The 70,285-nt window shown below is 41.8% G+C and overlaps 6 protein-coding genes across 10 annotated transcripts in view; 3 read left to right on the plus strand and 3 right to left on the minus strand.

Annotated features, from left to right (window-relative positions):
• Positions 1 to 4,112, minus strand: part of LOC139375699 (chitin synthase chs-1-like) — a 17,161-nt gene extending 13,049 nt beyond the window's left edge. Inside the window, exon 1 of the mRNA XM_071117507.1 lies at positions 3,983 to 4,112. Within this exon, the coding sequence (XP_070973608.1) occupies positions 3,983 to 4,029 (47 nt within the window). The 5' untranslated portion in view covers positions 4,030 to 4,112. The remainder of the gene's footprint in view (positions 1 to 3,982) is intronic.
• A 4,473-nt stretch (positions 4,113 to 8,585) lies between these two features.
• LOC139376938 (membrane-spanning 4-domains subfamily A member 8-like) lies at positions 8,586 to 20,444 on the plus strand. Of its 3 annotated transcripts, none has more exons than XM_071119955.1 (7): positions 8,586 to 8,822; positions 12,282 to 12,476; positions 12,853 to 12,963; positions 13,159 to 13,215; positions 15,782 to 15,961; positions 16,179 to 16,292; positions 18,174 to 20,444. In XM_071119955.1, the coding sequence occupies exons 2-7, from the start codon at positions 12,354 to 12,356 to the stop codon at positions 18,210 to 18,212; spliced, it is 624 nt and encodes a 207-aa protein (XP_070976056.1). In that variant the 5' UTR covers positions 8,586 to 8,822; positions 12,282 to 12,353; the 3' UTR covers positions 18,213 to 20,444. The 3 variants fall into 3 exon arrangements, with proteins under 3 accessions (XP_070976056.1, XP_070976055.1, XP_070976057.1); XM_071119954.1 differs by lacking the exon at positions 8,586 to 8,822 and adding an exon at positions 9,345 to 9,483; XM_071119956.1 differs by lacking the exon at positions 8,586 to 8,822 and adding an exon at positions 11,426 to 11,694.
• Positions 20,445 to 35,068: 14,624 nt separating this feature from the next.
• On the minus strand, positions 35,069 to 38,891 carry LOC139375700 (hypermethylated in cancer 2 protein-like). Its single transcript, XM_071117508.1, has 3 exons — positions 38,740 to 38,891; positions 37,743 to 38,145; positions 35,069 to 37,630 (listed from the first exon to the last, which is right to left on the minus strand). The coding sequence occupies exons 1-3, from the start codon at positions 38,773 to 38,775 to the stop codon at positions 36,213 to 36,215; spliced, it is 1,857 nt and encodes a 618-aa protein (XP_070973609.1). The 5' UTR covers positions 38,776 to 38,891; the 3' UTR covers positions 35,069 to 36,212.
• A 3,620-nt stretch (positions 38,892 to 42,511) lies between these two features.
• Positions 42,512 to 49,936, plus strand: LOC139376939 (nucleolar RNA helicase 2-like). Of its 3 annotated transcripts, none has more exons than XM_071119957.1 (14): positions 42,512 to 42,687; positions 44,828 to 45,070; positions 45,320 to 45,481; positions 45,597 to 45,669; positions 45,800 to 45,978; positions 46,134 to 46,251; positions 46,424 to 46,609; positions 46,757 to 46,902; positions 47,674 to 47,823; positions 48,043 to 48,204; positions 48,323 to 48,676; positions 48,816 to 48,950; positions 49,138 to 49,182; positions 49,526 to 49,936. In XM_071119957.1, exons 1-14 carry the CDS (start codon positions 42,604 to 42,606, stop codon positions 49,736 to 49,738), a joined length of 2,250 nt encoding a protein of 749 aa, XP_070976058.1. In that variant the 5' UTR covers positions 42,512 to 42,603; the 3' UTR covers positions 49,739 to 49,936. The 3 variants fall into 3 exon arrangements, with proteins under 3 accessions (XP_070976058.1, XP_070976059.1, XP_070976060.1); XM_071119958.1 differs by having other exon boundaries at positions 45,323 to 45,481; XM_071119959.1 differs by having other exon boundaries at positions 42,522 to 42,687; positions 45,326 to 45,481.
• A 733-nt stretch (positions 49,937 to 50,669) lies between these two features.
• LOC139376940 (interferon regulatory factor 2-like) lies at positions 50,670 to 60,747 on the minus strand. Its single transcript, XM_071119960.1, has 8 exons — positions 60,607 to 60,747; positions 59,934 to 60,033; positions 56,813 to 56,992; positions 53,036 to 53,128; positions 52,769 to 52,912; positions 51,110 to 51,150; positions 50,911 to 50,983; positions 50,670 to 50,775 (listed from the first exon to the last, which is right to left on the minus strand). The coding sequence occupies exons 1-8, from the start codon at positions 60,691 to 60,693 to the stop codon at positions 50,696 to 50,698; spliced, it is 798 nt and encodes a 265-aa protein (XP_070976061.1). The 5' UTR covers positions 60,694 to 60,747; the 3' UTR covers positions 50,670 to 50,695.
• A 6,347-nt stretch (positions 60,748 to 67,094) lies between these two features.
• The window catches only part of LOC139376941 (KIF-binding protein-like), a 3,292-nt gene continuing 101 nt past the window's right edge, over positions 67,095 to 70,285 (plus strand). Inside the window, exons 1-7 of the mRNA XM_071119961.1 lie at positions 67,095 to 67,544; positions 67,788 to 67,886; positions 68,111 to 68,190; positions 68,265 to 68,448; positions 68,728 to 68,821; positions 68,942 to 69,054; positions 69,151 to 70,285. The exon at positions 69,151 to 70,285 is cut by the window's right edge and continues 101 nt beyond it. Of these exons, the coding sequence (XP_070976062.1) occupies positions 67,095 to 67,544; positions 67,788 to 67,886; positions 68,111 to 68,190; positions 68,265 to 68,448; positions 68,728 to 68,821; positions 68,942 to 69,054; positions 69,151 to 70,029 (1,899 nt within the window). The 3' untranslated portion in view covers positions 70,030 to 70,285. The remainder of the gene's footprint in view (positions 67,545 to 67,787; positions 67,887 to 68,110; positions 68,191 to 68,264; positions 68,449 to 68,727; positions 68,822 to 68,941; positions 69,055 to 69,150) is intronic.

Below are 70,285 nucleotides of genomic sequence, written 5' to 3' on the forward strand. Positions count from 1 at the left end.
GGTTCTGACAATGTCATATCCATGAATGATGCCCAGTCGGTCTGTATTCAGACAGCCAGTCTTACCTTATCTAATGAGCTTTGGCTTTGACATAACTATGGCGCCAGTATAAGCACCCAAACGCACCCAACCCAATTGTGACCAGCCCTACATGGTGAATCGCCCTAATTAAGATATGACCATTATCCATTATATCAACCTTATGTAAACAACCTCATGCCCACCAGGTTTACTGAATAAAACTGAATTGAACGAGGGGACAAAATGTTGATGGTGTTATCTGAATAGACTGTTGATGATGTTCTAGATCAGTGGTTCTCAACCTATCCACAGGGGGTAGTTGGAAGACCCATAACACTGTAACACTTTGAATTTCTCCAAACACAAACAAGCTAGAGTGATGAAACACAGTACATGCACATTTGGGTTGTCTCCTTGCTTGTTAAGTCACAGACAAATATTTCACTATTTGCATGTTTTATGGACACATATAAGTTTTTTTAGGGGTGAAATTATTTTTACTTACTGCCCTGAGAATTAATTCCCAATAATTCAAACTAGCATAATTTTTATCACTATATAGTGGGGCAAAAAAGTATTTAGTCAGCCACCAATTGTGCAAGTTCTCCCACTTAAAAAGATGAGAGAGGCCTGTAATTTTCATCATAGGTACAATTCAACTATGAAAGACAAAATGAGAAAAAAAATCCAGAAAATCACATTGTAGGATTTTTCATGAATTTATTTGCAAATTATGGTGGAAAATAAGTATTTGGTCAATAACAAAAGTTTATCTCAATACTTTGTTATATAACCTTTGTTGGCAATGACAGAGGTCAAACTGTAAGTCTTCACAAGGTTTTCACACACTGTTTGTTGCTGGTATTTTGGCTCATTCCTCCATGCAGATCTCCTCTAGAGCAGTGATGTTTTGGGGCTGTTGCTGGGCAACACGGACTTTCAACTCCCTCCAAAGATTTTCTATGGGGTTGAGATCTGAAGACTGGCTAGGGCACTCCAGGACCTTGAAATGCTTCTTACGAAGCCACTCCTTCGTTGCCTGGGCGGTGTCTTTGGGATCATTGTCATGCTGAAAGACCCAGCCACGTTTCATCTTCAATGCCCTTGTTGATGGAAGGAGGTTTTCACTCAAAATCTCACGATACATGGCCCCATTCATTCTTTCCTTTACACGGATCAGTCGTCCAGGTCCCTTTGCAGAAAAACAGCCCCAAAGCATGATGCTTCCACCCCCATGCTTCACAGTAGGTAGGGTGTTCTTTGGATGCAACTCAGCATTCTTTGTCCTCCAAACACGACGACTTGAGTTTTTACCAAAAAGTTATATTTTGGTTTCATCTGACCATATGACATTCTCCCAATCTTCTTCTGGATCATCCAAATGCTCTCTAGCAAACTTCAGATGGGCCTGGACGTGTACTGGCTTAAGCATGGGGACACGTCTGGCACTGCAGGATTTGAGTCCCTGGCGGTGTAGTGTGTTACTGATGGTAGGATTTGTTACTTTGGTCCCAGCTCTCTGCAGGTCATTCACTAGGTCCCCCCGTGTGGTTCTGGGATTTTTGCTCACCGTTCTTGCGATCATTTTGACCCCACGGGGTGAGATCTTGCGTGGAGCCCCAGATTGAGGGAGATTATCAGTGGTCTTGTATGTCTTCCATTTCCTAATAATTGCTCCCACAGTTGATTTCTTCAAACCAAGCTGCTTACCTATTGCAGATTCAGTCTTCCCAGCCTGGTGCAGGTCTACAATTTTGTTTCTGGTGTCCTTTGACAGCTCTTTGGTCTTGGCCATAGTGGAGTTTGGAGTGTGACTGTTTGAGGTTAGTTACAGGTCTGTGAGAGCCAGAAATCTTGCTTGTTTGGAGGTGACCAAATACTTATTTTCCACCATAATTTGCAAATAAATTCATAAAAAATCCTACAATGTTATTTTCTGGATTTTTTTCTCATTTTGTCTGTCATAGTTGAAGTGTACATATGATGAAAATTACAGGCCTCTCTCATCTTTTTAAGTGGGAGAACTTGCACAATTGGTGGCTGACTAAATACTTTTTTGCCCCATTGTACACTACCAGTCAAAGGTTTTAGAACACCTACTCATTCAAGGGTTTTTCTTTATTTTTACTATTTTCTACATTGTAGAATAATAGTTAAGACATCAAAACTATGTAGTATGTAGTAACCAAAAAAGTGTTAAACAAATCCAAATATATTTTATATTTGAGACTTCAAATAGCCACCCTTGCCTTGATGACAGCTTTGCACACTCTATTTGGATTTTTAAAACACCTTTTTTGGTTACTACATAAATCCATGTGTGTTATTTCATAGTTTTGATGTATTCACTGTTATTCTACAATGTAGTAAATAGTAAAAATAAAGAAAAACACTTGAATGAGTAGATGTTCTAAAACTTTTGATCTGTAGTGTAGAGTATGTTGGCTAAACTTTGACATGAATGACGTTGTCACTAATTTTGTCTGTTGCTAAGCACATGAGGTTTTGTCATGGTAGCTAGGTTGGGGGCAATTGTAAAGTAGTTTTAAAATTACCCTGGGCCAAGCAGCCAAATTATGAAAACAAGTGATTTTAAGATTGTATGAATAATACATGAAATGTACAAATACTAACTTTAAATAGCATTGAGGTCCTGTAGAGTGCCAAAGAATTTGTAAACAGATATCATTTGGGCACCATCAGACTATTCAGATGTTTTGAGAAGAACCAAATGGCCATGCACAAACATGGGTGTTTCTGTAATTATTGGTTAAGTACATAGAAATACTAATATTCCTAGCAAAATTGTTACATATGATGATTCATGAACATGAATGTGTTTCAAGTTAAGTACATTTGGTTTATTTCTGGGGTGTCACATTTGACCCCAACTACTGTTAGAATTGCCCGTGCCACGGGGAAAATTTAACGTCCAGTATTTTCAGATTCAAATCGATATTGTGATCCGACCATCTTACGTACATACCTATAAATGGTATGAATGATTAGGAGACATATGTACCTTTCTTATATCAAAACATGACTGGCCTAGTTCAAGTGGTCTCTGAGCAATAGAGTAAAATAGAAACATTTCCTCCAGTCTCCCCTACTTCAGGCAGAGCAAAATGTAGTTGTGGGTAGTCACCAGAAAGTATTGCGAACCCCTGTTTTTTTAGACGGATAGTATTAGACAAAAGAATCCACATATTATTGGTCACATACACATATTTAGTAGATGTTATTGCGCGTGTAACGACATGCTTGTGTTCCTAGCTCCAACAGTGCAGTCGTATCTAACAATTATATATTTAAAACTTTTTATCTATTGATCAGTTTTACATACCTATAATTGCATGCTATTATTGATCCTAAAGCATGAAATCATTACAATGCATCTATCATGCTCATTCTAATGTCTCAAAACACTTATTCTAAGCAAATAATATGTGTAGTCATTTAACAAATATTACATTGTAAGATGTTAGTGGTGTTTTCATTCCTATTAAACGGCTTTCTTTCAATATAACAATGTCAGTATTGATCTAATATCTATTGTTCTAACACTATATCCTCCGTAGAGTAATAGATGAATTATAACAGCTTCTAGTGACATCTCACACACTGCCGAGGAAAGTTCCAGCATTATCAGAGCAGCGGCCCTTCGATAAGGAGCATTTGACAAGGAGTTCAACTTTGCTTCCTTATATTGTATATCTTCAAAACTAAATTCTCATTAGTTTCCCAATAATGGTAAATGATATCTACCGTAGTACATAGTATCGTTGTATCATTATATAGTTGTATTACTTATATTTAGTGTCATTTCAGTATTGGTAGAATATTTTTCCATGTCTACAGTGCTAATTATTTTCAAGATCAGGCCCTGGGAATCCTAACAGTTTTGATTGAAATGATTCTCACGTGAAACTGAATTAAATTATTTTTGATTAATAAAACTAACCTGTGCCTTCCTTCCCTTTTCCTCCCTCTGAATTTGAGCTCCTCCATGTTTCACTGTCCTCAGTGGTACAGTTTAGTGGTCCTAAGTGCTAGTCCATTTGCTGAGGCACTAAGGTATTGGCATGCGTCAGTTCACTTTAATCAGCTACCACTATTTGATATGCCTCGGGCCCTCCCTCTTTTATTGTCCTTTCACCCATAAAGAGGTACAAGGATCATCCATAATACGTAACACTTTAACATCTTTATTGTCTCTCACGGAAATTAATGAACATTTTGAGGTATCTTTTTGCTTACCTTTATGACAATTTACATAATTTACATACTGTACAAACTTAACCACCTAAACATTTACATGTTTTCAGTGGGGCAATTTCGTCACCAAGATGAGTTACATAGCAACAATGCTTTCAAAATATACTTGATATTCTGGTTCTATCATTACAGAACATAAATTAACAGGTTTTCAATGCAAGGTATGATGAAGTATGATGAAGAACCTCATAGATAAATACCCACCACACTCAAACTTAACACCTTGAGATGTGATTTTGCTTTGAGGACCATTTTGAAAATGCTTATAGATTACAAATGATGAATTTGTTCAAAGACTCCCTCAGTATACAAAGATCCTCCATTTGTACCACAGTATATCTAAAAAAATAAGACACACAAATCTCCACTGGATGAGGAGCTTAGTAAATCCAATGACTTAAGACAGAATTCAGAGAGTTTATTTCCTTGTTCATGTGTCGATTGTTCCATTTTTATCCACCAAGAATGTAGGTAGGACTTTTGTTTCATAAGGAAGTGAATATCTTTTTTATTTCACAAAAACAATTGAAGTTATTTTAGAAATATATAGCCTTGTTTATACTTGGTGCTAACATGCATCTTTGTCCTGATCTTGTACACATTCAGAGAAATACAGTATGTCTACACATGGTATTAAAATGTGTCTCTTATCTGTCGACTTTGTTCCCATTGTGACCATATATACCACTTTTCCTGGTCTCTCACTATTATTTGACGGCTATTCTATCAAAATATTTTTTTTTCTTTATTTTAAGACACATATTGATGCCATGAGCCATAAAGGTTTACTTTAATCAGCTAACACAATTTAAGATGCCTCAGGCCCTCCCTCTTTTACTGTCTGTTCACCCATAAAGAGGTACAAGGATCATCCACAATATGTATGTCATGACTTCCGCCGAAGTCGGTTCCTCTCCTTGTTCGGGTGGCGTTCGGCGGTCGACGTCACCGGTCTTCTAGCCATTGCCAATCCACCTTTTTCCATTTGTTTTGTCTTGTTTTCCCACACACCTGGTTTACATTCCCTCATTACTTGTCGTGTATCTGTTCCCCCCATGTCTGTGTGTGGAATTGTTTGTTGTAAAGTGTTTATGCACTTCTGACTGGTTCGTGACTGGTTATTTTGTTCCCATATTTTGTTGTTCTGGGTGCCATTGGTTTTGCTTACTAAACTGCTCCGGTTATTACCCAGTTCTGCTCTCCTGCGCTTGACATCCGTGCATCCAGACACGCACCCATACTCCCGGCCTCCTACCTGGTGGCGCCGGTAGTGTGGGAGCTGGACGCGGACATTGAGCAGGCGTTGCGTGCAGAGCCCGCTCCCGTCCAGTGTCGCGCTGGGCATCTGTACGTTCCGTCTGCTGTCCGTGACCGGCTGATCTATTGGGCCCACACGTCACCCTCCTCTGGTCATCCAGGCATTGGTCGGACGGTGCGCTGTCTGAGCGGGAAGTACTGGTGGCCCACTTTGGCTAAGGACGTGAGGGTTTATGTTTCCTGCTGCTCGGTGTGCTCCCAGTGCAAGGCTCCTAGGCACCTGCCCAGAGGTAAGCTACACCGCTTACCCGTTCCACAACGGCCTTGGTCGCACCTGTCGGTCGATTTCCTTACCGATCTTCCTCCCTCACAGGGTAACACCACGATCCTGGTCATTGTGGACCATTTTTCCAAGTCCTGCCATCTCCTCCCTCTGCCCGGTCTCCCTACGGCCCTACAGACTGTGGAGGCCTTGTTTTCACAAGTCTTCCGGCACTACGGGGTGCCTGAGGATATAGTGTCGGATCGGGGTCCCCAGTTCACTTCGAGGGTCTGGAGGGCGTTCATGGAACATCTGGGGGTCTCGATCAGCCTTACCTCAGGTTTTCACTCCGAGAGTAACGGGCAGGTGGAGAGAGTTAACCAGGATGTGGGTAGGTTTCTGAGGTCTTATTGCCAGGACCGGCCCGGGGGAGTGGGCGGTGTTCGTGCCCTGGGCAGAGATGGCCCAGAACTCGCTCCGCCACTCCTCCACTAACCTCTCTCCCTTCCAGTGCATACTGGGGTATCAGCCGGTTTTTGCTCCTTGGCATCAGAGTCAGACTGAGGCTCCTGCGGTGGATGACTGGTTCCGGTGAGCGGAGGAGACATGGGACACCGCCTATGCTCACCTTCAGCGTGCCGTGCTGCACCAGAAAGCCAGCACAGACCATCACCGCAGTGAGGCCCCGTTGTTCGCATCGGGGGACCAGGTCTGGCTCTTGACCCGAAACCTGCCCCTCCGCCTGCCCTGCCGGAAGCTGGGTCCGCAGTTTGTGGGGCCGTTTAAAGTCCTGAGGAGACTGAACAAGGTGTGTTACAGATTACAGCTTTCCCCCGATTACCGTATTAACCCCTCGCTCCATGTGTCTCTCTTCAGGCCGGTGGTGGTTTGTCTGCTCCAGGAGTCAGAGGTGCGGGAGGTTCCTCCGCCACCTCTGGACATCGAGGGGGCCCTGGCTTATGCCGTTTGCTCCATACTGGATTCGAGGCGTCGGGTGAGGGGCCTTCAGAACCTTGTGGAGTGGGAGGGGTATGGTCCGGAGAAGAGATGCTGGGTTCCGGTGGAGGACGTGTTGGACCCTTCAAGGGGGGGTTACTGTCACGACTTCCACTTGTTCGGGCAGCGTTCGTCGGTCGACGTCACCGGTCTTCTAGCCATTGCCAATCCACCTTTTTCCATTTGTTTTGTCTTGTTTTCCCACACATCTGGTTTACATTCCCTCATTACTTGTCGTGTATATAACCCTTTGTTCCCCCCAGGTCTGTGTGTGGAATTGTTTGTTGTAAAGTGTTTGTGCACTTCTGACTGGTTCGCGACAGGTTATTTTGTACCCATATTTTGTTGTTCTGGGTGCTGTTGGTTTTGCTTATTAAACTGCTCCGGTTATTACCCAGTTCTGCTCTCCTGCGCCTGACTTCCCTGCAGCCAGTCACGCACCTCTTACAACGTATCACTTTAACATCTTTATTGTCTCTCACGGAACACGGAAATGAATGAAACTAGAAAGTTAACATTTTGAGGTATCTTTTTGCTTACTTTTATGACAGTTCACATCATTTACATACTGTATGTACAAACTTAACCACCTCAAAAATGTACGTCTTCAGTGGGGCAATTTCGTCACCAAGATGAGTTACATAGCAACAATGCTTTCAGATATACTTGATATTCTGATTCTATCATTACAGAACATAAATTAACAGGTTTTCAATGCAAGGTATGATGAAGTATGATGAAGAACCTCATAGATAAATACCCACCACACTCAAACTTAAGACCTTGGGATGTGATTTTGCTTTGAGGACCATTTTGAAAATGCTTTTAGATTACAAATGATGAATTCTTTCAAAGACTCAGTATTCAAAGACCCTTCTTTTGTACAGTATGTCTACAAAAAATAAGATCCATAAATCTCAAATGGATGAGGACCTTAGTAACTCCAACGGTTTAAGACAGTGTTCAGAGAGTTTATTTCCTTGTTCATGTGTCTAATCAATCTAATCATTAATCAATTGTTCAATTTTTTTCCTCCGAATGTACAGTAGGTAGGACTTTGGATTCATAAGGAAGTGAAAATGAAGCAGGGAGAAAAATATCCTCCCTTGACAAAATGTTTGCTCAGTATACAGTGACGCACTTCATGACCTTTATACAGTATCACAGATCTTTCGTCACTTTGGCATAGAAGCCTAAATGTCCCTCTTGTCCACTCAGCAGAATTAGAAAGGGCATTATTATGTCTGTCATGCCCCACGGCTGATACACCAGGTCTAAATTATACTATTACAGTCAATCACAGCCATCTATTCAACTTGAACTTTGAAATGACACACTATTACATAACCACCGAGACCTCCGAACCCCAAGGTGACACTGCATGCGAATCACCATGTGAATAACCCCAAATAAAAGGTCAAGTGTATTATGTTCCTGTTCAGTGTGAAGAAATAACGTTACAAAAGGTTTACTAGTCCAAGCCTATCCTTAGGTTTGTAGGCAATATTGGTCATCATTTGCCCTATTGGCCATAACTCATATACTCAACTGTTTTAAATGCCATAGATTGGCTAATTAATATAATTTAATTGGATATGTTGGTTGGCGGTTGCATGGTTACCTGATATTTCTGTTTATTCCATAATCAATAAACCTACACAGGCACAGAGTAAACAAACATTTGAGTCAGCTCTTACTGCGTGCATTCATGTGCATGCGTGTGGAGAGAGAAAGAGAGCGAGGGAGGGAGAGAGTTTGGGCTAGGTTGGGCGAAGAGAATGATTTCCTCCACAGCTGTGTTGGGGAAGATGGGGGGGGGGCTGGAAGTGGGCGGGGGGGAATGGTCTCATAACATTTGAGGAATGTTATACATTGCTAAAAAGGCTTGTTTTCGACGGCCAGAAACATATAAGTTGGGTTCAGTGATCAGGAAAACCTCAAAGTTAATGTCTGTTGGAAAGTTCAGAACGATTACCTCTTGATTTAGTCAACTGATCAACTCAATAGTTTGGTAAGCTACAATTTTATCTGGATCCTTTTATGTCTCAATTTCTTCCCTTATTCACTAGCTCAGAAAGCATCTCTGCATGGAATATTTTCTGAATCCTGAATGTGTAGGATGTTACACCCAGATATTGCTTCAAACCATTCCTTTATGATCCAGCTCATCTCATTCTCCTCCCTCTTCCTTACGAAACACTTTAGCAGTCTCACCCACAGCCAAATGAAAGTAGACATTGTGTAAAACTTTTTTTCTCTCTTCCTCCCACTCCCTCTGCTTTCTGTTAAGCCCCTAATGCATGTCCCATCCCCCAGTACTCTTCTCCATGCTCTCTCTTCTCTCATGTCGGAAAGTAGCTGGGGGTCGCAGAACAAAACCAGCGATGTCCTTTTTCGTAATTCAACTGACTGACATTCAACATGAATAAACAAAATGAACCTGTAGTGCACGATGGCAACGTCCTAATCTGCTCTGTCTTTTCTTTCTACCTCGCTCAAAAGTGTTCATTTTCTTTAAATGTTTAAATGACAGATTCCATTCTAAGCACGTTTCTGTGGCCCTATCATACTCCCGCCCGCCCAACCATCCCCACACCCACCCGTCTCCCTCATGTAAATATCTCCCTCCAGTTGTGTAATATTAGTTCATCTACGCAGTTCAGGCAAGCCAGGTCTGTAACTATTTCACTACTTTCTATGCTATACATGTACAGTATCTATCTGTTAAATATGCTACAGTTCAATTATTTGTGAATTTGTAACAAACAGGTTAGGCTCTCTTATTAACAAAGCTTAGATTAGAATGTTTGCATATGTCACAGACAGTAATCCATTTCAAATTCCATTTGAAAGTGATCATATTATCTATATCATAGGTTCTATGGTTCTCTGTGCAATTTCAGTGATGGTTTTTTGTTGATGTTGAACTGTTTGATGAATATTGCAGTTCCCTTCAGACGAATATAATACATGATATTATCTGACATTAGTTCGTTTTGAGTTATAGGTTCAGACCTAGTATTCAATCTCAACCTTATTAAATGTGTTTTCAGAACACTAAAAGCTTAGGCTATCTTGTTTTGATGAGGCATATAGCATCTGGCTGGCTACACCTTACAATCCGCGTATCAGTTTATGACTTATGATGGTTGTCACATGTAGGCAAGATGAGTTCTGGCGTTGTTTTCAGATGGTTCATTTGCTGCTAAATTATTTTTGTGTTATGAATATCATGTCATTTTGAACTTTCACCCAGATTACACTCCCTATATTTGGGGCCTGGGCCTTTACAAAAACATTTTAAATTCTGGTTGCTTTAGGTTTGCTTTGCAACTGTTCTAACACTGTTCTCACATAGTTTATAGAGTAATTAAAACCAAACAGGTTTATGTAAATTTATTTTCATCACAGCTGATCTGCTGTATTTTAAGGCCCTCTCCTGGTTCTCTGTCATGGTATTATCAATGTTGTTATGCCTATAGTTTGTTCACTATCCTTCAACAGATGATCATGGCGGACTGCAATAACATCAAATAGTCCCCACGATATGCAACTGTTCAGGGAAGTCAGGAACCAATACATGCAGTCAGTCAGGAAAGCAAAGGCTAGCTTTTTCAAGCAGAAATTCGCATCCTAACTCCAAAAAGTTTTGGGACATTGTAAAGTCCATGGAGAACAAAAGCACCTCCTCCCAGCTGCCCACTACACTGAGGCTAGGTAACACGGTCACCACTGATAAATCCATGATAATCGAACATTTCAATAAGCATTTCTCAACGGCTGGCCATGCCTTCCTCCTGGCTACTCCAACCCCGGCCGAGATCCCTAAATATTGGAAAGGTGCCGCGGTCATCCCCCTCTTCAAAGGGGGTTTCACCCTAGACCCAAACTGTTACAGACCTATATCCATCCTACCCTGCCTATCTAAAGTCGTCAAAAGCTAAGTTAATAAACAGATCACTGACCATTTTGAATCCCACCGTACCTTCTGGTGCACCCCAGCCACGCTCAAGGTACTAAACGATATCATAACCGCCATCGATAAAAGACAGTACTGTGCAGCCGTCTTCATCGACCTGGCCAAGGCTTTCGACTCTGTCAATCACCGTATTCTTATCGGCAGACTCAATAGCCTTGGTTTTTCTAATGACTGCCTCGCCTGGTTCACCAGAGGGCATGTTGTCCGGACCTCTGGCAGTCTCTATGGGGGTACCACAGGGTTCAATTCTCGGGCCGACTCTTTTCTCTGTATATACAATGATGTCGCTCTTGCTGCGGACGATTCCCTGATCCACCTCTACGCAGACGACACCATTCTGTATACTTCTGGCCCTTCCTTGGACACTGTGCTAACTAACCTCCAAACGAGCTTCAATGCCATACAACACTCCTTCCGTGGCCTCCAACTGCTCTTAAACGCTAGTAAATGCATGCTTTTCAACCATTCACTGTCCGCACCCACCCGACTAACATCACCACCCTGGACGGTTCCGACCTAGAATATGTGGACAACTATAAATACCTAGGTGTCTGGCTAGACTGTAAACTCTCCTTCCAGACTCACATTAAACATCTCCAATCCAAAATCAAATCTAGAATCGTCTTTCTATTTCGCAGCAAAGACTCCTTCACTCACGCCGCTAAACTTACCCTAGTAAAACTGACTATCCTACCGATCCTCGACTTCGGCGATGTCATCTACAAAATAGCTTCCAACACTCTACTCAGCAAACTGGATGCAGTCTATCACAGTGCCATCCGTTTTGTTACCAAATCACCTTATACCACCCACCACTGCGACCTGTATGCTCTAGTCGGCTGGCCCTCGCTACATATTCATCGCCAGACCCACTGGCTCCAGGTCATCTATAGGTCTATGCTAGGTAAAGCTCCGCCTTGTCTCAGTTCACTTTTCACGATAACAACACCCACCCGTAGCACACGTTCCAGCAGGTATATCTCACTGATCATCCCCAAAGCCAACACCTCATTTGGCCGCCTTTCCTTCCAATTCTCTGCTGCCAGTGACTGGAACGAATTGCAAAAATCGCTGAAGTTGGAGACTTTTATTTCCATCACCAACTTTAAACATCAACTATCTGAGCAGCTAACCGATCGCTGCAGCTGTACATAGTCCATCTGTAAATAGCCCACCCAATCTATCTACCTCATCCCCATACTGTTTTTATTTTATTTACTTTTCTGCTCTTTTGCACACCAGTATCTCTACTTGCACATCATCATCTGCTCATTTATCACTCCAGTGTTAATCTGCTAAATTGTAACTATTCGCTCCCATGGCCTATTTATTGCCTACCTCCTCATGCCTTTTGCACACACTGTATATAGACTTTATTTTTTCTACTGTGTCATTGATTTGTTTATTGTGTTAATGGCTTGTTTATTGTTTAATCCATGTGTAACTCTGTGTTGTTGTCTGTGTCACACTGCTTTGCTTTATCTTGGCCAGGTCGCAGTTGCAAATGAGAACTTGTTCTCAACCTGCCTACCTGGTTAAATAAAGGTGACATAAAATAAATAAATGTCGATGAACATGGCGACCGACATCAGTCCAGCAGGGGGAGAAGGAGGGCCACATACCACTATGGTGGGAGGAAGTAAACCACTGCACCGCTTCATCAGAGGCGAGCCAAAGAGTACTGGGGTGAGACTGGAGAACAGAAAACTGATGTATTCATTGTTGCCAAATACTCCAAGGAGTCACTGCGGACAAACGCTGTGAACATTTTATTTTGTGTAAAATGTTTGTATTTATCATTCATTAATTTAGTGTTAGCACTTTACATTACAGCACAAAATAAAGTGGTAATAGCATGGTTATAGGTAACATGTCACAACAGTAATCATAATCAAAACATTATTTTACCAGATACCTCTTCATTTTTGTGTAAACATATGATTATTTCGGTGTCTTTGTTCTATGTCCCTGGTTGGTTAGACTGCAATGCTGTTCTTTATTCTATGTCCCTGGTTGGTTCGACTGTAATGCTGTTCTTTATTCTATGTCCCTGGTTGGTTAGATTGTAATGATGTTCATGGGATCATCACTCTTCATCTTGGGGATTCCAATGAGGCTGGATACACTGATGTCCTCTGCTGAGACTTTCACCCCTTTTTGGCTAGGAATCCTGGTACGCCCTTCTTGTGTGTGTCTATATAAATCTATGATACTGACAATCCAAATGTCTTAACATGACATCATGCCTTTCAGTCCTAAAAACCCTTATTTCTTAATCTTCCATTCAATGATATCTTTCAGACCTTCTCCCATGACAGTTTGGGCATGTTGTTGAACTTATAAACCCCCTCCCTCTGCTTTGTGACAGTTCATCATCTCTGGGTTGTTATATGTGCTCACAGAGAAGAATCCTTCAAAACAACTGGTGAGTCCCATGAATTGGAATTCTGCGCAAAGGCATTATAAACGATTAGTCATGGCACATTAATGTTCATAACTATGGCAAACGATTTTCATTATATAAAAAATATAGTGTAGAAAACATTAGGAACACCCTCCTAATATTGAGTTGCAGTCCCTTTTGCCCTCAGAACAGCCTCATTTCACCAGAGCATGGACTCTACAAGGTGTTGAAAGCGTTCCACAGGGATGCTGGCCCATGTTGAATCCAATGCTTCCAACAGTTGTGTCAAGTTGGCTGGATGTCCTTTGGTTGGTAGACCATTCTTGATACACACGGGAAACGGTTGAGCGTAAAAAAACGAGCAGCTTTGCAGTTCTTGACACACTCAAACTGGTTTGTTCGATACCTACAACCATACCCCGTTCAAAGGCACTTAAATAATTTGCCTTACCCATTCACCCTCTGAATGGCACGTATACACAATCCATGTCTCAATTTTCTCAAGGATTAAAAATCTTTCTTGAACCTCTCTCCTCCCTTTCATCTACACTGATTGAAGTGGAATTAACAGGTCACATCAATAACGGATAATCGCTTTCACCTGGATTCACCTGGTCACCTATGTCATGGAAAGAGCAGGTGTTTGTAATGTTTGTATACTCAAGTGTATAGTGAGCGTTCATGTGTGCATTCCACAGAGAGATCTCTTTTTAGTAACTTTTATCAGATTAAGGAAAAAGGAAACCGCACACTGCTCTTGATAGTATCACTGATCTTTAATAAGCTTTACGTATCGGCCTCACGGCCTTCGTCAGAGCTTTTGTGAGTTTTTTTTTAAATTAGCACCTTTATGTAGACCTAGCCCCGCCCACATCCGTTCCACACATGGAAAGAGGTTGGAGGCGAAGGAAAAACAAATAAGTGCTACCAAATATAACAATATGCATGTCATAAATATTCAAATAAAGTGTGTAAATAAGCCGTATTAATCACGTCTGTAGCATAGCACATCCTCATTGTGGTTTTACAGACGTGTTTAATACGTCTTATTTACACACTTTACTTGAATATTTATAAAATACATATTGTTATATTTGGTAGCACTTATTTGTTTTTCCTTCGCCTCCAACCCCATTCGATGTGTGGAACGGATGTGGGTGGGGCTAGGTCTACCGAGCAAGTTTTCATTAATCATTGGGTACATCGTACGAAAAACATCAGAGTAATCTTAAATAGGGGCATAATTCCTGTTCAAATCACCCTCCAGACATTATTTCCTAAACGCCTATGTATGTTATGTTGTGAATTTGAACATGAGCAGTGTGCGGTTTCCTTTTTCCTTCATCTTGTTCAACTGTTACCATGCACCTGCAAAAAAGATTGCTCAGATGTGCGAGTGCCTTTTGAATTTAGTAACTTCTACCAAAGAAAAACGTAAATTAATGTCAAACCACAGTTCCTCATCCCATTCTGTTTTTCTTATTAGTCATAGTAAAACCCACTGTGCAAAAGGTAAATAGTGTCCATTTTCAAGATGGTCATTCTTTAGGACTGTTCCCAGACCTGACAACAGTTCACCACAATGTGATTGCCACTCTGTACATCAGTCTGGAAGTGTCAAGCAAATAAATGCCTATTAAATGTTCTGTTAACCTCATGTTAAAGTGCCTTTAACCTCAGTTCTGTTAACCTCATGTTAAAGTGCCTTTACCCTCAGTTCTGTTAACCTCATGTTAAAGTGCCTTTAACCTCAGTTCTGTTAACCTCATGTTAAAGTGCCTTTAACCTCAGTTCTGTTAACCTCATGTTAAAGTGCCTTTAACCTCAGTTCTGTTAACCTCATGTTAAAGTGCCTTTAACCTCAGTTCTGTTAACCTCATGTTAAAGTGCCTTTAACCTCAGTTCTGTTAACCTCATGTTAAAGTGCCTTTAACCTCAGTTCTGTTAACCTCATGTTAAAGTGCCTTTAACCTCAGTTCTGTTAACCTCATGTTAAAGTGCCTTTAACCTCAGTTCTGTTAACCTCATGTTAAAGTGCCTTTAACCTCAGTTCTGTTAACCTCATGTTAAAGTGCCTTTAACCTCAGTTCTGTTAACCTCATGTTAAAGTGCCTTTAACCTCAGTTCTGTTAACCTCATGTTAAAGTGCCTTTAACCTCAGTTCTGTTAACCTCATGTTAAAGTGCCTTTAACCTCAGTTCTGTTAACCTCATGTTAAAGTGCCTTTAACCTCAGTTCTGTTAACCTCATGTTAAAGTGCCTTTAACCTCAGTTCTGTTAACCTCATGTTAAAGTGCCTTTAACCTCAGTTCTGTTAACCTCGTGTTAAAGTGCCTTTAACCTCAGTTCTGTTAACCTCGTGTTAAAGTGCCTTTAACCTCAGTTCTGTTAACCTCGTGTTAAAGTGCCTTTAACCTCAGTTCTGTTAACCTCGTGTTAAAGTGCCTTTAACCTCAGTTCTGTTAACCTCGTGTTAAAGTGCCTTTAACCTCAGTTCTGTTAACCTCATGTTAAAGTGCCTTGAAAAGAGGCTTTGTCACAAAGTGGTTGTAGTTCTTTCACCACTTTATTTGTTCTCACCCTGTAGGTGACAGCAAGCCTGGCCCTTAGTATCATCTCTATGTTGGGGGTCACAGTGGCTTTCTTTGAATTCCTTAAAGGCATCGTGCACATTCGGCAATCATATGACTACTATGATCATTACCACTATGACTACAACGCCACAGAATCTGGCAGAGTTGTAGTCCCCTGGCGTAAACAACATATGGTATGTTTTGTTGCTGTTGTTATTGTTGTGATTCCGGATCACTGTTATCTGGATCAATTATTATTAGAGCTTAGGAATTTGCTTCATCACAATCTCTTTTAAAATGTAATTAAGAAAGGATAAACATCTTATAACACATCTTTAAAACATCTGTAACCTTTCTCATTCTGTCTAAATGAAGATACCTTTCATTCTCTGCTCTCTCTCATCATCACAGCACCAGTTGATCAGCCTTGAGGCTGTATTTATGTACCAGAGCTTAGTAGGTATGGTGGTCCTAATTGTGATGACATCATTTGCCAGGGTTGCCCTGCATTCCAGCAAGACACAGGTAAAGTACTGTGACAGACTTTAAAAACGTAGCTACAGTGCCTTGCGAAAGTATTCGGCCCCCTTGAACTTTGAGACCTTTTGCCACATTTCAGGCTTCAAACATAAAGATATAAAACTGTATTTTTTTGTGAAGAATCAACAACAAGTGGGACACAATCATGAAGTGGAACGACATTTATTGGATATTTCAAACTTTTTTAACAAATCAAAAACTGAAAAATTGGGCGTGCAAAATTATTCAGCCCCTTTACTTTCAGTGCAGCAAACTCTCTCCAGAAGTTCAGTGAGGATCTCTGAATGATCCAATGTTGACCTAAATGACTAATGATGATAAATACAATCCACCTGTGTGTAATCAAGTCTCCGTATAAATGCACCTGCACTGGGATAGTCTCAGAGGTCCGTTAAAAGCGCAGAGAGCATCATGAAGAACAAGGAACACACCAGGCAGGTCCGAGATACTGTTGTGAAGAAGTTTAAAGCCGGATTTGGATACAAAAAGATTTCCCAAGCTTTAAACATCCCAAGGAGCACTGTGCAAGCGATAATATTGAAATGGAAGGAGTATCAGACCACTGCAAATCTACCAAGACCTGGCCGTCCCTCTAAACTTTCAGCTCATACAAGGAGAAGACTGATCAGAGATGCAGCCAAGAGGCCCGTGATCACTCTGGATGAACTGCAGAGATCTACAGCTGAGGTGGGAGACTCTGTCCATAGGACAACAATCAGTCGTATATTGCACAAATCTGGCCTTTATGGAAGAGTGGCAAGAAGAAAGCCATTTCTTAAAGATATCCATAAAAAGTGTTGTTTAAAGTTTGCCACAGGCCACCTGGGAGACACACCAAACATGTGGAAGAAGGTGCTCTGGTCAGATTAAACCAAAATTGAACTTTTTGGGAACAATGCAAAACGTTATGTTTGGCATAAAAGCAACACAGCTGAACACACCATCCCCACTGTCAAACATGGTGGTGGCAGCATCATGGTTTGGGCCTGCTTTTCTTCAGCAGGGACAGGGAAGATGGTTAAAATTGATGGGAAGATGGATGGAGCCAAATACAGGACCATTCTGGAAGAAAACCTGATGGAGTCTGCAAAAGACCTGAGACTGGGACAGAGATTTGTCTTCCAACAAGACAATGATCCAAAACATAAAGCAAAATCTACAATGGAATGGTTCAAAAATAAACATATCCAGGTGTTAGAATGGCCAAGTCAAAGTCCAGACCTGAATCCAATCGAGAATCTGTGGAAAGAACTGAAAACTGCTGTTCACAAATGCTCTCCATCCAACCTCACTGAGCTCGAGCTGTTTTGCAAGGAGGAATGGGAAAAAATGTCAGTCTCTCAATGTGCAAAACTGATAGAGACATACCCCAAGCGACATACAGCTGTAATCGCAGCAAAAGGTGGCGCTACAAAGTATTAACTTAAGGGGGCTGAATAATTTTGCACGCCCAATTTTTCAGTTTTTGATTTGTTAAATAAGTTTGAAATATCCAATAAATGTCGTTCCACTTCATGATTGTGTCCCACTTGTTGTTGATTCTTCACAAAAAAATACAGTTTTATATCTTTATGTTTGAAGCCTGAAATGTGGCAAAAGGTTGCAAAGTTCAAGGGGGCCGAATACTTTCGCAAGGCAATGTATATGTATTGTGACCTGAGGCTTGTAGACTGTGGTCAGTAGGCCAGTACAATTAATCAAATACATTTTGGTTTATAAGTGCCCTACAGAACCAGACATAATCTTATCTGCAACTAATGTTATTACAGTGTATGTTTATATACGGTACAGTGTATATAATGCTTTTTTGTGTGTCTATCTCATGCAGGAATGCCTAAGATAAACTCTGTTCTTTCTTCTTTACAGGCAGTTGTGGTAATGCAAGATCTACCATCACCAGACTGAATAAAGAAAACAAGGCTTTTTGCTGACTGTCTCTGCCGTGATGAATAGATAGAAAATTTGGACTTGCCCATTGATATGAAATAAATGTATTCACAAATATGTAGAACATTTCTTTAAATCCACATATATGGAATTGTCTTTGTATACACTCGTATTTCTATACACTTGTACTTTGTAATAAATATAACATACACCACCAGTCAAAAGTTTAGAACACCTACTCATTCAACGGGTTTTCTTTATTTTTTCTACTTTCTACATTGCAGAATAATAGTGAAAACATCAAAACTATGACATAACACATATGGAATTAGTTAGTAACCAAAAACAGTGTTAAAGAAATCAAAATATTTTAGATTTTAGATTCTTCAAAGTAGCCACCCTTTGACTTCATGACAGCTTTGCACACTTTTGGCATTCTCTCAACCAGCTTCACCTGGAATGCTTTTCCAACAGTCTTGAAGGCGTTCCCACATATGCTGAGCACTTGTTGTCTGCTTTTCCTTCACTCTGTGGTCCAACTCATCCAAAACCATCTCAATTGGGTTGAAGTTGGGTGGTTGTAGAGGCCAGGTCATCTGATGCAGCACTCAATCATTCTCCTTCTTGGTCAAATAGCCCTTACACAGCCTGGAGGTGTGCTGGGCTCCCAAGTGGTGCAGTATTCTAAGGCACTGCATCTCAGTGCTAGAGGCATCACTACAGACCCTGGTTCGATTCCAGGCTGTATCACAACTGGTTGTGACTGGGAGTCCCATAGGGCGGCACACAATTGGTCCACCGTCGTCCGGGTTAGGGTTTGGACGGGGTAGGTCATCATTGTAAATAAGAATTTGTTCTTAACTTGACTAGTTAAATAAAGGTGTACACAATCCTATTGAAAACAGATGATGGTCCCACTAAGTGCAAACCAGATGAGATGGTGTATCGCTGCAGAATGCTGTGGTGGCCATGCTGGTTAAGTGTGCCTTGAATTCTAAATAAATCACTGACAGTGTCACCAGCAAAGCATCCCGACATCATCACACCTCCTCCTCCATGCTTCATGGTGGGAACCACACATATGGAGATCATCCGTTCACCTACACCACGTCTCACAAAGACACGGCGGTTGGAACCAAAAATCTTAAATTTGGACTCATCAGACCAAAGGACAGATTTCCACCTCTCTAATGTCCATTGCTCGTGTTTCTTGGCCCAATCAAGTATCTTCTTGTTATTGGTGTCCTTTAGTAGTGGTTTCTTTGCAGCAATTAAACCATGAAGGCCCGATTCACACAGTCTCTTCTGAACAGTTGATGTTGAGATGTGTCTGTTACTTGAACTCTGTGAAGCATTTATTTGGGCTGCAATTTCTGAGGCTGGTAACTCTAATGAACGTATCCTCTGCCGCAGGGGTAACTCTGGGTCTTCCTTTCCTGTGGTGGTCCTCATGACAGCCAGTTTCATCATAGAGCTTGATGGTTTTTGCGACTGCACTTGAATAAACTTTCAAAGTTCTTGACATTTTCCATATTGACTGACCTTCATGTCTTAAAGTAATGATGGACTGTCGTTTCTCTTTGCTTTTGAGCTGTTCTTGCCATAATATAGACATTTACCAAATAGGGCTATCTTCTGTATACCACCCCTACCTTGTCATAACACAACTGATTGGCTCATATGCATTAAGAAGGAAAGAAATTCCACAAATGAACTTTTAACAAGGCACACCTGCTAATTGAAATGCATTCCAGGTGACTACCTCATGAAGCTGGTTGAGAGAATGCCAAGAGTGTGCAAAGCTGTCATCAAGGCAAACACTGTCTGTTTTGGTTACTACATGATTCCATATGTGTTATTCCATAGTTTTGATGTCTCCACAATTATTCTACAATGAAGAAAATAGTGTTTTTTTAATATGTAAAAAAACTGGAATGAGTTGGTGTTTCCAAACTTTTGACTGGTACTGTAAATTGCTCAATTAGGGCCTATGTAACAGTATAAGAAAATATTCAAAAACACATCTTTGTATTTTCAAAATATACTTCACTTTCAAAATTAAACAACATCCATGTAGTGCAATAGAAAATGAACATGATCATTATAGAGGGGTTATTTGTTTAGCAAAAACACAGACGCATGAGCAGCTATGGGGCAAAACAGACGGGGTTGACTTAGATTGTTGACAACATGTAAGCTATATTTTACTCTCCAATGTTTATTGAAAACATAAATACATTTGCACAATGAGAACTTGCTGTCTCTCAAATCATTGGTACAGTTGTTGGTTAGCAAGCTAATGATGTTTAGCCATATTAGCATTGACATGAAATCGATGCCTCTCTTTGTTCAGGCAGTGCTCGGAGGTCGACGTCTCCGGTCTTCTAGCCATCTCCGATCCATTTTTCATTTTCCATTTGTCTTGTCTTGTTTTCCCACACACCTGGTTCTCATTTCCCTCATTATGTGTTGTGTATTTAACCCTCTGTTTACCCCATGTCTTTGTGTGGTATTGTTTATTCTGTTCCATGACTGTTGCGCTGGGTTATGTTAACCCGTATTGTTATTTCCTGTTCACTTTGCCGTGTGCTTTTGGTTCACCTAAATAAAAGGCTTCGTTGGCTACCCAATATCTGCTCTCCTGCACCTGACTCCCTTACAGCCATTTACGCATACCTGACAGAATACCACACCCATTATGGAGTCAGCAGAAGCAGGTACCTATGGTAACGGAGTCGAGGAGCGCGTCCAGGAGCACACGGCGTTGATTCACCATCTCGGCACCGCCATGGACCACGTCTGTCAGACGATGGATTGCTGGGAGAGACAGGGAGGTCCTCCAGTACCTCCTCCAACACAACAGGGGTCCTCACTACCCGTCCCTCCTGTGCCCGGTTCCAGTGGGATGCGTCTCACTCTTCCTGGAGAGTATGATGGGACGGCGGCACGATGCCAAGGCTTCCTACTACAGCTGGATCTCTAACTGGGCACCGTTTATCCAGCTCCTTCGGGAAGGGACAGGGTGCCCGCCCTCATCTCGTGCCTCGGGGAGAGCTCTGGAGTGGGCCAACGCCATGTGGGGAGAAGGAGATGCGGCGTTGGATGACTTCACGGAATTCACCCAGTCTTCGATCACCCGCCCGAGGGTAGAGCGGCTGTTCCACCTGAGGCAGGGGACGAGGAGCGCCCAGGACATCGCACTGGAATTTCGGACCTTGGCCGCCGGAGCGGGATGGAGCGACAGGGCCCTCATCGACCACTACCATTGCAACCTGCGCGAGGATGTCCGTCGGGAGTTGGCCTGCAGGGATACCACTCTTACCTTTGACCAGCTTGTGGACATGTGCATTCGAATGGATAACCTGCTGGTCATCCGCAGACGTCCAGAGAGGGCTCTGTCGATTCCATTTCCCAGCATCGCCGCTCTGGTGCCTATGGAGCTGGGAGGTGCTGCGCACAGGGAGACCGGAGGAGGGGCTATCATGTGTACCATCTGTGGCCGTAGAGGTCACACTGCTGGTCGGTGCCACCTCTGCTGGTCGGTGCCGTGTTGGTTCCTCTAGGGTTCGAGGCAGCAGGCAGGGCACTCTGGCGTCACCCCAGGTGAGAAGGTACCATTCTCACCCAGAGCCCTCTGTTGCACACATGTTATTGTTTGTTACTTTTCCTGAGTTTTCCCCGCATTCCCAGCATAAGGCGCTCGTCGATTCAGGCGCAGCTGGGAATTTCATTGATAGATCATTTGCCCATAGTTTAGGGATCCCCATTGTTCCCGTGGATGTGCCCTTCCCCGTTCACGCCTTAGATAGTCGGCCATTAGGGTCAGGGTTGATTAGGGAGGTCACCGCTCCTTTGGGCATGGTGACATAGGGAGAGAATTAGTCTCTTTATTATTGACTCTCCTGCATTTCCCGTGGTGTTTCCCATAACCACACTGTTCTTGGCCACAGAGGACTCTCACGGGGGTTTAGGGGTTTCCGTTGGTACCACTACCGTGGAGAGTCCAGACCAGGTCTCCACCTTGCGCATTCCCCCTGAATATGCCGATTTGGCTCTCGCATTCTCTGAAAAGAAGGCGACTCAATTACCACCTCCTCGCCGGGGCGATTGTGCGATAAATCTCCTGGTAGGCGCTGCACTTCCCAGGAGTCACATGTATCCCCTCTCACAGGCGGAGACGGAGGCTAAGGGAACATATGTCTCCGAATCCCTGCGTCAGGGGTACATTCGGTCCTCCACTTCACCCGCCTCCTCGAGTTTAGTTTTTGTGAAGAAGAAGGAGGGAGGTCTGCGCCCTATTGACTCTCGGGGTCTGAATTTGATCACTGTGAGGTATAGTTACCTGCAACCGCTCACAGTCATAGCGATAGAGTCAATGCACTTGGCGCGCTTCTTCAACAAACTAGATCTCAGGAGCTTATAACCTGGTGCTTCTCCGGGAGGGAGATGAGTGGAAGACAGCTTTCAGGACCACCTCTGGGCACTATGAGTACCTCGTCATGCCGTACGGGTTGATGAATGCTCCATCAGTCTTCCAAGACTTTGTAGACAAGATTTTCAGGGACCTGCACGGGAAGGGTATAGTGGTATATATAGATGACATTCTGATATTCTTCACTGCAAGCACCGAGCATGTGTCCATGGTGCGCAAGGTGCTTGGTCAACTGTTGGAGCATGACCTAGGGTATTGCATTTCCACCTCAGGGGTGACCGCATTGCAGCAGTGTATAATTGGCCGACTCCCGCCACGGTAAAGGAGGTGCAGCGGTTTTTAGGGTTTTCCAACTACTACCGGAGGTTTATCCAAGGTTTTGGTCAGGTAGCGGCTCCCATTACCTCACTGTTGAAGGGGGGCCCAGTGCGCCTGCAGTGGACAGCTGAGGTGGACAGGGCTTTTAGTCACCTGAGGGCTCTGTTTACCTCGGCTACCATGCTGGCTCACCCGGGATCCCTCTTTGGCGTTCATAGTGAAGATATACGCGTCCGAGGCTGGGATAGGAGCTGTGGTCTCTCAGCGCTCGGGTATGCCACCGAAGCTCCGCCCCTGTGCTTTCTTCTCGAGGAAGCTCAGCCCGGCGGAGCGAAACTAAGACTTGGGGGACCGGGAGTTGTTGGCTGTCGTCAAGGCTTTGAAGGTGTGGATACATTGGCTTGAGGAGGCTAAACACCCTTTTCTCATCTGGACTGACCACCGCAATCTGAAGTACATCCGTGGGCGGCGAGGAGACTGAACTCTCACCAGGCAAGGTGGGCCATGTTTTTCACCCGTTTTGTTTTCACCCTTTCTTACAGACCAGGTTCCCAGAACGTGGAGGCAGACGCACTGTCCCGGCTGTATGACACAGAGGAGCGGCCCATGGATCCCACTCTCATACTCCTGGCCTTCAACCTGGTGGCGCCGGTAGTGTGGGAGCTGTACACGGACATTGAGCGGGCGTTGCATACAGAGCCCGCTCCCGTCCAGTGTCGCGCTGGGCATCTGTACGTTCCGTCTGCTGTTCGTGACCGGCTGATCTATTGGGCCCACACGTCGGTTTATGGTAGAGAAATTAAAATTCAATTCTCTGGCAACAGCTCTGATGGACATTCCTGCAGTCACCATGGCAATTGTGAGCTCCATCAAAAATGGAGACATCTGTGGCATTGTGTTGCGTGACAAACCTGCACATTTTAGTGGCCTTTTATTGTCCCCAGCACAAGGTGCGCCTGTGTGATCATGCTGTTTAATCAGCTTCTTAATATACCACACCTGTTAGATGGATGGATTATCTTGGCAAAGGAGAAATGCTCAGGGGATGTAAAGAAATAAATAACATTTCTTTACCTCCGGGTAGCCTCAGAGAATAATGTAGATTTATACACTGATTTATACGCATCCCGTCCCAGTCCGAGTGATCAAAACAATCTTGAAGCGTGGATTCCGATTGGTCAGACCAGAGTTGAATAGTCCTTGTCACGGGTACATCCTGTTTGAGTTTCTGCCTATAGGAAGGGAGGAGCAAAATGGAGTCGTGGTCAGATTTGCCGAAAGGAGGGCGGGGGAGGGCCTTGTATGCATCGCGGAAGTTAGAGTAGCAGTGATGCAGTGTTTTGCCAGCGCGGGTACTACAATCAATGTCCTTATAGAATTTAGGTATCCTTGTTCTCAAATTTGCTTTGTTAAAATCCCCAGCTACAATAAATGCAGCCTCAGGATATATGGTTTCCAGTTTGCATAGAGTCCAGTGAAGTTCCTTGAGGGCCGTCGTGCTATCGGCTTGAGGGGGGCTATACACAGCTAGAACAATAACTGATGAGAGTTCTCTCAGGAGATTATATGGTCAGTGTTACGGATACAGGTATCCTGTGTCTGTGTGTGTGTGTATCCTGTGTTCTTTTCTCTCCTTCTCCCCTCACAGGTGAAAATCATCACTCCCCAATCAGTCACCAATCCAATCATCAATCAGAAGACACACCTCCTCCTGTTTCCTACCCTATCACAGTTCCTTTTCCTTGGTTTAAAAACCCCATCAGTTGTTTGCTCTAGAGCTCATTCTCTCTGTAAATGCCATGTCTGTAGATCTCTGTGTTTCACGCTCTCTTTGTGTATTAACCTCTCTTTTGTTTGAGCACCTCCTTAGCACTTTGTCATCACCTGTGAGTATTGTTTTTGGTTATGGTGTTTGTGTTTGATTGCTGGTGGGAAAAGGGGAAACCAAGACAAGTCGCCCATGGGCATACACTACTCATAGGTAGACTTTGTTAAATACACTAGTTAGAACTGGGCGGACCACCCACTGTATTTTTGGTTAGTTAGTTAGCTGCTGTTAAAATAGGCTAGTCTAGCTTAGGGGTGTTTTGGATGCTTATTGTTTCTTTCCTTGGGTCCAGCTCAGCCCCTTTTCCTGCTCCCCCCATTACCGTGTGTTTAGTAAGAAACCTTGAGTTTGACGGTAGATTTCAGTTGTCCTGGTTATTTCGTTCACACTTTTACTTTGTCACTATTATAATTTGCCTGAGTTATGTTACGGGTCTCATTACCATCCCCCCTAGACTGTCGGGCCAAAAGGGATTCGTAACAGTCAGCATTTGATTGTGAGGAATTCTAGGTCAGGTGAACAAAAGGATTTGAGTTCCTGTATGTTACAATTACACCATGAGTCGTTAATCATGAAACATACACCCTCGCCCTTCTTCTTCCCGGAGAGATGTTTATTTCTGTCGGCGCGGCGCACAAAATAATCCCAGTGTCTGTACCGACTGTGACACAATATATTGCATATTATAACGTTGCATTATGGTAACCAGTGGGCAAAACGGGTTGAAAAGACTTCAATATGATGTATTTTTTTGACGTCTTTTGACGTCTTATTCTGGTTGCAACTGGTTGAAAACGTATGTTTTTTTTGTTTGTTTTTTACTGAATATGTGTCACGCCCTGATTAGAGAGCCCTTGGTTCTCTGTGGTATTGCAGGTCAAGGCGTGACTAGGGGGGTGTTCTAGTTTTTTCTATTTCTATGTTGGTGTGTTTGGTATGGTTCCCAATTAGAGGCAGCTGATTATCATTGTCTCTAATTGGGGGATCATATTTAAGTTCTCTATTGTTCCCACTTGGGTTGTGGGATATTGTTTGCGTTAGTGTGTTTGGGCACTACGACTTCACAGCCTTTGTAAGTTGTGTTGTTTTGTTTCTAGTTTCAATTTGTATTAAAAAGATGTGGAACTCAATGCACGCTGCGCCTTGGTCCGCTCATTTTGAAGAACATGACAATATGAGTTATTTTTCTGACTACCGTACAATCATTTGGTCATAATTGTGACCTCTATTTGACCAGCTGGCCATAATTACGACCACTATATTAAATGTTTTGCTAGATTAGGATTTTACTATTTGAAAATTATATTTGATCGATGTTATGATTGTAAATTGGTGTACAATTCAGTCGATGACTGCGAGAAATCAATAAAACCTACAATTACTACCACATAAATGTTTACGATAGCCAATTTTTACTTTGTGGCTGTGGTAATTAGTGACAACTGGAGAACATTGTCGGCTAGTTTACTCATAACTGAAAAATCACTTGATGCTCAAGACAATTTTTATGAGTAATCCAGTCAGTTCAGTGCATACAAATGTCCACTAGAAAAATGTTTTGATTATCTTGATGGTCTCAAATATCATTACTTTTCACTCATGTCAGGTGTATTCATGGATGCCAAGGGAAACCAGGCTTCCCCAAAAAATGTACCAAGATTTTCATATATTTTTATAATTTATCTTTTGTCTCTCCTGTGCTTCATCATTTTCGTTCAATTTGCAAGAGGCTGAAAGTATCTCACTGGAGAAAGCATCCGAGCAAGCGAAACAGTGCCCCTCTGTCTCTGTATGTGTAGCCCATCTATCTGATGCCGTCTGGTTGAAAAGAGTGACATTTATGCCGCCTGTAGCATTGAATACAAGGGAAGCCAGCGAGCATTTGGCCTCCCTTATTTTTTTCAATAAAATAATAGCCAATCAGCATGGAGTTATACTGAGTGAGCGCAACTGTGACTGGTGCTGGCACACCGTAATTATCAAGGGAAGACCGTTTGGATTTGGCTTCACACCAATCACAAAAGCAAAACGTGATTGACTGAAACATTTTTAATTTGTTGTGTTGTCCTCTGGCAGCTAGCTAGCTAAAATGTCCCTTTCCTAAATTAGCAATAGATTAAGATAGGGATTTGGACTTGAGGTTTTACTTAATTCTCCGTACTGGCCAATGATTATAACTGATATTCTGATCCAACCATAAATTCATACATTGTGTCCCTTGCCTGAGAATATTAGCCTACTAATTCAACATGTAGTAGGCTATTTTTAACTAGCTGGCTCATCATTGGCCATGATAGGATGTTAGGCTAGCAAGCAAGCATTTAGCCATGTAGCCTAGGACAACAAACTCAATCAAATTGTATTGGTCACATACACATGGTTACAGATGTTAATGTGAGTCTAGCGAAATGCTTGTGTTTCTAGTTCCGACAGTGCAGCAATATCTAACAAGTAATCTAACAAATTCACAACAACTACCTTATACACAGACAAGTGTAAGGGGAGGAATAAGAATATGTTCATATAAATATATGATTGAGGGAAGGCTGTGCGGCATAGGCAAGATGCAGTAGATGGTATAGAGTGCAGTATATACATATGAGATTAGTAATGTAGGGTATGCAATATTGAGATAAAGTGGCATTGTTTAAAATGACTAGTGATACATTTATTACATCGAATTATTAATTACTAAAGTGGCTAGAGATTTGAGTCTGTATGTTGGCAGCAGGTAGTTTGTCCCCGGTGATGGGTTGTGCAGACCGCATTACCCTCTGGAGAGCCTTACGGTTGTGGATGGAGCAGTTGCCAAACCATGCAGTGATACAGTCCGACAGGATGCTCTCGATTGTGCATCTGTAAAAGTTTGAATGTTTTCGGTGCCAAGACAAATTTCTTCAGCCTCCTGAGGTTGAAGAGGCACTGTTGCGCTTTCTTCACCACGCTGTCTGTGGTTGACACCATTTCAGTTTGTCCGTGATGTGTACGCCGAGGAACTTAAAACTTTCCACCTTCTCCACTACTGTCCTGTCGATGTGGATAGGAGGTGCTATCTCTGCTGTTTCCTGAAGTCCACAATCATCTTGTTGACATTGAGTGTGAGGTTAATTTCCAAACACCACACTCCAAGGGCCCTCACCTCCTCCTGTAGGCCGTCTCGCCATTGTTGGTAATCAAGCCTACCACTGTAGTGTCGTCTGCAAACTTGATTGAGTTGGTGGCATGCATGGCCACGCAGTCATGGGTGAACAGGGAGTACAGGAGAGGGCTGAGAACGCACCCTTGTGGAGCCCCAGTGTTGAGGATCAGTGGGGTGGAGATGTTGTTTCCTACCCTCATCACCTGGGGGCGGCCCGTCAGAAAGTCCAGGACCCAGTTGCACAAGGCGAGGTCAAGACCCAGGGTCTCGAGCTTAATGACGAGTTTGGAGGGTACTATGGTGTTAAATGCTAAGCTGTAGTCGATGAACAGCATTCTTACATAGGTATTCCTCTTGTCCAGATGGGTTAGGGCAGTGTGCAGTGTGATTGTGTCGTCTGTGGACCTATTGTAACGGTAAGCAAATTGGAGTGGGTCTAGGGTATCAGGTAGGGTGGAGGTGATTTGATCCTTGACTAGTCTCTCAAAGCACTTCATGATGACAGATAGTCATTTAGCTCAGTTACCTTAGCTGTCTTGGGAAAAGGAACAATGGTGGCCCTCTTGAAGCATGTGGGCACAGCAGACTGGGATAAGGATTGATTGAATATGTCCGTAAACACACCAGCCAGCTCGTCTGCATATGTTCCGAGGACGCGGCTAGAGATGCCGTCTGGGCTGGCAGCCTTGTGAGGGTTAACACGTTTAAATGTTTTACTCACGTTGGCCATGGTGAAGGAGAGCACACATGTTTTGGAAGCTGGCCGTGTCAGTGGCACTGTATTGTCCTCAAAGTGAGCAAATAAGTTGTTTAATTTGTCTGGGAGCAGGACGTCTGTGTCCCTGGTTTTCTTTTTGTAATCTGAGATTTACTGTAGACCCTGCCACATACGTCTCGTGTTTGAGCCGTTGAATTGCGACTACTTTGTCTCTATACTGACGCTCAGCTTGTTTGATTGCCTTGGAGGGAATAGCTACATTGTTTGTATTCGGTCATGTTTCCAGTCGGCTTGCCATAATTAAAAGCAGTGGTTTGCACTTTCAGTTTTCCGCAAATACTGCCATCAATTCACAATTTCTGGTTAGGGAAGGTTTTAATAGTCACCATGAGTACAACATCACCGATTGCTAATAAACTCACTCACTGAGTCAGCGTATACATCAATGTTGTTGTCTGAGGCTATCCGGAACATATCCCAGTCCATGTGATCAAAGCAATCTTGAAGCGTGGAATCCAATTGGTCAGGCCAGCGTTGAACAGACCTGAGCACGAGCATTTCCTGTTTTAGTTTCTGTCTATAGGCTGGGATCAAAAAAATGGAGTCGTGGTCAGATTTGCCGAAAAGAGGACGGGGGACGGAGTTGTATGCATCGCAGAAGTTAGAGTAGCAATATGATCCAGAATGCTGCCAGCTAGAGTCGCGCATTCGATATGCTGATAAAATTTAGGGAGCTGTCACGACTTCCGCCGAAGTCTCTTCGTTCGGGCGGCGTTCGGCAGACGACGTCACCGGTCCTCTAGCCATCGCCGATCCACCTTTCATTTTCCATTTGTCTTGTCTTTCCACACACCTGGTTTCAATTCCATCATTACATGTTGTGTATTTAACCCTCTGTTCCCTCCCATGTCCTTGTCCGAAATTGTTTATTGTAGTGCTTGTGCACGTTATGCTGGTGTGTAACGTGTTTTGTTTACCCATTGATTTATTGTTCTGTTTACGGTGCTTTTGTTTATTAAACAGCGCCGTTGTAAATCAGTTTTTGCTATCCTGTGCCTGACTTCTCTGCCGCCAGTACGCACCCCCTACAGGAGCCTTGTTTTCAGATTAGCTTTGATAAAATCCCCAACTACAATAAATTTAGCCTCAGGATATATGGTTTCCAGTTTACATACTTACATACATACACAGTGAAGTTCTTTCAGGGCCGTCGAGGTGTCTGCTTGGAGTGGTGTATACACGGCTGTGATTATAATCGAAGAGAATTCTCTTGGTAGATAATGGGGTCGGCATTTGATTGTAAGGAATTCTAGGTCAGGTGAGCAAAAGGACTTGAGTTCCTGTATGTTGTTATGATTACACCACAAGTTGGTGATCATAAGGCATACACCCCCGCCCTTCTTCTTACCAGAGAGATGTTTGTTTCTTTCGGCACGATGCGTGAAGAAACCGGGTGGCTGTACCGACTCTGATATATCCCAAGTGAGACATGTTTCCGTGAAAAAGAGAATGTTACGATCTCTGATGTCTCTCTGGAAGGCAACCCTTGCTCGAATGTTGTAGTATACTCTGGAGTAGTATACTTGGGAGCGGTGAGCGACGTGCTTGTCTACGGAGCCTGACCAGAAGAGCGCTCCGTCTGCCCCTTCTGCGGCGCCGTTGTTTTGGGTCGCCTACTGGGATCGGATCCATTGTCATGGGTGGTGGTCTGAACAGAGGATCCACTTTGGGAAAGTCATATTCCTGGTCGTAATGTTGGTAAGTTATATCCAATAGTTCTTCCCGGCTGTATGTCATAAGACTTAAGATTTCCTGAGGTAACAATGTAAGAAATACAGTGCCTTGCGAAAGTATTCGGCCCCCTTGAACTTTGCGACCTTTTGCCACATTTCAGCCTTCAAACATAAAGATATAAAACTGTATTTTTTTGTGAAGAATCAACAACAAGTGGGACACAATCATGAAGTGGAACGACATTTATTGGATATTTCAAACTTATTTAACAAATCAAAAACTGAAAAATTGGGTGTGCAAAATTATTCAGCCCCTTTACTTTCAGTGCAGCAAACTCTCTCCAGAAGTTCAGTGAGGATCTCTGAATGATCCAATGTTGACCTAAATGAATAATGATGATAAATACAATCCACCTGTGTGTAATCAAGTCTCCGTATAAATGCACCTGCACTGTGATAGTCTCAGAGGTCCGTCAAAAGCGCAGAGAGCATCATGAAGAACAAGGAACACACCAGGCAGGTCCGAGATACTGTTGTGAAGAAGTTTAAAGTCGGATTTGGATACAAAAAGATTTCCCAAGCTTTAAACATCCCAAGGAGCACTGTGCAAGCGATAATATTGAAATGGAAGGAGTATCAGACCACTGCAAATCTACCAAGACCTGGCCGTCCCTCTAAACCTTCAGCTCATACAAGGAGAAGACTGATCAGAGATGCAGCCAAGAGGCCCATGATCACTCTGGATGAACTGCAGAGATCTACAGCTGAGGTGGGAGACTCTGTCCATAGGACAACAATCAGTCGTATATTGCACAAATCTGGCCTTTATGGAAGAGTGGCAAGAAGAAAGCCATTTCTTAAAGATATCCATAAAAAGTGCTGTTTAAAGTTTGCCACAAGCCACCTGGGAGACACACCAAACATGTGGAAGAAGGTGCTCTGGTCAGATGAAACCAAAATGGAACTTTTTGGCAACAATGCAAAACGTTATGTTTGGCGTAAAAGCAACACAGCTGAACACACCATCCCCACTGTCAAACATGGTGGTGGCAGCATCATGGTTTGGGCCTGCTTTTCTTCAGCAGGGACAGGGAAGATGGTTAAAATTGATGGGAAGATGGATGGAGCCAAATACAGGACCATTCTGGAAGAAAACCTGATGGAGTCTGCAAAAGACCTGAGACTGGGACGGAGATTTGTCTTCCAACAAGACAATGATACAAAGCAAAATCTACAATGGAATGGTTCAAAAATAAACACATCCAGGTGTTAGAATGGCCAAGTCAAAGTCCAGACCTGAATCCAATCGCAAGGCACTGTAATACATAAAAAAACAAAATACTGCATAGTTTCCTAAGAATGCGAAGTGAGGCAACCATCTCTGTCGGTGCCATCTTAACAGTGTGTACTGCATGACAGAGTTATAGACCGTTCCATCAACATGAAAGATAGGAGGATAGCATTGGTGTTTCTCTACAAGTAGGGTTAGTTTTCTACCCGCACGAACGCACGCACACACACAGTTTTAAAATCACCATTGGCCTCATGGTGAAATTCCTGAGAGGTTTCCTTCCTCTCCGGTAACTGAGTTGGAAGGATGCCTGTATCTTTGTAGTGACTGGGTGTATTGATACACCATCCAAAGTATAATTAACCCTTGTGTTGTCTTTAGGGTAAAAAATGACCCGCAACTATGTTTAACAGCAGAGAAAACCCCCTAAATTCTGTTTTTTCACCTTGACATTAGATTACTTTTCCTAGAGTGACCCCAACATTAGGAAAAGTGAAACATCGCCTTTGTTCATATTTCCATGACAACTGTACACCTCCAGGGTACAAAGATTGTCTTAAGGTAATTTTTGACCCGGCAGTTATAAAATCATTTACACACGACAAACACAAAGACACACACACACAAACAATGAGAAATTGAGATTGTGTGCTACTGATTGAACTCAGACAAAACTAAAACTTTCTTATGCATGTGCAGCATCTCCCTTCCACGACCCCTCCACGACCCCACACATGACTCAAGTTCAGACAAAATAAACAACATTTCAGACAAAATAAACATTTCTTGAAAGCATTGTTTACTATGGGGAATGCAGTCAGAGGCTATAAAGGTGTTGCAGATGACAATCCCCCCCCCCCCAGGTCTCTCTTTACTGAAACCATGAGTGCACGTTTCAGTGCCCAACAGGTCGTAGATTTGTTTTTTTTCCAGATGTCCAGGAGGAACGAGAACAATGATTTTGAAGAGGAGAATGTATCTGAAGAAGAAGATGGGGAAGAATACAACCCAGAGCACGATGCATCATCTTCAGATGAAGAAGAAATCCCCCAGGCAGAAAGAGACATTTTTGTCAAAGAACAGCAAATGAACATGATCCTTGCCACCATATGACAACCAGGGCAGGATGGCAGCACAAAATGCCATAAGGAAGACCCCAGGGCCCACAAGACATGCAGTTGCCCAGGACATCACCTCAACATTCAACATGTTCATCACACCAGCCACAAATTTGGATGATTTCCATAAATATGGAGACAACTGGAAAAGGATGGATGAGATTGACCTGTATGCCTACATAGGGCTGCTAATCTTAGCGGGTGTGTATAGATCCCGAGGCAAGGCTACATGTAGTCTCTGGGATGCAGAGAGTGGAAGAGCGATTTTCCATGTCACAATGCCACTGAAAGTCTTTCACACTTTCTCATGAATGCTATGATTTGATAACCGTGAGTCAAGACCTGCAAGACGTGTGAGAGACAAACTGGCGGCCATAAAAGAGGTCTGGGAGAAGTGGGTGGAGCGCCAAACATACCTCTACAACACTGGGCCTGAAGTAAGAGTGGAAGAGCAACTGGTTCCATTCAGAGGTACATTTTTATTTTCATATCTGTAATGTAAGTGATTTTCATTGTTAATTGTATAATTTATTGATATATCATTGATTTATGTGATTGTTTTCTGTAACAATGATACTAATTACTGATCCCTTTTGTCAAAAGTTCGCTGTCCTTTCCGGCAGTTTATGCCCAGCAAGCCAGCAAAGTATGGCATCAAGATATGGGTGGCCTGTGACATACAATCCAGCTACGCTTGGAAGATGCAAGTCTACACAGGGAAGACGACCATTGGAGGCCCGGTGAAGAACCAGGGGATGTGGGTTTTCCTTGATGTGACAGATGGACTGAGGGGGCACAATGTCACGTGGGACAATTTCTTCACCTCCTATGAACTCAGCCAGCAGCTCCTGAAGAAGAAGATCACCATGGTTGGCACAATAAGCCGGAGCTCCCCCTGCACTCCTTGCAACAAGGGGGAGAGGCCTTCTCATCAAAGTTTGTCTTCACCCCTTCACCACCACTCTAGTTTCTTACCTCCCAAAGAGGAACAAGAATGTGGCTGAGATCAGTGATCGTGAGGACAGGAAGCCAGCCATCATCCTGGACTAAAACCACAACAAAGGAGGCATGGACAACCTGGACAAGATGATTGGAACTTACAGATGCAGAGACGCTGTCCCCTGGTCATCTTCCATAACATCATTGATGTGTCCTCATACAATTCCTTTGTGATAAGGAACAAGATCAACCCTACTTGGATGCCTGATCAGTGGAACAAGAGGAGGGTGTTCCTGGAGCAGCTGGGAAAGGCACTTTTAATCCCACACATTCAAAGAAGGGAGCGCCTCCCCCGCACAGCAGCCTCTGCAGCACTTGTGAAAGCTGAATCTTGTCCTGATCCACCTGAGGCTGCAGCTGGGGCAGGCAAGAGGAGGAGATGCCAATTCTGCCCCCCAAAGAAGGACTGTAAAACAAATACGATGTGCTGCACATGTGAGAAATACATCTGCAAAGTCCATGTACACACACTTGCATACTGTCCTACATGTGCTAATTAAAGTTGATTGATTTATGTTCTTCACGTTTTTTAGTTGTATCTATTATCTTAATTTATTCTTATTTATTGTTGTGTATTCACCTTGTGTGTGTGGGGGCAATGGTTAAAAAAAATGGGAGAAGACTAGTATTTTGTTGTTGAATTCCTCACTGTACAGTATATAAGAATATATCACTGTGTTGCCAAAAGTTCAAGACTATTATTGTTTCCCTTCAATAAAATGCATTCAAAACTACTTTATGCACATTTCTGCTACTTTTAGGCTATTCAAGTGCTATCTCTTGCTAAAAAAAATATTTGTTTACATCTATGCAGTACATTAACCAATAATAATAATAATAATAATAAACCTCTAGTAAAGAAAACAATTATGACAAGTGTGTTGTAATAAAAACGAGTGAGGGTAGCCTAGTGGTTAGAGCGTTGGACTAGTAACCAGAAGGTTGCAAGTTCAAACCCCCGAGCTGAAATCTGTCGTTCTGCCCCTGAACAGGCAGTTAACCCACTGTTCCTAGGCTGTCATTGTAAATAAGAATTTGTTCTTAACTGACTTGCTTAGTAAAATAAAAATGCAGTCTTTCTGCATTGTGAAGGTTGGAAACCCCAGATATTCACAAAGTTTGTAATGAATGACAGGTTGTTTCTTAATGCAAAACCAGTTTTGGGGTTTAAAACTCAATGAAGCTGCTTTATTTTAGGGGTTTAGTGAAGGTAGGTCATTTTTTACCCTTAGGACAAGGGGAGTATAAAGAATGTTAAGACTACACAAGGGTTAATAACTTCACCATTATCAAAGGGATATTCAATGCCTGCTTTTTTATTTGTACCCATATACCAATAGCTGCCCTTCTTTGCGAGTCATTGGAAAACCTCCCTGGTCTTTGTGGTTGAATCTGTTTTTGAAATTCACTGCTCAACTGATTGACCTTAAAGATATTTGTATGTGTGAGGTACAGAGATGAGGTAGTCATTCAAAAGTCATGTTAAACAATGTTATTCCACAAAAAGTGAATGCATGTAACTTATTATGTGACTTGTTAAGCAAATGTTTACTCATGAACTTATTTAGGCTTGCCATAACAAAAGAGTTGAATGCTTATTAACTCAAGACATTTCAGCTTATAATGTATAATTTTTATAAACTTGAAAAACATCATTCCACTTTGACATTAGTAGGTTTTGTGTGTAGGCCAGTGACAAAAAAAAATCTAAATTTTATCAATTTTAAAATCAGGCTAAACACAACAAAATTTTGAAAAAATCAAGGGGTGTGAATACTTTCTGAAGGCACTGTAGCTAGCAATGCTAATGTTAGCTGGCTAGAATGTCAGTGCTCTCCCCTCAATCTTAGCTAGCTACCTAAAGTTATACTGTATCTAAAGTCAATCTGAAGACATCACAATGATGACAAAGGTCTGCCCTGCTAATTATTTGCCTCCTTTTGAAATGTCGTCATGTTTCCAAGCCAATGTAATGCACTTTAGACAACATCTTTCTCAACACCCATTGAGACTGCATTGAGTAGAATGTTCAGCTGGGCATCTGACCTAAAACTAACATTCAAAACAATATTGTGACGAAATGTGCAACCCATAAATATAAGGCCACTTGAAATAGGGTATAAGACAAATCCATCTTGATGATTCATTTTCACTTCATCAAATGACAAACTAATGCCAAAAGGTGCTTTCTCAAATTGTTTTTGAAGTGACAGAGAACATCTGAAAGCATTTCCTTTTCATCAAATGGCTGGTAGCACAGACTGTCATACCAAAAGCGCTTTCCCAAAGGTTTTTGGATACAGTTCACAAGTGGCTTGAACCCTGATCAACTCTATCTCACAAACTGATCTTGATAGGGTTGAACAAGCCGTAGCCCTGACCTAATTCCAAAGTTGTGTAGGATTTTCAGCTGAAGCTCCATTGCTTTGATTGTTGTTGCCATCAGGTGGGGCCTGTCCTCTGAAGGTCCTCGCAGCCCCGTTGGTGGACGCGCATGTGCTCAGTGACCCGGTACTGTCTGGAGAAGGTCATGGGACACTGGGGGCAGGAGTAGGGCCTAACTCCCAGGTGGGAGCGCATGTGTCTGTTGAGGGAGCCTCGCTGGCTGAAGGCCCTATCACACACAGTGCACTGGTAAGGCTGGACAGAGGCAGATGCAGGCACACCCACACTCCCATTGGAGTCAGGGTACCCTGCCAAGGGATGTTTGGCTGAAATGTCCAGTAAAACGAAATCTGAGGTGCTGGCTTTGACATTTATGCCAAGGCCTCCTCGGAGGTCAGAGTTAGCCATGGCACTATACAGACCATCGTCGTCCGAGTCACTTGATTGTACAGGGTGATGTTTTTCCCTTGCAAGATAGTGATAGCGAACTTGTCCTTGATATGTTTCCATTTCGTTGGTGTTAGTGTTACTGCCCTTGATATCACATCTGCTCTCGTTTGATGTTACCTCCTCAGATATTTTGGGGTTTAGTGTAGAGTAGCTCGTTGCCTCAGTCCATAGATTTAATCTAGAAGCACTCTGAAAGCATTTTGTTTCGTCGTCCTGGGGACAATATCCACTGGTGATCATTGAACTCCATAAGTCCTTTAATTTACCCTTAGGGGTGTTTTCTATGGCATTATCAGGGATGTACTCATCAGCATCTGAAATATTTTCAAATTGCCGTGTGGGGTGGCATTTAGAACCTTTCTCTTTGTTTGACTCTAACTGATCTATTGTAGTTACCCCTTCGTTATCACTACATTTGGAAGTTGTATCTAAGTGAGGACAACTTTGAATCCTGGAGTAATGACTTGAAGTATTGAAGTGGGATGTAAATTCCTGATTTGTGTTTTTTTCAGTATCATCCTCCTCACCAATTTCTGAACATACAGCAGTATGTGTCAGGATGGCATTCCCAGAACTTTGTAATACAGATTTTTCATCCAACTCCCTTTGACGCCTTCCTGTGTAATATGCTGCATCCTCTGGGGCAGCCATGGGCAGATCCTGGACATTGGAGCATGCACTGCCAGATAAAATCTTGCTTTGTTTTGGTTGTGACTCATATAAAGCTGCCTCATAATTATCATCCGTTTGTAATCCATAGTACTTTAAATTGTGTCCATGACCAAGTGTCACCTTTCGTTCACTGCCTCCTGCTTCCTTTATGGTCACGTCAGACTCACTGTTCAATTTTCTGCTTTCAGGTCTGGATTCTGACAATAGAGAAGGCTTTCCAGTTGTGCTGACATGGCATATGACGGGGACGACTTCACAACTTAGAGGGGTTGAGCTACACTGCGGTGGAGAATGTTCATTCTTCTTGTTTTGCTGCTGATCTGAGCATTTCCTCTTTAGATTGGGTTTTATATCTGCTGAAAGAATGAATATAGAAATTAGAAAGAATATATGATTTTAGAAATTAGAACACAATGTGATATTATTCTTACACAATTTAAATAATTAATAGATAGATTATTTGACCTGCAACAGTGCAGTCAGACTCAGATGATGTGTTCAGTGTGCTCCTTCTTATTAAAGCCTTCTGTAGTTCATCCATTTTCAGATAAGTAGCAGCAGAGAGAATAGATTCATCCTGATCTGGTGGGGGTAGTGTCCCAGTGTAGATAAATTCCAAAAGAGACCCCAGAATTTCAGTTGAAAGGGATGGAAACTGCAAGTCCAGCAGTGCACCTTTATTGGGGAGAAGGGAAGCCAAGACGGGACTAGAAGCTGACAGGACATTTTTGTGAGCCAGATAGAGTTTCACCGGGTTCAGATGTTGTCGAATCACACAGTCACAAAATTGCCCCTCCATTCTCTGAAAATTTAGTTTCCTCAGTAGGGCCACAGCATGGGTGCTGACCACTAAAGGATATGTTCCCACCTAGGTAACAGATTAGAGCAAGTCATTAAAACAAACTCTTCATGGTGTGGCGTGAGTCTTTTTGTTCAATATGTGTGAAGTTTGCACATACTGTATTGAGCATGTTGAGATCTATAGGCTAACTAGACCATTGCAAATATTATGGGAATGTTATGACAATTTAAAATAGGCTATTGTTCTATGATTCTAGAGGCCTCCTGTCCCAATTCTATGGTGACAATAAAATACTTTTCAGATTTATAGAACTGTTGTTTCATGCACACAACAGGTTGATTTGGTTTTGCATTTATTACATACAAAATAATCTCACAATAAGAAACCAGACAGAATAACAAGAAAGTTTAGGCCTATCAATAACTTCATTATAGACCTATTATTCCAGCCTATTATTACAAACTAGGATTTCTGTTGATTCACTCAACAAATCGACCATGAAAATAACAGTAATAGGGTTACTATGATAAAGTTGGCACTAGCTGCAATAAGTATGGAACACTGGATAAAATTCTGAAACAATAACATTTTCATTCAGTATAGTTTTATATACTAATAAATGGCTTCTATAAAACAAGACAAAGGTATTGTGTTACTTACATTCATCGTGAACACACTCTTCTTAAATAAGTGCATAGAATCCTTGCAAAAGTGAAAACTAAAGTATCCGTGTATGTACTCCGCTGCCGGTGTCTACGTGCGCTTTCATTCGGAAAAGAATCACACGCTTTTGATACTACGAGGCTGACGACGTGACACTCTTCAACAGCTGCTTTTAGGGAGTCCCTGCCATGACGTCAAAGTCTCCATGTCCGGCTATGGTGAGACCCAACCCACATTTCCCCTGCGGTGTCCTCACTTGTTCCACCCAATGATGTATACAAACATCATTGGTTAACAACCCTGCGCAAGCCCTCAGTGATGCTTTGTTGATAACTCCATAAATGCAGTCTCCTCCTGTCCCCTACCCCACGTGCTCGTCACATCCCCACTGTACACTTACTAAGGTTACACATATCACCGTAGTCCCGTGGGTATGTTTCTTGCGCAATGGAAATACCACCACAGATATAGGTTGCCGCAGCCTCATTTGGAAACAGGGATGATGGTTAAATGTATTATGAAGTATAGGCACTATTTTAAATATAGTACTTAAATAGAACTTAAATAGAACACAACAACACAATAAATCCCCTGTTAAGAAATTACCAGAAACAATGGAGGCTGGTGTTGAGACTGTCTTTTTGGAGGACCCAGACTGCACACATTAGCAGCGTTTAGACAGGCAGCCCAATTATGATCTTCTTGTACTAATTGGTCTTTTGACCAATCAGATCAGCTCTGAAAAAGATCCGATGTGAAAATATCTGATGTGATTGGTCAAAAGATCAATTAGTGGTAAAAAAATATATATCAGAAATTGGCTGCCTGTTTAAACGCATCCATTGTACATAATCGTATTATGTTCCAGTGATATTTCAGTTATTTTATTTGATCTGAAAAATGGAATATGAAGGAGGATGATGATGTTAATTATTGAGGATGAGTTTTGTTAATGGTCACAAAACTATGTAATTGTTATCATTGTCAATATTATGATAGGGACCTTAAGGTCATACTCCAGTCTCCTTTTCACCTCATTTATCATCTGATTTATTTAACAAAAGGCACATCTCAATAGGTGGTCCAGGTGTCCTTATGACATGGACCTTCCTCTTTTGTTCTCTATAGCTCTTCTATTGTTCCCGCAAGCAAGAGAGGAGGATGCCGATGACATCAGAGGACACCACCAGACCAAATCCTTAAATGGTTTTCAGTTGTGTCTGAAAAACACTATTTTGGTCAAAACAAATTTCTATACTTATACGTGGGATTTTGTTTTTCAACAGGAAAAGTTCAAAAATAGCTGGAGTGCTTCTTTAAGCAGTGGTGGAAAAAGTACCCAAATGTCATACTGTCATACTTGAGTAAAAGTAAAGATACCTTAATAGGAAATAACTCAAGTAAAAGTAAAAGTAATACAGTCAAATACTATTTGAGTAAAAGCCTAAAAGTATTTGGTTTTAAACATACTTAATTAAGTATCAAAAGTAAATGTAAATTGCTAAAATATACTTAAGCAAACCAGACGGCACCATTTTCTTGTTTTTTAAATTACGGATAGCCAGGGGTACACTCCAACACTCAGATATAATTTACAAATGAAGCATGTGTGTTTAGTGAGTCCGCCAGATCACAGGCAGCAGGGATAACCAGAGATGATCTCTTGATAAATACATGAATTGGACAATTGTTTTGTTCTGCTAAGCGTTCAAAATGTAACGAGTACTTGTGGGTGCCAGGGAAAATGTATGGAGTAAAAAGTACATTATTTTCTTTAGGAATGCAATGAAGTTAAAGTTGTCAAAACTATAAATAGTAAAGTACAGATACCCCAAAAACCGACTTAAGTAGTACTTTAAAGTATTTTACTTAACACTACTATCTTTAAGCCAATGCCTCCTGGGTTGAGTCGCTGAACCCGGGCTCGAGTTAGTAGTAGCAGAAGTAAGTGTTAGTAGTAGCAGTAGTAGGTGGTAGTAGTAGCGGTAGTAGGTGGTAGTAGTAGCGGTAGTAGGTCTTAGTAGTATCAGTAGTAAGTGTTAGTAGTAGCAGTAGTAGGCAGTAGTAGGTGGTGGTAGTAGTAGCAGGTGGTAGTAGTAGCAGTAGTAGGTGGTAGTAGTAGGTGGTAGTAGAGGTGGTAGTAGTAGCAGTAGTAGGTGGTAGTAGTATGCCTAGAAGGTGGTAGTAGTCGTAGCATTAGTAGTGTAGGGCTGTATGCCTAATTATTATAATAGAAACTGCCTATTTTATTTGTAGCTTTTAAATAATGTTGCTGAAAATCATCCAAGGCTCAGAAAACCATGCCATGCCCATTGAGCTTGGGCTGCCTGCTCTGGCCGGTTATACCACTTTCAGGGGTGACATGGCAGGGGCTACGTGCGTTTCCATTCAATGGGCACTCCACGCCATACCTCACGTACAGATCAGAGGGAGTCCCCTTGTACAGTCTAATTCCGGAATAAGCCAGCTGTTCACCTCGTGCCTCGTTGTTCCAAATTTATCCCAGCGCCAAGCAGCAGACACTGGTCAAGGCAATATTACACAACTGCCAAGAGCTATTCTTAATTTTTTTCATGACCTGGCCTATATATGTAGTACAATGTATTATAATATAATGGAAAGTTATGGACTATTTTAATCGCTTATTGTAATATATTTTCTTTCCCTTTTACATAGACAACCACACTGTTAGCCTAATATTATAGGGGAAAACATATTTTAATGTATATTTTTATGGTGTTTTATTATTATTATTATTATGTCTAATTACCCAGTAAGTATGTGTAACATATTGGAATATAGTTAGAACTCATGGCCCATTTGATGCAGACCTGGGTTCAAATATATGCATATTTTAGTGTTTGTAATACAAATACTTATTTTATATGTATTTGAGTATTTTCAAATAATGTGGCTCAATCCAACTACTTCTATTTGAAGTATTTTAAAGTAATCTCCTATAAAAATAGCTACTGTTTGAAACTATTTTCAAACAGCCTACTTGTTTCCAAATACATTTCAAATACCCATAAGGCCAAACAGACCTGGGTACAAATGCATGTTAAAATACTTGTATTTGGGAAAAAAGGCTCGTCTTACTTCAAAAAGTAGGCTGTTTGAAATTAATTTAAATACTTAAGTTTTGAACCCAGATCTGATTTGATTAGCCATTTGCAACATGTGTTCTCGTATTTGACGTTTGCAGTCATTGAGTGCTTTATATCATAAAGAAAATATACATTTGTATTTTTCTGTATTTTTCTTTAGATCGGCTATCATGACCAACTGATTGGAATCGTGTCCATAATATCAGTGTGTTTCTCTGGTGTGGGCCCAGGTAGGCTAGAGAGACGGGCCAGCAGTTGCACGATTGCCAGATAGAATCGTCCAACAGTGAGTGTGTGAACTGGCAACTCTCTGTGCTCTGACAATAGTAATTGCGCAAAAAAATCCCAACACTAACCATCGCAATGCCAATCTGTATTGACTCCTCTGGCTTTCCGTCATATCCCTAGAATTAGAACAAGTAGAATAAATATGGGTATATTGTGTACATAATTTTCATAAAACTATCATATGTCAGCACAGATTAGATGAACATTGTTATGAATGGAGTACAAACGCGCATAAAACAACTAAGAAGAAGACACACATATTTGTAAGCTAAAGAACCAACCTAAAGTTCCACATCACGGCGTCTAAATTGCTCTGTACTGACTTCCAATGAGAGGGCCGTTCTACCTACTCAATTTCTATGCTTGTTAAAGCTCTAGCGCAACACCACACAGTCGTGTCGTTCTTTCTGTACGCGTGCCGGTAGGGTTAGCCTGTGTCCACTCTAAGGGAAAACAACCGGGGAAGATGCCGTCAAAGATTATTTTTGAAACCGAAGACATCGGGATGGAAGGTGAAATGGACATTAGTGCGGGCAGTACGACACCCAAAGTAAGTAAAATGGAACACATAGCTGGTTGTTAACGCTCGCTAAATAGCCGAAACTGTACTATACCCGCTGGCTAGCACCGCTATACGGCATGCTAGCTAGTTACATTCTACATCCGCGTTGTAGCTAACGTTATATAATGTCGTCACAAATGTCATATTGTTCAAATTGTATTGCCATTATGCTAGAGATACGCTTTACGGGAAAATACAAGTAGAGGTTTAAACAACTGCCAGTCTTTGTAGAAAGTAGCTAGCCATCACCGCATGTTCATTGCTACTAGCGCGCAGCCTCGTGCCCATGACACGTGGTCAGCTGATCCGCAAAACAGAAGGATCAACTTTCCACCATGTACTCTTCTTCGATGAGGTTTAACGGCGGTTGGCATCCAATATGTTGCATTACCGCCACCTAATGCTTGATAAATATACAAATACTCTACCATCAAACACTACACTCTCAAAATAACAAATATAATTAAAATAACACCACCGTACTCCATTATTTAAATCTATTTAGTCCTACCTAATGCCAACAACCGGAAATTATGTGACATCTCTACTTAACACACCCTGTAACTTATATATCCTAACATCACTTTGTCGGCAAAGACTCAGCATCAACAAAAAAAAAAACAGACAATGACTCTTCTGTTTCACCACTCTCGCTGCTCTGTCTGCTTCACACTAAACGACAAGCATCACACACACCGGGAATCTTCCCCTTCAGTTGGTCAACTTTAACATTTACTGCTACCCCAGTAATCACTCCTTTCAATGTGGCCCCCTCTTGAGAGCGAAACAATTCACATTTCTTGCCCCCATTCGTTTAACACTGAGCGCCTTCTCCCTCAGACCAGCAGAAACAAACAATTATCACAAGACCACTTCTGGTTACCCTCACAATTCCATAGTACCCTGAAAGTACCTACCCTGAAAGCACAAATGGATCAGCCAAAAGGCAAAAATCCACTTTTTCAAAAAACTTCACTCCCACTGTTATACTCATCTTTATCCTGACCCTCGGTGCAAGCTTCAGGCTCTGAGAACTTCACCACACCTACCACCTCCGATACTTCGCCCTCATTCACTTCGTTCTCCTCCTGTCTTCAGCTCCTTCAGCTTTTACTTTCTACCATTCTTCTTTAACAAACCATCTGCCTTTTTTCTACAATTTTTAACTGACTCAAGCTCACCCTCTTCCTCCCTCCCTCTCTCTTAGACCTCCCCTGCCTCTCTTTTTCCCTTCATTCCTCCCCTGTATTCCAATTATACGCCTCCTTATGATAATACTGCACTTCTCCTGACATATATCTTGTTCTTGCTTTCTCAAGGGACGCCATATAACCGAATGTCACAATCTCCGTACAATCAACACGAACCCCTCGGGATGTAGCGCTCAACAATGCATCCCACTTATTTTTTTTATATATCTTTTTTATTTATTTAACCAGGTGGGCTAGTTGAGAACAAGTTCTCATTTACAACGACGACCTATAAAGCAGCTGCTTCCGTAGTGAGCCATGATTGACTTCGGCACCTGAAATACCGGATTAGTGATGTTTTCAGAGCTGGTCAAACCCGGCCTCTTGAGCTGCACTGTATTTACTGGAGCCCCTGTAGCCTACTGAGCTACGTTCGCACAGGCAGGAACCCTGACTCTCTGCGAGCCCACCATGTACTCGGGTACAGTCACAGCCTATCAATTTGTGCCACGTACAGCACTTGATGGATGACGTTGCTCGACATGTTTCCATTGCTGTTCAGCAACCATTTATCCAATACAATATACATTTTTTAAAAACCTTTATTTAACTAGGCAAGTCAGTTAAGAACAAAGTCATTGTTTATAATGACGGCCAAACCCGGACAACGCTGGGCCAATTATGCGCCGCCCTATAGGACTCCCAATCATGGCCGGTTGTGATACAGCCTGGAATCGAACCCAGGGCCTGTAGTGACGCCTCTAGCACTGAGCTGCAGTGCCATAGACCGCTGTGCCACTCGGGGGCCAAATGTATCCATCTGTCTTTCTAGTTCACTAGATAACTCTTATAGAAGAAATATAGCTATACATTGATATAACTTGCAACTATTCTGTCCCCTTCAACTTAATGTCTGGTGCACTATGTTTGGTTGGTAGAAAATAAAGGAGAAGAAGACCAAGGAGGGAAAGAAAATCAAGAAACAGAAAACGGTTGTTGGAGAGGAACCTGACTGTGAACCTCCTGCTCCCAAGAAGAAGAAGAAGAAGAATAAGGAAAAAGAGGACAAAACTAACGGGGGCGCAGAAGTTGATGTTAACAGCAACGCAGAAGAATCGCCTTTGAAGGACAACACATCTCATTCCAATGAGGAGTCTGCAGACAATGACAAAGCAACTGAGGTTACTTATATTATATGTTGTTTTGATTAAACGTGGCTACACTCAGTACTGCATTACAACGGATGGGTATTGATTTGTTTTGACATCTGTTTTTCAAATACACATTGTTTATTTGAGCTAGTCTTCAGATGGGAATTAATAGAATCATTTCATAATCAGACCTTTTGAAACTAGCTAGGTCAACATAATAAATGTTAATCAGTAATCAACACGGCTTTTTACCATGTCCCATTCTGCCATTACCAACAGAAGAAGAAGAAGAAGAAGAAAAAGGGAAAAAAGACAGATGAAAAGGTCATCGTCAACGAAGTGTTGCCTGAGACTCCCACGCTGATTGCACAAACTAATGGGCATACCGCGGCGATAACTCCAGCACAATCAAGCGAGGACTCCGACAGTGGAAAAGAAACCGTGAGTCTTTCCAGTGATTTTCTGATTCATCAGTGAAGTGGTTTTTTGGAAAAGTACTTTAAAGGACTTTAAGAACATTGTCAGTCTGTTGATTTCTCTGTTTTCATGCATTTAGGAGACGCCAGAACAGAAAGAGGGAGCCTTCTCTAACTTCCGAATCTCCCCCAACACCATTAAACTACTTCAAGGTATTTTTTTTATTTGTCTATTTTTGTTCAACTAAAATGCTTTTTTTAGTTGAGTTACCCATTTTTAAACGTGCAGTCTGTTACTTGATATTTGGGCCGCCTACATTTTAATCATCTCTTTTCCCTCTAGCAAGAGGCATATCTTACCTCTTTGACATCCAAACACAAACCTTCAATTCTGTGTACGAGGGAAAGGATGTGATTGGCCAGGCAAGAACAGGCACTGGGAAAACTTTAGCTTTTGCCATTCCGCTGATTGAGAAACTCCAAAATGACCCAGATGACAAGAAGAGGGGCAGAGCCCCAAAGGTAGGTCTGCTGCAGATACTGCCATCAGATATTCAGCATGTGCTGTTAGTGCTAAGATATTGTCAATTAGCTACATAATATAGTCTTAGAGAGCATGTATAATATTTTGACCGAAATACCTTTCTTCCCATCATTAACTGTGTCCACTTCTATAGATTTTGTGCCTTGCGCCAACCAGAGAATTGGCTATTCAAGTATCCAAGGATTTCAAGGACATGACAAAGAAACTGTCTGTTACTTGTTTCTATGGTGGGAGCTCCTACAACCCCCAACGTGAGTTTCACTCCCATTTCTTACTTTTTCAATTTAACATCCTCTAGTTGTGCACAATTTGGCTTCATTGCAAAGTGCCTGTTATTTATTTGTGAAAAGTGACGCTGTAGATTCCATATACGGTTAAGTTGATCATATTTGTGGAAAATAATTTTGATCTGTTTTCTCTCAGTTGATGCGATCCGCAGTGGCATCGATATCCTAGTGGGAACTCCAGGTCGTATCAAGGACCATCTACAGAATAACAAACTGGACCTGTCTCAATTGAAGCACGTTGTATTGGATGAAGTGGACCAAATGCTTGATATGGGCTTTGCAGAACAGGTGGAGGAGATACTGTCTGCGTCTTACCAAAAAGGTAATGAGACATTTTCATATGGGATTGATTGATTTAGGCCATATACTGTAGATTTGCCTTGGGTTGGATGGGAGGCCAAAATAGTGTGTCATAACATTTAGTACGAAATAAATGCACAGAACTGATCCAGGGTTTCTTTGTGGGCAGACTCTGAGACCAACCCCCAGACCCTGCTCTTCTCTGCCACATGCCCATCATGGGTGTATGATGTGGCAAAGAGGTACATGAGGCCAACCTATGAGCATGTGGACCTCATTGGCAAAAAGACCCAGAAAGCTGCCACCACAGTAGAGGTAAGAAGGAAAACTATTTTGTTATCCTTTCAGCAAGTGATGGTTCATTTTGTTTGACAAGTCCTCTCTGTCACTTTAGTTTAAAAATAAATAAATAGATTAAATTTTTCACATTTTAAACTGTACATTTTAGAAACCAAATGTATAATGTATTAATACTTCTGTAGAGGAACATGAAGCCCATCTGGTTGGTATTAATATGTTTTTTCAGGTGACAAATGTCATTATAGTTTCATGGTTCTTAAGAAATGCACAACACGTTTCTTAAACATCATACTTGCTGAACCAGTTTCTTCTGACTTAAGCTACTTTAGCCTTTAACTCATATTTTTGTATCCCGGACTCATGCTATTGTAGTTTCTACTTGGCTGTAATCCAGCGATAAAGATCAAGTGTGTGTCTTACCTGGAAGCACTCTAGTGATCAAAAACAACAACATTATTTTAGCAACTTCAGCTGCTGACACACAAACCAGTTAACATATAGCATAGCTATTTAGCAGCTTTACCCATATTTAGCCCGCCCCATTTATAATAATTATACACGCCATTTATCAGATGCTTTTATCGAAAGCGACTTACTTATGTGTGCATACATTTTCTGTTCATGTCAAACTGGTAAAAGACCACGCAATACTGATTCTTAGCTGTCATTTCTAAATGTTTCTCATTTTGTAATGTGTGGTTCACTCAGGCCTACTAAACATAGTTGTTTTCACACCGATCAACACTTTTTGTTAAAAGTCCTCTCCGTCTCTTCCTCCCCACCCAGCACCTTGCCATAGCGTGTCACTGGTCCCAGAGGGCTGCAGTCATTGGGGATGTGGTGCAGGTTTACAGCGGGAGCCACGGCCGCACCATCGTCTTCTGTGAGACCAAGAAGGATGCCAACGAGCTGTCAATGAATGCCTCCATAAAACAGGTACCAGAAACCTGCCGTAGCTTTGTTGATTGTTAGTTTTAATTTTGCTGCACAGCGCACGCTGAATTAGTGAGGTAGGACATTGATACAAGGATCAACCTGGAAGGTTTGACATGACAGATGTAAATGACATTGAAAGTCAAGTGAGGTAGTTGACTGTATTTCTAATGGGTTCATTGGCTTATTCATTCTCGGGTCTGATTGTGTTCAATGTTGCAGAGTTCCCAGTCACTTCATGGGGACATTCCTCAGAAGCAGAGGGAGATCACACTGAAAGGCTTCAGAAGTGGCACCTTCGAGGTCTTAGTGGCCACCAACGTTGCTGCCCGCGGGTTGGACATCCCAGAGGTAGACCTGGTCGTGCAGTGCTCACCCCCAAAGGTAGATTGTGATGTGATAACACCATGTTAGATGCTCTTTTCAATGTGTAGTAACACTGTAGTTGATCTAGCAACAACAACAAGGTATTAACGTGAACGCTTCGTTGCCCCTTTACCAGGATGTGGAGTCCTACATTCACCGGTCAGGTCGAACTGGTCGGGCTGGCAGGACTGGCGTCTGCATCTGTTTCTACCAACGCAAAGAGGAAGACCAGCTCCGATATGTAGAGCAGAAAGCAGGCATTACATTTAAGCGAGTTGGAGTGCCCACTGCCAATGACATCATCAAATCCTCCAGTAAAGACGCAGTGAGGTTTTTAGACTCTGTGCCCCCCCAAGCCATTGAGTATTTCCGCGTGTCTGCTACCAAGCTGATTGAGGAGCGTGGGGCCGTGGAGGCCCTGTCTGCCGCCCTGGCACACATATCAGGAGCCACTGCCTTGGAGCAGAGGTCCCTCCTCAACTCTGACACTGTGAGTGTTTAGACCCTGCTACCTCAGTCTACATGTAGCAATTGAATAATGAAGGACATGTGTAAATGCCCATAATGGTTTAAAATGCACCACGAAAGGTTCGAACTTGTATTTAATGTTTGTTATTCAATCCATCCAGGGCTACACCACAATGACAATGAACTGCTCCCAGGAGCTGCAAAACATTGGCTGCGCCTGGCGTGGTCTGAAGGAGCAACTGGGAGAGGAGATTGACAACATGATCCGGGGGATGACCTTCCTCAAGGGCAAAATGGTACATTTGTCATTCATTGTGCCTCCGGTCAGAAGGGGAAGGGTGATGTCTCTGTTTTCACCTTTGAGATAAAACCACCCTCCTTCACTCTTTGTACTATAATAGCAATACTATTGAGGCTCTGTAATTTACTTGCCTGATGTTAAGCAAAAATGTGATCGGTGAGCTGTATTTTTTTGCTCTGCAGGGAGTCTGTTTTGATGTCCCGGCTGACAAGGTAAAGGAGTACCAGGTAAGTCGAGAGCAGATACTTTCCCACTCAACTTTGACGAATTGGACACATGTAAAAGGCTTGGTTTAATGTTATTCAAAGCTGAGAAGAGCAATTATCCAAGACCATTTCTCAAACTGCATTTTCATTGTGTGGGCATTGTGAGTATTTCCCCAGCCTTACTGTCAAGCTCTGCCAGAGTGATGCTACTGCCTCAAATTTCACAACACACGCAATCCATCATCGCTTTTTTTGTTGTTGTTAAAAACAAAGGCTTCGTTAATTAAGGCCACTGTAGATCATGTGGTTAGTAACAGAGTCCCGATTGTTCTTGCGGTGATCACTCCAATTGTCTTCTCCTCAGGATGCCTGGCAGGATGGTAGACGTTGGCAGCTGTCAATCGCCACAGAGCTTCCTGAGCTGGAGGAGAAACCGCGCATGGGTGGTGACCGTGGATATGGACGTTCCTTCGGAGGACAGGGAGGTGGCCGTGGCTTCAGAAACGGCGGCGGCGGTGGCAACTGGAGAGGTGGAGGCAGTCATAAACGCAGCTTCAGCAGTGCGTTTGATTATTAACCGCTGACTTCCCAGTCGCTGGACTGTTGACATAGCTGTCTGTCTGTTTCCTGGTTTTTACTGGTGTTTGGTGGACTGACTGTTACCAGCGCGAAAGAAAATTCCGCAAAATATATGTATGACCTGATTGATTTGCAATTATGCATTCAACTATCTGTACTTGGAATAAGCCAATTCATTAAAGGTTGTCTGAGGAAATCAAATTCTAGGTCTTTTTTCACGTACTGTTTTTTTTTTTATCCCCCCCCCAATTCTTCCTTGGACAGTACCAGTCAAACATTTGGAAACACCTACTCATTCCAGGGGTTTTCTTTATTTTTACTATTTTCTACATTGTAGAATAATATTGAAGACATCAAAACTATGAAATAACACACATGGAATCATGTAGTAACCAAAAAAAGTGTTAAAACAAATCAGAATATATTTCATCTTTGAGATTCTTTAAAGTAGCCACCCTTTGCCTTGACTGCTTTGCACACTATTGGCATTCTCTCAACCAGCTTCACAAGGAATGCTTTTTCAACATTCTTGGGAGTTCCCACATATGCTGAGCACTGTTGATGTTTTTCCTTCACTCTGGTCCAACTCATCCTAAACCATCTCAATCTTGAAGGGTATTTCCTGAGATGCTATGCTAAAACTCTCAATTTAAGAAGTTTAGTTATAACGTTAACAACATGTAGGCCTATTGTGTCAATTTTAAGTTCAATAAAAAGCAAACATTTTAAAATAACTCAGTAATTCTAATCTGAACAAGTAGACTGTCACTGTAATGTGATGGTGTAGTTTTTAATGTACTGTATGTGTGCTCAGACCCTTGGTTGCCGTCTTGCAGTCCATTAGAATACAGAATTTTAGAGAGCTTGTGCCAGCATGGCTTGGAATGTGGTATATCCTCCTTTTTCAGCGATTTTAGCTTGGCATTCTGTTGGATGCATGTTGCTCCCACTCGTCTTATAGAAATGGTATTTGCTGTGCACTGTAAGTGTAGCAGTCAGTATCCATGGGATACCCCAAGTAATCCATATCCTCACCTGTAGAGTGGAGGATAAACGGATTAAAAAGGATTTATCACCCAAAATGTGAACCATATCTGTGAGGAAATGACTTGAAAGTTGTCCGCTTGGGGAATGAAGAGAAAATAGTCGATTGCCAAATGCCTTACTTACAGTAACTGTCCACCCAGCTTCTGTTGTCATTAGACTGGCTCCAGTGCTCCAAGTGTTTTAGGTGATCAACTATCTGCAGGAGCACATCTCACTGGTTTGAAATTGTAGTTGCATGGAATGTTTATAATGTATGTTCATATTATACATAGTAACGAGTTTACGCAAATCCCCTCTGAAATCATAGAACCTGCTAGTTTACCTTGAATACAGCGTCTGCTTGCTCATTAGCATCAGAGTTTTCTGTATAGGTACAAAGACCAGGCAAAATGTTATAATTTATAGAAAAAAAACTCTACTTTTGTATGCATATTGACACTAGCTTTATAAAGTACCTTCAGAAACCTAAAGTACCCCTCGACTTATTCCACATTTTATGTTGAAGCCTGAATACACATAATACCCCATAATGAGAAAGTTAAAGTTTTTGTAAATGTATTAAATGGAATACAAAAATATCTAATTTAACAAAAGTATTCACACCCATGAGTTAATACATGTTAGAATCCCCTTTGGCAGTGATTACAGCTGTGATTCTTTCTGGGTAAGTCAAAGATTTGCATACCTGGATTGTACAATATTTGCGCATTCTTTTTTTTAACTATTCAAGCTCTGTCGTATTTATTGTTGATCATTGTTAGACAGCCATTTTCAAGATGATTTTAAGTCAAAACTGTAACAAGGCCACTCTGGAACATTCAATGTCGTTTTGGTAAGCAACTTCAGTGTATATTTGGCCTTGTGTTCTAGGTTGACCTGCTGAAAGTTTAATTTGTCTCCCAGTGTCTGTTGGAAGCAGACGAACCAGGGTTTCCTCTAGGATTTTGCCTCTACTTAGCTCTATTCTGTTTCTTTTTATCCTAAAAAAAACTCCCTAGTCCTTCTCGATGACAAGCATACCCATAACATGATGCAGCCACCACGCTTGAAAATATGAAGAGTGGTACTCAGTGATGTTGTGTTGGATATCCCCCCCAAACCACACTTTGTATTCAGGACACTTTTAAAGTCACCATTGCCCTTATGTTGAAATACTTGAGCGGTTTCCTTCCTCTCTAACACCTGAGTTAGGAAAGACACCTGTCTATTTCTGGTGACTGGGTGTGTTGATAAACCATCCAAAGTGCAATATGCACCATGCTCCAAAGGGATGTTCAATCTCTGCTTTTATTTTTTACCCATCTACCAACAGGTGCCCTTCTTTGCGTGGCATTGGAATACCTCCCTGGTCTTTGTGAAATGCACTGCTCGATTGGGCGTCCTTACAGATAATTGTATGCGTGGGGTACAGAGATGAGTCTTTAAAAAAACATTTAAAAAAAACATGTTAAACACTATTGCACACAGTGTAAATATTTAAGCACATATTTACGCCTGCCATAACAGGGGTTGAATATATTCACTCAAGAAAGCTTTTCATTTTTTATTAATTTGTAAAAATGTGTGAAACATTATGGGGTGTTGTGTGCAGGCCAGTGACATAACATCTCAATATAATCCATTTCAAATTCAGGCTGTAACAACAAAATGTGGAAAAAGTCAAGGGGGATTGTGAATATTTTCTGAAGGCACTGTACATTGCAAGTTAGCGTTTATTGTCATAAGTCTTGCCCTGTAGGCAGAACTGAGCGATTTCTGCTAGATGGGCCAACTGCAAAGTCAAAATTGACTGTATTGTAAAAATTCATAAAAACAAAAAATGGCTTTTAGGTCTTAATTTAAGATAAGGGTTAGCAGTGTGGTTAGGGTAAAGAGTGTGGTTGTTTGAAATCAGATCTTATAACTGGCTGTGCCAGCTAGTTCCCACCGTGCGGTACATGAATCATGTCAATAAATGCCAACCTGCATATGCAGCTCTTACTATGTGCTTCAGGTGTGAAGGAAGACTGCTGAGAGTATGGTTGTTCTGATGATCTTTCCTCGTTGTTGGGAGGGTAGTTGTCCTCGACATGAAACATAGCAGGGTTGTGACTGGTCTGTCCACCTCTATACTTCAGGAAAACCTCTGTGGAAACGGGGACGGGCTGATGCTTAAACACTAGTTGACATCAAGAGAACCCCAATGCACTAATCAAGAGAATGCAGGACAGTGACTTTCTGCCAATACTCTATAGTGAGTTGTCCCTACCTGCAAACCCATCCAGTGGAGCACAAGAACGTGCCTCATTTTCTGAGCGGGAGATCGGACTATGTTTTATATCAACGTCTGACTTCTGAGGTCCTAGACAGGAACAAAGAAAGGGACAGGAAACAACACATGACTTATTATCAGTGAACTATATTCCATCACTGAGATGTATACTCTTGATCATTTAAATCAACTTAATATGATAAACAGCCCGTGTTGTGGAGCAGTGAACTACGTGTAGTTCGGTGGAGGCAGCTGTGGGGAAAATGACTCATTATAATATCTGGAATGGCGCAAATGGCAGTTAATGCATGGAAATCATGTGTTTGGTGTATGTGATACCATTCCACATATTCCGCTCCAGCTATTACCACGAGCCCATCCAAACAAATTAAGTTGCCACCAACCTCCTGTGATGTAGTTTAACTAGTAGTTGAACTACATTTTGCAGTAGCTTGGTGAAAGTTGAACTAAAGTCTAATCTAGGTAGTGTTTTCAGTAGTTAATTACTTGCTTTGGTGATCGTTGGCACCAACTATGTTCGGATGAAACAGTCAGAGGTCACCAAGCGCAACATAGCTTCAGTGTGTAAATCAACTAGAAAGAGGTGTCGGCATCGAGTAATTGTCTCTGGCCCCTTCCCTGTTAGGGGGAGTGATGAGCTCTTCAGCAGAGTCTCACAACTCAATCGCTGGTTGAAAACTGTTTTCTGCCCCTCCCAAAAGATAGAATTTGTAGATAATTGGCCCTCATTCTGGGACTCACCCACAAACAGGACCAAGCCTGGCCTGTTGAGGAGTGATGGACTCCATCCTAGCTGGAGGGGTGCTCTCATCTTATCTACGAACATAGACAGGGCTCTAACTCCACAATGAAATAGGGTGCAGGCCAGGCAGCAGGCTGTTAGCCAGCCAGCCTGCCAGCTTAGTGGAGTCTGCCACTAGCACAGTCAGTGTAGTCAGCTCAGCTATTCCCATTGAGACCGTGTCTGTGCCTCGACCTAGGTTGGGCAAAACTAAACATGGCGCTGTTCGCCTTAGCAATCTCACCAGAATAAAGACCTCCTCCATTCCTGCCATTATTGAAAGAGATCGTGATACCTCACATCTCAAAATAGGGCTACTTAATGTTAGATCCCTCACTTCAAAGGCAGTTATAGTCAATGAACTAATCACTGATCATAATCTTGATGTGATTGGCCTGACTGAAACATGGCTTAAACCTGATGAATCTACTGTGTTAAATTAGGCCTCACCTTCTGGTTACACTAGTGACCATTACCCCCGCGCATCCCGCACAGGTGGAGGTGTTGCTAACATTTACGGTAGCAAATTTCAATTTACAAAAATAAACATGTTTTCGTCTTTTGAGCTTCTAGTCATGAAATCTATGCAGCCTACTCAATCACTTTTTATAGCTACTGTTTACAGGCCCCCTGGGCCATATACAGCGTTCCTCATTGAGTTCCCTGAATTCCTATCGGACCTTGCAGTCATAGCAGATAATATTCAAATCTTTGGTGACTTTAATATTCACATGGAAAAGTCCAAAGACCCACTCCAAAAGGCTTTCGGAGCCATCATCGACTCAGTGGGTTTTGTCCAACATGTTTCCGGACCTACTCACTGTCACAGTCATACTCTGGACCTAGTTTTGTCCCATGGAATAAATGTTGTGGACCTTAATGTTTTTCCTCATAATCCTGGACTATCGGACCACCATTTTATTACGTTTGCAATCGCAACAAATAATCTGCTCAGACACCAACCAAGGAGCATCAAAAGTCGTGCTATAAATTCTCAGACAACCCAAAGATTCCTTGATGCCCTTCCAGACTCCCTCTGCCTACCCAAGGACGTCAGAGGACAAAAATCAGTTAACCACCTAACTGAGGAACTCAATTTAACTTTGCGCACTACCCTAGATGCAGTTGCACCCCTAAAAACTAAAAACATTTGTCATAAGAAACTAGCTCCCTGGTATACAGAAAATACCGAGCTCTGAAGCAAGCTTCCAGAAAATTGGAAAGGAAATGTCGCCACACCAAACTGGAAGTCTTCCAACTAGTTTGGAAAGACAGTACCATGCTGTATCGAAGAGCCCTTACTGCTGCTCGATCATCCTATTTTTCCAACTTAATTGAGGAAAATAAGAACAATCCTAAAAATGTTTGATACTGTTGCAAAGCTAACTAAAAAGCAGCATTCCCCAAGAGAGGATGGCTTTCACTTCAGCAGTAATAAATTCATGAATTTCGAGGAAAAGATCATGATCATTAGAAAGCAAATTACGGACTTAAATCTGCGTATTCCTCCAAAGGTAATTTGTCCTGAGTCTGCCAGGACTTAGGATCAAGGGAGGCACTCAAGTGTTTTAGTACTATATCTCTCGACACAATGATGAAAATAATCATGGCCTCTAAACCTTCAAGCTGCATACTGGATCCTATTCCAACTAAACTACTGAAAGAGCTGCTTCCTGTGCTTGGCCCTCCTATGTTGAACATAATAAACGGCTCTCTATGCACCAAATGTGTACCAAACTCACTAAAAGTGGCAGTAATATAAAGCCTCTTGAAAAAGCCAAACCTTGACCCAGAAAATAAAAAACTAAATCGGCCTATATCGATTCTTCCATTCCTCTCAAAAATGTTAGAAAAAGCTGTATCGCAGCAACTCACTGCCTTCCTGAAGACAAACAATGTATACGAAATGCTTCAGTCTGGTTTTAGACCCCATCATAGCACTGAGACTGCACTTGTGAAGGTGGTAAATTAACTTTTAATGGCGTCAGACCGAGGCTCTGCATCTGTCCTTTGAATTTGTTTGGCCTGTCCGGGGGTATCATTGGATGGGGCCACAGTGTCTCCTGACCCCTCCTGTCTCAGCCTCCAGTATTTATACTGCAGTAGTTTGTATCATGGGGCTAGGGTCAGTCTGTTACATCTGGAGTATTTCTCCTGCCTTATCCGGTGTCTTGTGTGAATTTAAGTACGCTCTCTCTAATTCTCTCTTAGAGAGAGCGTACTCCTTGTTGTCCACCTGGCCGTGCTGCTGCTCCAGTTTCAACTGTTCTGGCTGCGGCTATGGAACCCTGACCTGTTCACTGTGATTACTATTATTTGACCATGCTGGTCATTTATGAACATCTGACCATCTTGGCCATGTTCTGTTATAATCTCCACCCGGCACAGCCAGAAGAGGACTGGCCACCCCTCATAGCCTGGTTCCTCTCTAGGTTTATTCCTAGGTTTTGGCCTTTTAGGGAGTTTTTCCTAGCCACTGTGCTTCTACACCTGCATTGCTTGCTGTTTGGGGTTTTAGGCTGGGTTTCTGTACTTTGATATATCAGCTGATGTACGAAGGGCTATATAAATAAATACATTTTGCCATGTAGCCGTGCAGCTAACTACCGGAACTGCAAACAACTTCATCAGATGAAGAATTTCATCAGACCTGCCTAATTCTCACTTGAAACATTGTTTTTGGGTTAAATAAGCGGAATTAAACATGCTGTTAACCTATGACCCCAAACTGATATGTTCTTGCAATTTGTAGTCTGTGACATATCCGATTTACATATGTAGTTTTTTACGAAGTAGTTTGGATGTAGTGAACTACTTTTTCAAAGTAACTCCAGTAAACTTTTTTAAGGGTAGCTTTAGTGTAGTTTAACTTCTTCCAGTGTGAAGTTATTGGTAGCTTAGTAAACTATATTTTCAGAGTAACTTCCCCAACATTGTAAACAACTTAAAGCATGCATTCTAAAGCTACTCACCTTTTCTTCGTTCGATACGGTTAACAACAGGCAGCATCATGTAAACCCTGGAGGCATTACTGCCCTTCTTGATGCTCTTGCCCTGTAGCTCTTTCACATCGGGTAGAGTGTTCAGGGCACATCGGAAGTTGGCTTTCCAGGTCTTAGGATCAGGTTCGTCTTTCCCAGGTTTGTATCTGCCTTGAAACGAGGGTCATTTTACATACAAGCCAGGATGAGGAAGTAGTGTTTTACTTGACTTAATTTAGTAAATATTTTTGAACTGCATTGTTGGTTAAGGGGTTGTAAGTATGCGGTAAGGTGTGTTACTCGTTGTATTCGGCGCATGTGACAAATTAAATTTGATTTGATTTATCCCAAAGGTTCCAAGTACTGACTTTGAAAACGCACGCTCAAATTGGTCAATTTGTTGCCCATGTCTGTACAGGAAAATATAGTAACAATTGATAAAACTATTCATATTCACAACAATTGATTTGCATTTGACCATCCATAGATGTGAACAGTGTTGTTTAGTAGTGAACTACATGTAGTTCAACTAGTAATTGAAGTGCATTTTGCAGTAGCTGGGTGGTAGTTGAACTGAATTCTAACCTATGTAGTATTTTCAGTAGATAGTTATATTCTCACCATGTAGCGGTGTAGCTAACTACTGGAACTACACACTACTTTTTTCTGCGAAAATAAAATATGGGTGAAGTAAGCAAGAATTTCCTTTCTTTTTCAGCATCAGGACTGCCTAATTCTCACTTAAAACATAGTATTTTGTGTTGAATTGGCTAAATTAAACATTCTGTTAACGTATGACCCCGAAGTAATTTGCTCTTGCAAATTATAATCTATGACATTTCAGTTTACATATGATAATTTTTCACAAAGGATTTTGGATGTAGTGAACTACTTTTTCTAAGTAACTTCAGTAAACTCTTTTTCTTAAGACTAGCTTTAGTGTAGCTTAACTTCTTCCAGTGTGAAGTTATTGGTAGGTTGGTAAACTATATTTTCAGAGTAGCGTCACAAAAATGTGGTTTGGCTTGTGTGGCAACGGTGTTTCCAGGCATATAGCTTATCAGGGCTTCCTAAGAATCTCTGCTTGAATGACAATGCATCAAAACACTGCTGTTTGGAAATGCTCCAGGTGCTATGGCCATTGAACATGGAAGATGAGAAAAAAGTAAATTCCACAAGGGTCACGCATAGCCGCAGGAGTGCTGAGGGTGCTGCAGAACCCCCTGAAAATTCATAATAAAAAAATAGAAAGATATTATCTTTTGAAAACAATATTGTTTACCAAAAGTAGTGCACTGTGCCTTTACTAGTCCTGTATTAGTGGACTGATATAGCCATCTGAAGCGTGGGCAAAGAATTATCATTTTGCAACAACACAAACTGCTAAATGTACTGCTGTTATTCTAACTCGCTTTACAGATGGAACATGTGGGACTTGGGAATACAGTTGAAGTCAGAAGTTTACATACACCTTAGCCAAATACATTTAAACTCAGTTTTTCACAATTCCTAAAGTTTTAGGTCAGTTAGGATCACCACTTTATTTTAAGAATGTGAAATGTCAGAATAATAGTAGAGAATTATTTCTTTCAGCTTTTATTTCTTTCATCACATTCCCAGTGAGTCAGAAGTTTACATACACTCAATTATTATTTGGTAACATTGCCTTTAAATTGTTTAACTTTGGTAAAACGTTTCAGGTAGCCTTCCACAAGCTTCCCACAATAAGTTGGGTGAATTTTGGCCCATTCCGCCTGACAGAGCTGGTGTAACTGAGTTAGGTTTGTAGGCCTCCTTGCTCACACACACTTTTTCAGTTCTGCTCACAAATTTTCTATAGGATTGAGGTCAGGGCTTTGTGATGGTCATTCCAATACCTTGACTTTGTTGTCCTTAAGCCATTTTGCCACAACTTTGGAAGTATGCTTGGGGTCATTGTCCATTTGGAAGACCCATTTGCTACCAAGCTTTAACTTCCTGACTGATGTCTTGAGATGTTGCTTCAATATATCCACATCATTTTCTTTCCTCATGATGCCATCTATTGTGTGAGATGCACCTGTCCCTCCTGCAGCAAAGCACCCCCATAACATGATGCTGCCACCCTCATGCTTCACGTTTAGGATGGTGTTCTTCGACTTGCAAGCATCCCCCTTTTCCTCCAAAACATAACAATGGTCATTATGGCCAAACCGTGGCCAAACCACATTTCTTTGGCCCCATGTGCAGTTTCAAACTGTAGTCTGGCTTTTTTATGGTGGTTTTGGAGCAGTGGCTCCTTCCTTGCTGAGCGGCCTTTCAGGTTATGTCGATATAGGACTTGTTTTACTGTGGATATAGATACTTTTGTACCTGTTTCCTCCAGCATCTTCACAAGGTCCTTTGCTGTTGTTCTGGGATTGATTTGCACTTTTCGGATCCAAAGTACGTTCATCTCTAGGGGACAAAACGCGTCTCCTTCCTGAGCGGTATGATGGCTGCGTGGTCCCATGGTGTTTATACTTGCGTACTATTGTTTGTACAGATGAACGTGGTACCTTCAGGCATTTGGAATTTGCTCCCAAGGATGAACCAGACTTGTGGAGGTCTACATTTTTTTTCTGAGTTCTTGGCTGATTTCTTTTGATTTTCCCATGATGTCAAACAAAGAGGCACTGAGTTTGAAGTTAGGCCTTGAAATATATCCACAGGTACAACTCCAATTGACTCAAATTATTTCAATTAGCCTATCAGAAGCTTCTAAAGCCATGACATAATTTTCTGGAATTTTCCAAGCTGTTTAAAGGCACAGTCAACTTAGTGTATGTAAACTTCTGACCCACTGGAATTGTGACACAGTGAATTATAGGTGAAATAATCTGTCTGTAAATAATTGTTGGAAAAATGTATTGTGTCATGCACAAAGTAGATCTCCTAACTGGCTTGCAAAAACTATAGTTTGTTAACAAGACATTTGTGGAGTGGTTGAAAAACAAATTTTAATGACTCCAACCTAAGTGTATGTAAACTTTCGACTTCAACTGTACATAATACCTTCATGCCTTGATGGAAGATAGCTTTGCATTGTGCAATCAGAGAGCTTTGTACATTGGTGTCTGGACTTGCTTCTTACCTGTATGCATTGCCCAGTTTCGGAACAAAGTGGCGTCCTTGTCTATATTCCAACCATGTCGAGCCGCATGCTTCCAAGGAATCTGGAAAACTTGAGCTGTCTAAAGTTCAAAGCATAGTAGTCTAAATGTTTTACCATTCACCTTTTCCCATCTGAACTGTGACAAAAGCAGTATATTCTCAAAAGAATGATGTGATACCCCCATTAGAGAGTGGACTTAACTTCTAATGGCTATGATCAAAATTATGTTTCACTTGAGATCTGATATCTGTGACACAGGCTGTTGGTGGCACCTTAATTGGGGAGGAAGGGCTCGTGGTAATGGCTGGAGCGGAATAGGTTGAATGGTATGAAATACCATTTCAATGTAATTGTGTTCAATGTGTTCAATGCAATTCCATTTGCGCCGTTCCAGCAATTATTATGAGCCGTTCTTCCCTCAGCAGCCTCTACTGATCTGTGGGTATGGATTTTAAACTGTTTTGGTGGGAGCAGTCTTACACCATATCTAACATAACTAGATTTTATTGATCAAACTTTAGACCTAAATCCATACAGAGAGTACAATACAGTATGCATACTGACTACAAAATAAATACGAACAAAAGAACAAAAGTATTGACAATCTGGATTATGAAAATATTATTGTAAAATGATTGAAAACATATCTCACCTCATCAAGCCAGGTGACACCTGGGTATTTCCCTGACTGTATCTGCTTCTCAAGCCAGGGTCGCAGTCTTAGACGACCTTGTTGCATCTTCTAATGACCCTAGGGTTGCAGTCTGCCTTAGCTCACACCTGACAAAAGTGCACTGCACAAAATGGATGTGTACCTTGTTCAACTACATCAACGTCTTGTCCGGGGGAGATTCAGAATTCAGAACTGTGCTTGATTAGTGAGTGTGTGTGATTAGAAAATGAGGTGTGAAATGACCCTACATTGTCAGGCGAATGTCAGAAAGATGATAATAAATACAGCAGGACATATTTTCTTCTTAAACGATCCCACTCAACTATTTACACAACTGACTCAATTCCGCAATCACCACACTGTTTCGATTTAGAATATGCCTGAATTAGTCCAACTAGAATGCTTTTCAGACATTAAACAAACCATGCTTAATGAGTGGTGTCTATGTTTTGTGATAGCTGTCATCACATATTTGATTATCATTTATCTCCCTGCTGTTTAGAATAATCTTGATAATAGCTACTTCACTTACCAGTGCATGGAATCCTCAAACCTCTTGTGTGCTCGCACTGACAGGTTTACTTAAACCACAGGTGCCCACATTGACAGGTACCGAGGTTTCCTTAGAAGTGCATAGGAATTTCAAGGGAACTCTACCTTCACTCAGCACCCTTTAAGGCCCCTCCTCCATCTACACAACATACAGAAATGTGACACCCACACACAAAAAAAACAAGTTTGTAACGACTTGCAGCATGACACGTTTGTCTGAAAGTACTGGTCAGTGGTCAAATACTGGTCAGTGGTCAAATACTGGTCAGTGGGCAAATACTGGTCAGTGGTCAAATACTGGTCAGTGGTCAAATACTGGTCAGTGGTCAAATACTGGTCAGTGGGCAAATACTGGTCAGTGGTCAAATACTGGTCAGTGGTCAAATACTGGTCAGTGGGCAAGATGTGGACCATCAGACAAGACAACAAGGCTTCATTTGAGCATTTCCTTAAGCTAATGAAGATAGTTTGAGTACCGCCATAGTTACTTTAACTCTGCCTACATGTACACTACCGGTCAAAAGTTTTAGAACACCTACTCATTCAAGGGTTTTTCTTTATTTTTACTATTTTCTACATTGTATAATTAAAGGTGGTCTGACAAAATGAAATTCTAGGTCTTCTTTTTTCATGTACTCTGTTTTTAATCCCCCCAAAATTATTCTTTGAACAGTTCCAGTCAAACGTTTAGAAACACCTACTCATTCCAGGGTTTTTCTTTATTACTATTTTCTACATTGTAGAATAATATCGAAGACATCAAAACTATGAAGCAACACATATGGAATCATGTAGTAACCAAAAAAGTATTAAACAAATCAAAATATATTTTATATTTGTGATTCTTAAAATAGCGACCCTTTGACTTGAGGACAGCTTTAAACGAGCTTGGCATTCTCTCAACCAGCAGTCACCTGGAATGCATTTCACTTAACAGGTGTGCCTTCTTAAAAGTGAATTTGTGTAATTTCTTTCCATCTTAATGCGTTTGAGCCAATCAGTTGTGTTGTGACAAGTTGGGGGGGGGGGGGGGTATACAGAAGATAGCCCTATGTGGTAGAAGACCATGTCCATATTATGGCAAGAACAGCTCAAATAAGCAAAGTGAAACGACAGTCCATCATTACTTTAAGATCGCCATAGGAATGGAAGACCCAGAGTTACCTCTGCTGCAGAGGATACGATCATTAGAGTTACCAGCCTCAGAAATTGCAGCTCACATAAATGCTTCACAGAGTTAAAGTAACAGACACATCTCAACATCAACTGTTCAGAGGAGACTGTGTGAATCGGGCCTTCATGGTCGAATTGCTGCAAAGGGGGAAAATTTGTCCTTTGGTCTTGGTCTGGAACCCAAATTGGAGATTTTTGGTTCCAACCGCTGTGTCTTTGTGCGATGCGGTGTGGGTGAACGGATGATCTCCGCATGCGTATTTCCCACCGTAAATCATGCAGGAGTTGTTATGGTGTTGGGGTGCTTTGCTGGTGGCACTGTGATTTATTTAGAATTTAACACACACTTAACCAGCATGTCTACCACAGCATTCTGCAGCGATACGCCATCCCACCTGGTTTGGGCTTATCATTTGTTTTTCAACAGGACAATGGCCACACCTCCAGGCTGTGTAAGGGCTATTTTACCAAGACGGGGAGTGATGGAGTGGCCTCCACAGTACCCCGACCTCAACCAAATTGAGGTGGTTTGGGATGAGTGGGACCGCAGAGTGAAGGAAAAGCAAGTGCTCAGCATGTGAAAACTCCTTCAAGATTGTTGGAAAAGCATTCCAGGTGAAGCTGTTTTTTTTAACCTTTATTTATCTAGGCAAGTCAGTTAAGAACACATTTTTATTTTCAATGACAGCCTAGGAACAGTGGGTCATCTGCCTTGTTCAGGGGCAGAACAACAGATTTTTACCTTGTCAGCTCAAGGATTTGATCTTGCAACCTTTTGGTTACTAGTCCAACACTCTAACCACTAGGCTACCTGCTGCCCCAGCCAAGAGTGTGCAAAGCTGTCATCAAAGCAAAGGGTGGCTATTTGAAGAATCTCAAATATAAATTTTATTTAGATTTGTTCAACACTTTTTTGGTTACTACATGATTCCATATGTGTTATTTCATAGTTGATGTCTTCACTATTATTCTACAACGTAGAAAATAGTACAAATAGAAGAAAAACCCATGAATGAGTAGGTGTCCTGTAACTTTTGACCGGTAGTGTACATATTACCTCAATTACCTCAACTAACCGATGCCCTCGCACATTGATTCATTATAGGTACCCCCTGTGTATAGCCTCGCTATTGTTATTTTACAGTTGCTCTTTAATTATTTGTTACTTTACTTTTTATATTTTACCCATCAATTTTTTACTTAACACGTATTTTTCTTAGAATTGCATTGCTGGTTAAGGGCTTGTAAGTAAGCATTTCACTGATGTTTACGGCGCATGTGACAAATACCATTTGATTTTATTTGCATTGAGAAGATTAAAAAAACATTTTGAGATATAATCTCAGTAAATATCTTACATGAATGTTGTGTGATAAATATGAATGGATAGTGTGCTATGATATTGAGTCACACTTTATTTGGATAGACCCATATAGAGGAATTACAGATGGTCATACTATCAACATAATATCTGTTGATAAGCAACTACTTTTAAGCAGAAAGCTTGTAAGTATCACAGAATTCCCTTGAAATTCCTACCCACTATGCACTTCTCAGGAAGCCTGGCTACCTGTCAGTGTGGGCACCTAGGGTTTAATGAAACCTGTCAGTGTGAGCACACGGAGGTTTGAGGATTCCATGATGTGTAGGTAAGTGAAGTAGCTATTATGAAGATTATTGTAAACCACTGGGTGATAAGTGATAATCAAATATGTGATGACCAGAGTCACAAAACATAGAAACCACTCATTAGGCATAGTCTGTTTAATGTCTGAAAAACATTCTATACTGAACAAAAATATGAACGCAACATGCAAGGATTTCCAGGATTTTACTGAGTTACAGTTAATTTAAGGAAATCAGTCAATTGAAATAAATTCATTAGGCCCTAATCTATGGATTTCACATGACTAGGAATATCGATACAGTTGAAGTCGGAAGTTTACAAACACTTAGGTGTGAGTCATTAAAACTCGTTTTTCAACCACTCTACAAATTTCTTGTTAACAAACTATAGTTGTTTACAGACAGATTATTTCACTTATAATTCACTGTATCACAATTCCAGTGGGTCAGAAGTTTTTATACACTAAGTTGACTGTAACTTTAAACATGGCTTTAGAAGCTTCTGATAGGCTAATTAACATAATTTGAGTCAATTTGAGGTGTACCTGTGGATGTATTTCAAGGCCTACCTTCAAACTCAGTGCCTCTGTTTGACATCATGGGAAAATCAAAAGAAATCAGCCAAGAACTCAGAAAAAAATGGTAGACCTCCGCAAGTCTGGTTCATCCTTGGGAGCAATTTCCAAACGCCTGAAGGTACCACGTTCATCTGTACAAACAATAGTACGCAAGTATAAACACCATTGGACCACTTAGCCATCATACCACTCAGGAAGGAGACGTGTTCTGTCTCCGAGAGGATGAATGTACTTTGGTGCGAAAAGTGCAAATCAATCCCAGAACAACAGCAAAGGACCTTGTGAAGATACTGGAGGAAACAGGTAAAAAAATATCTATATCCACAGTAAAACGAGTCCTATATCGACATAACCTGAAAGGCAGCTCAGCAAGGAAGAAGCCACGGCTCCAAAACCACCATAAAAAAGCCAGACTACAGTTTGCAACTGTACTTTTTTAAGAAATGTACTCTGGTCTGATGAAACAAAAATAGAACTGTTTGGCTATCATGACCATCGTTATGTTTGGAGGGAAAATTGGGAGCATCATGTTGTGGGGGTTGCTTTGCTGCAATAGGGACTGGTGCTCTTCACAAAATAGATGGCATCATGAGGAAAGAAAATGATGTGGATATATTGAAGCAACATCTCAAGACATCAGTCAGGAAGTTAACACTTGGTGGCAAATGGGTCTTCCAAATGGACAATGACCCCAAGCATACTTCCAACGTTGTGGCAAAATGACTTAAGGACAACAAAGTCAAGGTATTGGAATGACCATCACAAAGCCCTGACCTCAATCCTATAGAAAATGTGTGGGCAGTACTGAAAAAGCGTGTGCGAGCAAGGAGCCCTACAAACTTGACTCAGTTACACCAGCTCTGTCAGGAGGAATGGGCCAAAATTCACCCAACTTATTGTGGGAAGCTTGAGGAAGGTTACCCGAAATGTTTGACCCAAGTTAAACAATTTAAAGGCAATGCTACCAAATACTAATTGAGTGTATGTAAACTTCTGACCCACTGGGAATGTAATGAAAGAAATAAAAGCTGAAATAAATCATTCTCTCTACTAATAATCTGACATTTCACATTCTTAAAATAAAGTGGTGATCCTAACTGACCAAATCAGGGAATTTTTACTAGTATTAAATGTCAGGAATTGTGAAACTGAGTTTAAATGTATTTGGCATCTGTTGTTTACAGATTATTATTTTTTTCGCACTTAAAAAAAAATAGTTAGGCCTTGGATAAAAATATCTGGTGTGACCACCATTTGCCTCATGCCACGCGACACATCTCCTTCGCATTGAGTTAATAAGGCTGTTTGTTGATTGTGGCCTGTGGAATGTTGTCCCACTCCTCTTCAATAGCTGTCATACATGTCAATCCAGAGCATCCCAAACATGCATGGGGCCATGCATTATCATGCTGAAACAAGAGGTGATGGCGGCGGGTGAATGGCACGACAATGGGCCTCAGGATCTCGTCACGGTATCTCTGTGAATTCAAATTGCCATGGATAAAATGTAATTGTGTTCATTGTCCGTTGCTTATGTCTGCCCATACAATAACTCCACCATCATAATGGGGCTTTCTGTTCACAACATTGACATCAGCAAACCGCTCGCCCACACGATGCCTTACACGTGGTATGCAGTTGTGAGGCCGGTTGGACGTATTGCCATATTCTTTAAAACAACGTTGGAGGTGGCTTATGGACATTCAATTTTCTGGCAACAGCTTTGGTGGACATTCCTGCTGTCAGCATTGCTCTCTCCCTTAAAATTTGAGACGTCTGTGGCATTGTGTTGTGTAACAAAACTGCACTTTTTTTCACCAGCACAAGGTGCACCTGTTTAATGATTGTGCTGTTTAAGCATCATCTTGATATGCCACACCTGTCAGGTGGATGAATTATCTTGACAATGGAGAAATGCTCAATAACAGGGATGTAAATTATTTTGTGCACATAATTTGTGAGAAATAAGCTTTTTGTGCATATGGAACATTTTTTGGGACCTATTATTTCAGCTCATGAAACATGGGACCAACACTTTACAAGTTGCGTTCATATTTTTGTTCAGTGTAGTTGGACAAAACAGGCATGTTCTAAACCGAAACAGTGTGGTGATTGCATAATTTAGTCAATTGTATAAATAGTTGAGTGGAATCATTTCGGGGAAAAAAGCTGTCCTGCTCTATTTATTATCTTGGTGTAAACAGCTGTATTTAATTCAATTTGTTATAATATTTGAGAGATTAGTCCTAGCTAAATTAGTCCTACTTAAATTGTCAATTAAAAACAGCTTTTGAAATTCCTTTGTGAATCTCATTATTTCTTTATGCCCCTAGCTTTCTTTATACGTACCGTGTCCTGGGTTCTATTCATTAGGCACTAGACGGACTGAAACAGGGAGGGACTACATGAATTTGTCCAACACTAAACGCTCGTTTTTGTTTTCTGTTGCAAAACGTTTAGCAACGATATGTCCTAATGGACACGACCCTGAGCACCCCAACTACGGGTCCCCGGTTGAGTCATACTGAAATAACAAACATGGCTTCCACATACAGTCATGAGTGGAGAGCAGTTTGCGACAAATTTAATAATGCTCAAGATCTATCTGAAGTAGAATCAAGAAAAGACCCAGAAAATGACCCTTTTCGATCGAAGTATAAGGCAAGGGAGCTTTTGAGAGAGATTTACTGCTCTTTGAAGAATTTCGATGTCGGTGAAAACGAGAGCGTCAATGATGAAGCCGACCAGCGCCCGACAGAGCAGCCCGTTGACGGAGGAATGGAGGAGAGCTTTGGGAGAGGCCACTGTGGAGATTCACCAGCCGGATCAAGAGCAGCTAAACTCGGGGCGGTGGAGTATTATCTTGGTGTAAACCACGTGGAAACAGAAGAGCTGTCCGCTGGAGAGGAACATTTAATGAATTGCATGACATTGCTAGAGAAGTGCAGCATATCACCCGAGAACGTGTCTTTGTTCATCCAAGTCAGGGTAATCAAATTAAATTGTATTCATCACATACACAGTTTACAGCCGGTATAAAAGTGCAGCTCCCTCAACAATGCAGTATAGAGCACCTAGCACTCTTTAATTTAGTCCGCAACTAGCAGTCCAGTGTATAATATTTTTATAATTAAATATGCACACACATGGTCTAACTTTAGCTAAATATAAAGAGTTAAGTAGCCAGTAAAATTCTGTAAACTGACTGCCGTTTTTGTCTTTTTTTTACAGAATCAACTGGGCATTCTGTGGGCTGGCAGGGATGAAATTGAGAAAGCCCAAGGATTTTTGGAAACTGCAGAAGCAATGTATATTCGTTACATGAAAGAGGTAGCTAGTCATGACACTGTCTAGATGCATAATTTACCTACTTAGCTAGGTTCATTTTGGGAGAAGAGAAAACGGCAGCATCATCATCTTTCATCAGGAAGGCCAGCCGCAGTGCATTCTAGTTTATTGTCCTGTCAGACTTAATTCTATGGCGGCTGTTTAATAATTGTGACCTTGAAAAGGCTGAAGGAGAAATCTATTGTTTTGTTTTATTCACACCATAGGATGGGCAACCCCCAATGGACCTCACCGAGTTCTTTGTAGCAGAGGAAGAAGCATTACCCCAACAGGAGAGGACCAAGAGGTGTTGTGGAGTCTCAACAATTTCATAAATAAATGACATTGCTCTTTTTTAAACTTTTCCCTCTCTTCAAACAGATTTGAAATGGCTTATACCCACACACTGTACTATCTTGCACAAGTGTACAAGAACTTGGAGCAGTATGAGAAAGCTGGGGGCTACTGCCACAGCACTCTGCAGAGACAGCTGGAGTTCAACCAGTTCATTCCTCTGGAATGGGCCATCAACGCAGCCACGTTATCACAATATTACATCACCAAGGTAAATGATTAACTGTAAAAATGTGTTGTCTTCATCAAGATGAATGACTTATGTATTTACAGTCAGTACATGACTTGATTTCTTTATAATGATATTTGGTATTTTTAATAGGATCCCCATTTCTATTTATTATGGATCCCATAATAATAATAATAATAATAATAATAATAATAATGGTGTGAAAGCAGCAGCTACTCTTCCAGGGGGTCACCATGGCACATGGCATAATACAGAACATTAACTCTGGATTAATCTCACATATTTTGTTCTTCCTCCCAGACCCTCTACATGGAGGGCAGGCACTGTCTATCTGCTGCCAGTGTCATAGCAGACCTGGCCGGGGAGGTCCCCTCAGAAGCCGCTGCCCAGGAGAGTAAGTTCTCACTCTGAATTCATATACTCAGCCTTGATAGTATATGTTCTTTCTGAAATGTTTGTAAAGTTGTCTTTCATTCAATACTCATTAATACACATCTCAAACCTTTTTCTTTAGGTGAAGCTGAAGCTGAGAAGCGAGACCAACTTCGACAGAAGAGAGCTGAAATAGCCAGGTGTTGGATAAAATACTGTCTTAATTTGTTGCAAGATGCCAAGAAACTTCTCGAGGTAATTTAGATATCTTCAGATCAAATGTAATTATGTAGCTGATTAGCCTGTAATTGTGAGACAATATCTTATTCTTATGTCTACTGGTCTGAGCAGGACAACATTGGAGAGCTAGATATGGATCGTCAGGCAGAGCTGAGAGCAACACGGCTAAAGGAGGAGGAGGAGAAGGAGAGGGGAAGGAAGAGTGCTGTTCTGTTTGGTTCCAGTGACACCTTTGACTCCATCTGTGGCCTGGAGGAGAAAGTGAGTTGTGTCTTCCCTGTGGACTTTGAGGAAGCCCGCGCCATCTTCCTGGTTGGCCAGACCTACGTAAATCAAGCCAAGGAGTACTTTGAGATGGACGGCCACGTCACAGACCACATCGAGATCCTGCAGGACCACAGCGCTCTCTTCAAGGCCCTGGCCTTCTTCGAGGAGGACCTGGAGCGGCGCTGCAAGATGCACAAGCGGCGTGTGGACATGATGGAGCCCATCTGCAAAGACCTGAACGCCCAGTACTACCTCCTCGTCTGCCGCCAGCTGCAGTTTGAGCTGGCTGAGACCTACTATGAGATGATGGATCTCAAGCTGGCCGTGGCCAACAAGCAGGACGACTTGGATGCGCATACGGTCAAGAAGTTTAACCACCTCTGCTCCTCCTCCACCAAATTCTACCAGATGTTCCTCGACTCCGTCCGCTCGCCAGAGGGCAAATGGCCGGAGAAACTGGAGGACGAGGTGCTGAGGCCGGCACTGGTGGCTAAGTTCCGGGTGGCTCGTCTCCATAGCAGGCTGATCTCGTCCAGCAAAACTGTTCAGCTGGAGAACCTGAACCGCGCCCTGGAGTGCTACGACTTTGTGGTCCAGTACTGCAAGGACAACCCAGAGGCTAAAAGCGCCATCGAGACAGAGCTGGAGCTGAGCGAAGAGATGGTCAGCCTTCTGCCCCTCAAGATCAACCGACTCCAGGCAAATCTGGCCTCCTCTAACTGACTCTAAATGTGTCCTAAACGCTACACGACAAAGCTTGCTTAAACACCCCTATCATATATTGCATATGTAATTCTCCTCAACCCCCATCTGCATTTCCTGATGTCACTGTGTAAATTGTTACTCTTTGACCAATTAACCACACCTTTAATAGCTTAAAACAATTAGTTATATGCATGATAACACATACATTGCCTAATTTATTTGTTCTAGCTAATTGAAAATAACTTATGGTATGTAGATATGTAGCTAAAAACAA

This window comes from Oncorhynchus clarkii, chromosome 20 (assembly GCF_045791955.1).
Source record: "Oncorhynchus clarkii lewisi isolate Uvic-CL-2024 chromosome 20, UVic_Ocla_1.0, whole genome shotgun sequence".
NCBI classification, from domain to species: Eukaryota; Metazoa; Chordata; class Actinopteri; order Salmoniformes; family Salmonidae; genus Oncorhynchus; species Oncorhynchus clarkii.

Excerpts from the sequence above, each read along its gene's own strand:
- LOC139376938 (XM_071119955.1), top strand. The coding sequence starts at position 12,354 with ATGTCGATGAACATGGCGACCGACATCAGTCCAGCAGGGGGAGAAGGA. Across the intron at positions 13,216-15,781 it reads AGAATCCTTCAAAACAACTG|GTGACAGCAAGCCTGGCCCT; the intron begins GTGAGTCCCATG and ends CTCACCCTGTAG. Across the intron at positions 15,962-16,178 it reads CCTGGCGTAAACAACATATG|CACCAGTTGATCAGCCTTGA; the intron begins GTATGTTTTGTT and ends TCATCATCACAG.
- LOC139375700 (XM_071117508.1), bottom strand. The coding sequence starts at position 38,775 with ATGCACTTATTTAAGAAGAGTGTGTTCACGATGAAT. Across the intron at positions 38,146-38,739 it reads AGAGTGTGTTCACGATGAAT|GTGGGAACATATCCTTTAGT; the intron begins GTAAGTAACACA and ends TCTGTTACCTAG. Across the intron at positions 37,631-37,742 it reads GTCTGACTGCACTGTTGCAG|ATATAAAACCCAATCTAAAG; the intron begins GTCAAATAATCT and ends TTCTTTCAGCAG.
- LOC139376939 (XM_071119957.1), top strand. The coding sequence starts at position 42,604 with ATGCCGTCAAAGATTATTTTTGAAACCGAAGACATCGGGATGGAAGGT. Across the intron at positions 42,688-44,827 it reads CGGGCAGTACGACACCCAAA|AAAATAAAGGAGAAGAAGAC; the intron begins GTAAGTAAAATG and ends TTTGGTTGGTAG. Across the intron at positions 48,951-49,137 it reads CCTTCCTCAAGGGCAAAATG|GGAGTCTGTTTTGATGTCCC; the intron begins GTACATTTGTCA and ends TTTGCTCTGCAG.
- LOC139376940 (XM_071119960.1), bottom strand. The coding sequence starts at position 60,693 with ATGCAACAAGGTCGTCTAAGACTGCGACCCTGGCTTGAGAAGCAGATA. Across the intron at positions 51,151-52,768 it reads CTTCACACCTGAAGCACATA|AAAACTCTGATGCTAATGAG; the intron begins GTAAGAGCTGCA and ends GTACCTATACAG. Across the intron at positions 50,776-50,910 it reads AAGCTGGGTGGACAGTTACT|GTGAGGATATGGATTACTTG; the intron begins GTAAGTAAGGCA and ends TCCACTCTACAG.